Source organism: Ictidomys tridecemlineatus, unplaced genomic scaffold, assembly GCF_052094955.1.
Source record: "Ictidomys tridecemlineatus isolate mIctTri1 unplaced genomic scaffold, mIctTri1.hap1 Scaffold_66, whole genome shotgun sequence".
In the NCBI taxonomy this organism is placed as follows: Eukaryota; Metazoa; Chordata; class Mammalia; order Rodentia; family Sciuridae; genus Ictidomys; species Ictidomys tridecemlineatus.
The window spans coordinates 43962-116050 of NW_027524621.1; the positions used below are offsets into that span (position 1 = coordinate 43962).

A 72089-nucleotide genomic window follows, 5' to 3' on the forward strand; every position below is an offset into this window, starting at 1 on the left:
ATGTTATAATTTAACCTTCAAAGCAAACTTGTAAGACATATTGGGTAGTGATCCTCAATATGCAGATAACTGAAAGGAATCCCTAGGAGACAGGGAACTGAGAAGCAGCAATGCTGGAGATGAAGCCCAGTTTAGAGCTCACACGGTTAACCACAGTGCTATACTTTGCAATAAAACTGCCAGCAAGATTCGAGTTGATGGATTTTATATGTGTGGGTTTTAACTTCATGTTCTCCTTTGAAACATCAATTATTCATCATTTTTCCAGGATAAAGGAACCATGGGAGGTAATAGGAGAGATTTCAAGGAGTGATATACATTCCAACTCTTTAAAAACTTATATTGTAGGAAGGTAAATAGGTTATCCAATGTGCACCGATACCAGTAGCATGTTCCATTCTTATTCTGTTGGTATTAGTTATTCTAGCTAATGTATTCACAGAATTTCTAGGAAGTTCAAAAATCAATATACATACATTCACTTTGGAAAAGCTCATTTCTTTTGTCAAAGATGCACAACTCATATCAATAACAACAAAAGAATCTAAAAAAACTAACATCTTGTGAATACCTAATATATTTAAATCAGTGTTCTAGGTTATTTATACAACATTAACAAATTAAATTAATGTGTTAAATTTATATGCATTAATTTATTCCTTTAAGAATTCTAAAAGATATATTCATTTGTTTTATCTACATTTCAAAGGTAGTCTGAAGCATAAAGATGTTTAATATATTATTAAGGACAGAGAACTGGTAAAGAGCAGGGATAATAATATTTTGTATCAACATGAATAAAAACATGCATGTTATAAAACTAATAATATAGCAAAATATTTTATATAATGGAGTGCACATATGGTATTTATTAATATGCTATATAAGTAATGAGGATAATTTGCTATAAAGATGTAATTTAAAAATTAATACCAAAAGGAATCATTTTTCTAAACAAGGAAAATGGTATGCTATAAATAATATGTACTTTATAAACTTGTAATAATATGAATTATAAAATGAACACAAAAAGATGTGGCTGTCATACTATTTACAGTTCATTCATAGACAAATTACATATTTTCCCACAATCTCTCTCCAGATTCAAAAGCCAACGACCTCAACAAATTCTGTAAACAATCAAAATACACTATAGAAGTTCAGGTAGTTGGTAGTTCCTTGAGCTTCCACCTGCCTTTTCTACCTGACATGAGGATTTAATATATATATATATATATATATATATATATATATATATATATATATATATATATATATATATCAAGATGCATTCATGATTGCATAAATATCACAACTTGATCTACAAGAGGCCTTAAGGTTACAGCTTCCAAAATAATTTACCCAGTGATTCACCTGACCCAAATGCCTTCTTATATCAACTTTTCTGGTTGGATACTTCCTGTACATGAAGAACTCCCTGAAAGGTAGCCATAAATAATGACTCAGTTATCCCATCTATAAATATGTAACCAAGAATGGATTCATTTAAGAGAGATCTCCTGTTAAATGAGGGGCATCTGATCTACTGGTAGTGTTTCTCAAAACAACTGAAGGACTCTTAGACCACTCCGGAGGCATAAGTCAACCAAACATTTTATTCATAAGGGTATAATGCAGGAGCAACAAGGGCATTCTGTGGAAACTAGAGAGACCAATTATGTTCCAAAACATTGGCCTGTCTGAACCACTACCAGGGGACTCAGATCTAGAATTGAGTTTAAATCCCTAAGATTCTCTTGAACAGCCTGACACATGGAGAGTCACAACAGCCAGATATCAGCCTATGGCTGCTCTTAGGAGAAGTAGCAAAAAAATCCTGAATAAGTACAAGAACATACATGCCCTCTTTTGGAACAATATTCAACCATCAAATGGTGTGTGAACTATGTGGAAGTGTGGGAGGTAGAATCAGAAATCTTTTTGAGTATACGACTTCAGAGACTAACCTCATCTAGACAACATCAGATTCTTGAAGTTGACAGGGAGAATGGAAGATCATTAAACACCTTGCTGATCATTACCTTATTTAGTAGATTTGGTGATAATAGGTACAGTATTGTCAGATTGCAGACTGTCCACAGGAACTCATGACCCAGATTAGTTTCAGAGGACATGATAATGGAACCAGAGTCACATGACCAAATGGGATATCAACAGCATTACTGGAAAAAAACAAAAAGTGTTAACAGACATTTTCACCTTAAAGAGTTCATTAGGTTGGTGGCAGTCCCAAAGGTAGGGAATATGGCACAGCTTGCTAGATGGCTTCCTCACCAGCTTCTTGGTTTACCTTATAGAAAGGACCAAGGTAAAGGTCTGAGTGTAGAACATAGACTAGCCTATACCAAAAGGCAGTAAGGATACTACATTTTGGAGAAAATGAGCAAAGTCAGCAGTTTTTCTTCCCTGCTGGAGACCATGAGCCTTGTGGAGACACACAATAGTCCTAGGGAGCTTTATCTAGTGAGCAGGTCTTTGAACCTATTGGAGTATTCCCTAGTGACTGTTCTCCACAATGACCAAGGTAACTGCATTCCTGCTCTTTCATAAAATAATAAATAATATATGAGTGTTTAAAAGTGCACCTTAGTATTGGAGATATATGTAGAAAGATTTTCAAATTAAATGCATAACAACTTACTTTTTTCTTTTTAAATATTTCCTGACTTTGTGCTGATACTAGATGCATTTGATTTAAGTATTTTTCTCTTTTTATACAGTGCAAGCTAGAATATCAGGCATGTGTCTTAGGAAAGCATATCTCAGTCAAATGTGAAGTATGTTGCCCATGTGCTTCAGTTAAGTCCATGAGTACAAGCAGAAACATTAAGAGAGGTAAGTGATGAACATTTATTTGTAGCTTTATATTTGTTCCAACCTATTAAAAAGTTTTGCAATAAGTGACATTAAGTGCAGAATGAAATTTACTCTTATACATGTAGCTAACAGTTATTATGTCTATTTTTCTACCTTTTAGCCCCATAGCAAATAATTGTTTTTATATTTTTGACATTTCTTATCAGAATAAATAGGAAATCTAAAGAAAATCATTTCTTTTCAACGTGTTTACTATATGCCTTCTATAAATAATTATGTATGAAACGTGTCTTTAAGTCTTGCTCTGTTTATTTTTATACTTACTTATTTCTATCATATATTGCATAGGTATAATTTCCTATAGAATAATTTCATAAATTAAACACTATTTTCTTGATTTGACACCAAATAAACTAATTCTGTGAGATTAATATAATGTATGTATTATAGTATAACTTTTGAATTTTCTTAGATTATTTTTGTAGTTTTTATGGTATTATTTATATATTTTATAATTTATCTATTGATTTATTTATTTGATACTGGAGATCGAATTCAGGGGCACTTAACAACTGAGACACACCCTACCCATTTTGTATATTTTTTTATTTAGAGACAGGGTATTGCTGAGTTGCTGAGGCTGGCTTTGAACTTGTGATCCTTCTGTCTCAGCCTCCCAGGCTGCTGGGATTCAGGCATGTGCCACCACACTTGGCCTTATTGATGCTTTTTAAAAAGCCTCCATGGCTGTTAGTTTCATTCCTCCACAGCTCTAGATAAAGAAGGTAGTGTAGGGAATAGATGTTTCTTTAAGTCAAAAACTATTTTACAGATAACTATCAACATTTTCCATGTATTTTATAACTCTCTGACACTTGTAATTAAAAATATCATGGGGTGCCTTTATTGTGGTAGAGAATTGATTTTTGCCTTTTTTCCCCCTCAAAAACTGTGAATAATAGATATGTAGACTAAAAAAATGTGTAGTTAATGTGAAATGCATTCAACACACTATACATTTTGTTGAACATGGTGTACCAGTCAGCTTTCTGCTATTGTGGCATAATATTTCAGATAATTAATTTATAAGGAGGAAAGGTTTATTTTTTTCAGAGTTTCAGAGCTTTCAGTCCATGGTGACTTGACTTGATAGCTACTGGGCTTGTAATAGTCCTCCTGTTTATCGTGCTGGGAGCACATGACAAAGGAGCTGCTCACCTCTGGGTAGCCATGAAGCAAAGACAAGGGGCCAGAGTCCCAATATGCCCCTGACCTAACTTCCTCCAAGGCCTCCCAGTGCCCAATTAAATGTTCCCCCACGCCCCTATCATGCCATAGGCTAGAGACCAAACTTTTAGGGACATTCAAAAATCTAAATTAAAGCACTTGCTAGTCCATGTTATAGTCTCATAATGAATATTTAATAAAGGCATCTAATCTTCAATTATGTCACTTATATCAGACTTTACCCAATGAAGTTATATTTGAAATTACAAATTTAAAATTAAAAAAATTGTAATGACATTAAATTTAGCAGAGGAGACAGTGAGGTTTGTTTGTCCAAAGTAAATTACATAATTTGCAAACAACTGTTAAGTTAGTGCTAAAACTTGAGGTCACCAACAGAATGAGACTGACTGGTGGAAAGGGTGAAGTGGTCTTCTAGGACGTCTGATCTTTAATCCTCACTTTTGCTGCCTCACCCCAGTGTAGGGCCATCTTCAGAGCTCGCTTCCTTCTTTATTCCCTCCTCTGTATCCTGGATTTTCTCTCTCCATCTTAAGCCCAAATAAGGATTTCCAGCACCACTCTGAATCTATCAATCATCCCCCACATGATTCAGAATCAATTATAATTTTCCTTTCGCCAAGATTCTTTGATGCTTGAAACTTCCTGATCCACACTCCCAATTTAGACATCGATTGATTTGAAGAAACAGTGGAATACATTTTCATCTGAAAAATCATAGGCATGAAATAAATCCTAGCACATTTGATATCTATGTTTCTTTCTTTCACTGGGAGCCTTTAATAACATCTGAGAAGTAGCTCTAATAAATATATATTTAGGATACATTACAGTTCTTCAATAAGATTTTTCTTCAGTAATATTTCCTGCTTTTAGATTACTCATGAATGGGAACATATGTTGGAGATAGTATGAATTTATCATAATCTTCTAGAATTTGCATTAAATATTGGAAGGTAACACATATGAGAGGACCCTTGTGAATAAACCATAATTATGTTATTATTTAAGTTTTCTGTACAGTGTTTATGTTAAAATGTCAAGAAAGAAACTTTTCTTAAAGTCTTATCATCAGGGGATAAAGATCATTTGTGTTCAATTGTGCATTGAGAAATAGGCAAGAGGAATTTAAACTAATCCTGCTCTGACAGATTGTCAGGGCAAAGTAAGTACAGGATTTTGCTAGCTGCTGTGGGAAAGCAGTGCAGGAAATTTTGAATGTCATTTCTCCACAGTGCCAAAGGCCAAGAAACAAGGGAAATGTAAAACTGAGTTCCAAATCATTTCTAATCTGTCAACACCCATTTATATTAGAAGCATGTCTTAGGTGAACTGTGCAATGCAGGAAATGTTACTTGATATTATCTCTGTTCTAGAAGAAGAGGGGAAGAAACAACTAACAATAAAATATTTCTTAAATCTTTCTGGCTTCCTTCATTTGAGGTTAAACTGACACCAGAGTATGTTTTCACCTTCTTCTTTGCAGAATAAATCATTTAAATCTGCTTGGACTGCAGTAAGACTAATAAAAATAGATTTCCTTTATAGAGAAAGTAGAGGAAAATTAATTTCTCCTCCATTCTCCTAATGTATTCCATAATGTGTTCCATGTATGTAGGTTCATGTGTCTATATCCAAGTAGCATAACTAAAAAACAATATAATTTACATTTCTTATGATCATGGATTCTGATTTTTTAAAGTAGATAATCATACCATTCTTCAATCAGAAACTTCTAGATTTCTTTCATAAATTTCTTCTTCTTTTCTCTTTCCCTTCATTTAAAAACAAAAGTACAGTCTTCAGTACTGCAAAAAATATAGTGTTCATTAACAAAGAACAATTTTATTCAAAGATTACTGACCTTTCAGCTGATTTTTTAAGTTCCCTGATGTTTTTATATGGCTAGGGAAATATAAGATTCATAGTTGTGAGCATGGACTATGAATAAGCCATTTTCCACATACATATTTAGCAATTCTAAATCATAAAAAGAACTTACAGAATCAAATACCAAGATAATTGGTAAAGACCTTTGAAAGGATTTATATTGTGGATGGTAAATCAAAAGAATTACCTTAGACAAATCTTAATTGCTCACATGGCAGTGATTTACAGATATAGTAAACTTTAGACTTAGGTATATCCAAAGTGCTCCCTTTGGTCACTCATTTGATTGGTTAGATGCAAGAGTTTATTTTAATTGTTGTTATTCTTATTACAAATTCAGATTTTCCCAAGTGTGAAATATTTTTCTTGATTCTGAGTCTTATATATCTCATCTTTTAGAATTTTATTCATTTTAAATAATGTCATTTTTAATATTTTTAACACTACCAACAGGTATCTAAACACACCATCACACTCCTAATAATTTGTAATACCAAATTTCAGTGGAAGCAGCCATCAAAACAAAGACAATACATAAAAGATTTCAGCAGATCAACTGAGTGAAAGGAATAGAACATAAAAAGGAAATAGATCACAAAAGTTATAGCACACATTCAAGGAAATCATATGTTCCTTCGGTTCTTGGATGCAGAGTGCTTTTTAGGGAAACATGCTGCAACCATTGCCAGAGACGAAGGCTCTGGTTTTAATTCATTGAATTCAGACACACAAAGAAGTTTAAGGTCTTGAAAGAAAATTTCCCAAACATTTTCTTACTCTTACTATGTAACTGTTCTATACAGGCAATTTCATGTTTATGTCTTTGGGAAAGAGGTAGGAAAATAGAAATGGAATAGAATTGCTGGAATAGAATTCACAAGGCTTGGAATGAATATGATAGACAAGGAAATTAATGTATCAAAGATAATTGAGTTTAATAATCTGGGAGATTTATGCATGCTAACACAAATGTCTAGTTTATCTTCCTGAACTTGTGAGTCATACTGTTTCTCTACCTTCACTTTTTTTGTACAACTCAAGGTTCCTTTTACCAAGAGCTGAGAATAGATAAATTGCATAGTTCCCTTTATGCCTTATTCTCTAGATGATAAGAATTAAATAACTGTGTAATCATGATTCTATTTATTTATAAACTATACTTGCTCCAAATTTTGATTAAGTTTTTTATTTTTAACTATTTTTCCTATTTTCTTTTTTTATTATTAGTTGTTCAAAACATTACAAAGCTTTTGACATATCATATTTCATACATTTGATTCAAGCAGATTATGAACTCCCATTTTTACCCCATATACATATTGCAGATTCACATTGGTTCCACATCCACTTTTTTGCATACTGCCATACTCGTGTCTGTTGTATTTTTCATACTTTCTACCTGCATTGTGCATTGTTATCCTATAAGGTAGCAAAAATTAGTGTTTATAGTATAGATTTTAAAATCATAGTTTTCCACTGATGAACATGTATATATTGGCAATATATATATTTAAGCTTATAAATCATAGTTTCTTTGATTACAAAAACATTGGAGGGTTTTCAACTTTTTCTATCATTCATAGTATTTATAAATTTTGAGAATTCATTGTATACTTTGAAATAGCTTAGCAGTATAATTCTGTAGCCAAGAGGTTAATGGTTATTTTCTTTAATAAACCTGATACAATCTTTCACATCTGTTGGTCTTTTCAGTATGTGTTGTGTGTGTGTGTGTATTGCTTCTTTTATTATGTTAATATAAATTATGTTAATTTATATTTCAAATGAATGTCCATTTTTGAAGGTTTTGAATGTATTATCCAAAGTTGTATATGATATAAATTTGTAATTAAAAACACCTTTTCTAGGTCACAAGACTTTTAGGAAATATGTAATAGACTTTATAACTCTGAACTCATTCATTAACGCCTGAACTTCCATTCTTCACTGTTTAAGCAATTACATTTTGTAAAATTTAGATTTTCTTAAATTCTTTAGTATTTTGGGTTTCCTAATTAGTTTGTATCAGAATATGGTTTTACTAAAATGCACATTCAACACCGTAGAAAAAGACTAACACCAGTATGCTAATATATTCTAGCAACATGCATACATAAGTACAACATTTATAAACAGTAAGTTCTCTGATTTTTATTAGCTTTAGAGAATTGTAAAATTAAATAAATTTATTGACAAGTGTTACATGATAATTTACAATAAAATAAATGTTAAATTTTTAGAGTATTTATTCTTGGATTAAAGCTAATATGTGTTCCAAAACAGAACATAAACTGAACAAAAGTACATTTTAAATTTGGAAATTGTTAGAGCTATTCCTTGAAGACTATATTTTGTGAAGCTATTCAAAAGATTAATTTAGAATTTCACACAAATATTTTAATTTGCACATAAAATTACTGTGGGATTTTTATCTTCCCTATAAATTCTAGCCAGAATCATTTTATTTTAAGCTTATGCACTTGCACATTATCAGATATGAAAGTAGAAATCCTCCTATTTTAATTATTGTAGCCCTAAAGGACTGTTTATACTTATTCTTTATTCAACTTCTTTCCAATCTTTATTCTTTCATATACTTTGAGGATAAATGGTTGCAAAATGTAGTAGAAGCACTCTTTATAAAAGTAGCAGTCATAGTCACAGTACTTGATAAGAACAAATCAGAACTGACTCACACCCAAACAAGACCAAGGCAAATAGTAATAGTAGTGGCCTATGGGTACCTAGTAGATGAACATTAAGTTTAAATAAAACCCAAAGATGAATTCTGGAACTTGATGTTTCTGGGTTTCCATGAATAGGCTGAAATGCATTAAGAGTCTGATATCCATCAACCCTTTTCCTGAAATTCACATGTGTACGTTTTTTTGAAAGAGCACATAAAATTACTATTAATGGAGTGATGATATTTCCAAACTTTTTCTAAGTTCTGATCTGCATCATATCGATTTAATGATGAATGCTCTTGATGGGTTTTAATCTTAAACTAGATATTACATTCTTTTCATTTCATTACATTGAAATCAAGAAAGGAAATAAATAATCACATACCTCAGATAAAGGCACAAAATTACCTATTTCCAAGAATATTTCAGTTTTTGCGTTTCTGGTACCAAAAGTCCTGACAAGAACTATTAGAAGAAAAAAAGTTTATTTTGGATCATGGTTTCAGAGATCTTAGTCCATAAATGGCACACTTTATTGCTCTGGGGCCAAGGTAAAGTAGAACATCATGGTGAAAGAGTGTGGAGGAAGAAAACAGCTCAGGAGGTGGCAAGGAGGAAGCAGAAAAAGTTTTGCTCACGAGGGACTAAATATAAACCCCAAAGGAACACTGCCAGTGACCTCCCTTCTCCATCCACTCCCAACTTGCCTACATTTCTTTCATTGTCTTACACGTGAGATTTTGGGGATATCTCAGATATTAACCATAAGAACTCATGCCCACTATCTGCCTTTCCACTCAATGGTTATGTGACAATGAATATCATCCCCATAGTAGGTTGTATTGACCTCCATCAATATTAAATATTATGGAAGGTATTAATGTTATATGTGCTGTTCCACTACTAATTTAGAATGTATTAAGTTTTCCAACTCTGTCTAGTGAGGTCAAATAATTTGTATTTAGAAGATCTCGTGTGGAACTTTTTTGGTAAGTGACATATTATGAAATATATTTCATGAAGTGTAGCACCACATACATTTTTAAGACTGTATTACAGTTTATGTCATTTATAAGCTTTTTACAACACTGTGGGTGAGATTTGAGGTATCCAGTGATAGTTTAAAGCCTCAAAATGAGAAAAGGACAGTCAGTGCAGTATCTACATAGTCTCATGAAGACATTGTTGGTTTGTTATTTCAGAAATAGGAAAATACCTACAGATTGTCCATTTTAAATATAAAAATTTTGTCCATATTTTGTGGAGAAAACAAGAAAGCTTAAAGCCAGTTGGAATCAAAAACAAAAAAGTGAGAATGCATTCTTTTTTCTGTAATACCTATTCAAAATGAGTAATTTAGTCTAACCAGCCATCCAGAGCAATACTACGCTATACTTCTTTGTTTTATAATTTCTGAATTAATATTAATTAATTTATTGAATGAATCATTTTATCTTAGTAACAAACAACTTTTGAGAGCTAATGATTTGTCAAATTATTTGCTATTTTGTAAGTGTCTAAGGAAATGTATAGATACAATCATGTGTTGTTTATATTGGTAGGTTAAAGAATGTTGAACTATGTCCATGATTTTATTTTATTGGAAAAGATAACAAAAATAAAATCATATTTCATTTAATTCCACAAAACTCAATAATTTTAAAGTGACAATTTTAAAGTATTCATGTTTTTCTGAGTTTCATTATAATTTATACTTTCATTATTAGCTTGATAAGCTTATTTTACAAACATTTTATAAAGGTCTATGGATAATTCATAATATAAAAAAGAGGTAATATATTTAGTAAATAGTAGAACAAATTAGTCTTCAAGGGTTTTCAGTGAATACAAAAATTATGAGAGAGGTTATACATGGAGTTTTGAAAAGTTTGAGACATGTGGTAGTTAAATATGATGGTTCAATGGTGAAGAAACATGAGCAGTTATGAGGTCAGTAATAACTGCAGCTGGAATGATGGTGACTAAGAGATTGGGGATAGGAAACAGATAGATGAGGGACTAAAAAATGTGTAGGGAGCTAAATGGTTAGGACTTGTTGTTTGATCAAATATAGGAAAGAAGAGGCAAATTAATGGTAACTCTTGAAAAGACTGTGCTGATAAAACTGATAAAAAAAATTGGTACAATGTCCATATGAGATAGGAAGGATGTTAAGTTTGGTATTGGACACCATGTGTTTAAGGTGTCTATGGACTGCCATGTTTAGACACCATCATGTTTACATATCTAAGGTTAGAGATCTGGGTTGGAATAGACCCAGTTAATAATCAAACCACTACAGTGGATAAAATCTAATGATGTGCACAAGTGAGAAGAACTAGGTGAGTTTTCCAGTTTTCCATTGCTGTTACCAAAGTACTTGAGAATAACAATGTGGAAAGGAAAAGTTTATTTTGAGCTCACCATTTCAGAGGTTCAGTTCATGGACTGGTGGCTCTGATGCTCTGGGAAAGAGATGAGGCAGAACATCATGGCTATAGGGCATGGCAGAGTAGTAATAGTCAACAGATACAGAAGAGGAGGGAGCCAGGGGGCCAAAATACATGGACCCCAATGACCCATATCCTCCAGCCACACTCATCTGCATACAGTTAGTACTCAGTGAAGTAGTACTTGCAGATTTATTGATTTATGAAATGGATTAATTCATTAATTCAGTTACAGCTTTCATATTCTGATTACTTCAAACATTCCTGCTTTAACACAGGAGTTCTAGTGAGACAACCTCACATCCAAACTATAACACAGGCACATACATTGAAGAGGAAGGAGAACCTATGGAGGAATTGATGGAATTCAAATGAGAAACAAAACTCCTTAATACAGAAGCAATGTTCAGTAATATAAAGCCTGAGAAATGACCACAAGTATTTGCATTTAAAATGTCAGTTACAACCGTAGAAAGAGCATCTAGTGTGAGTTAAATGAAATAATGTAAATAAATTACTTGGCATATTATATAAGATGCAATAAACGTTCTGTCTCCCACTACAGTTTGTCTCCTATCCCCAACATATAATTCATTTCCACCACTGTGGTGGGGTTGAGTGAACAAAATGTAGATGTCAAGTATGAGAAAGTGAAGACTATTTTCTGTAGAGCAGTTGACATTTGAGGAAATTAAAACTCAAATAATTAAAGGACTTTCCTTTAATTTGAAATAGTTACCAGGCTATCTTTCTAACTTTTCCTAGCCTACCCTCTGTATATTTTTTCTAACTTCAAAAAGACTGATTTCAGGCCAGACTTGTGACTTTTATAAAAACTGTTTAAATCCCTTAAATAGGTTGAACTTAACTTTTTAGTAATTTGAAAAACTGGACTAAAAAAAAAAGAACTGGACTTATGCCATTTAACCCTCATTGATATAAGCTTGACACTCCTTTAGTTACTTTACATGTATTATTTCATTTAATCCTCAGAAAATCCTATGAAGTGTATGCTGCTTATATAGTCATTTTAGAAATAATTAGGTTAACATACAGAGAAGTTATTTAACCAAGCAAAAGTAACACAGTTAAAAAGTGTTAGGGAGAGAATTTCAACCTATCCTGGCTTACCCTAACTATATTATCAAGCTAGCTCTTCAGAGTTTCTATTCTATTAGATCATCTATGCTTTTTCACTAAAAATATATGGCATTGATGACATGTGTAAAATAATTTATAGTATATATTACATTAGTAACCAAGCAGAGATATATAAAGAATGATATCAGCTTTTAAGAGTAAATTGAGTGCAAGCAAATAGTTATGCATATATATATTTTTAAAAAAGCAATGTTAATCATGTTGTGTTACTTGTTGAAAGTCTAAGATTTAGTAGCTTATGTCAACTACAATCTTGGCCAACTCCTGAGAGTGTATATTTTCTGGAGCCAAATTTTCATAAAATATTACATAATAAAGTTTCTGAGATGCCAACAAGGAAGGATGCAACATTTAGCTTTCTTTTCTTAATGTCTTGTTTGTATCTTCCCCTGCGGGATTTTTCATGTTTCCAGGGTGATTCACGAAGATCATTATGGTAGTGGTGGACAACTTACTTAATGTGTTACTAATTAATCTCTCACATATTTTCTTCTAAATTACATTAATGCCAATTTTCATTTATTTTTGGCAAAATTACCACTGTTTTTATTAGTTTTACAGAATCACTAAAATCAGGAAAACATAAAATCATTTGAGATGATATTACCAAAAATCACAAATCTGTTCAATGATTCAATACATTATTTCCCCAAGACATTGCTCATAATGAAAGTATAATATATATCCCTAAACAAAAATGACTTGATGATGAGAATTTCCACATTATTATGTATTCTGAATTTGGATATGAAACAGTTTTATTTTCTCAGTTTCCTTTTTATCACGTCTTTTTCTTCTTTTGTATCCTCACCAAAATGTGGTATTTAAGCACCCTTCTTGATCGAAATTTATGTCAGATTTTCTTAAGAAGACAATTTATGCGGTTTTATGTTGGATTTTTCTGAAAGTGAGATCTCTAGTTACTCTTTCTTTTTTGTAATGAAAGTTTTTACTGAAAATTTGAGAGTTGTATCACCATAAAGGAATTTTTTCAACAGTAATAACAGAATTCAACTAAAGAAAAATAAGTCACCAATGAATATTTATTAATAACCTGAGAAAACAGCCACAGAGAAATATATTTCTGAATCACAATAAGAGAATTTTAAAATGTCTCCCAAAGATTTTGAATTTGAGTTTCTATATTTCAATAATAATTTGTGTATATGGTAAAACACTAAGTAGTTCAATGAGATCAACTGTAACCTGCACCAGCCCCTAAAACCCCACTTTATTGATTAGAAAAAAGCGTAGAGTTTCTTATGTCTGTAAATAATTTTATTGCAATGTGATATACTATGCCATGGATCTATGTCCATCACCAATATCTAGTTCCAAGTGATGTACCAATAAAATGACAATATCAAGATCAAAGAGATCCTCTTTTTACCATCATGAGTTGCTTAAAGTTGTGTAAAATTTTAATCTTGTATTTGAGAAATTTTTTTCTGATTTGACTTTATTTGCATTTATTTTATCCTGAATTCATTCCTAGGCCATGTGTTTTTGTTTCTTGGGTTTCTTAATTCTCTCCACAGAGTTTCTAAATAGCTCTCTTTTGTTCCTTGTGTTTTTGTTTTGAAAGAACCATACACCATTAGTTTATTGGTATGTGGCTTATATACTGAAGGATTTTTTCCCAAATCCGTTAGTCTCATAAATTATTCCAAAATGCTGCTCACATCCCCCATGCTGTGTAGGGAAGAAATTCTCCATAGTGTTTTTGACTCTTCAATCTATGTTTTCAAGTAAACCTTCCTGTGATAATTTTTCCCTCCATCCTTGAGTGGGACATATTTAATTACCTTGTAGTGAAAGTCACTTGCTTCTCCAAGATTCATTTCCATTCACAGTAATACAGGGAATGTCTTCCTCCAAGGTAACAGTGCTAAGTTTGCTAAAAGTCTTCTCAAGGGAGAGGGCTGGGCAGCTCCTAAGCCCCCTTTCCCAGTTGTGCCACAGATCCACCATGTGCTCAGGATTCCCCTGGACCCCTTTCCCCCATGAGAGCTTGGGAGAATGGTAACCCCAGTGGATAAGAGACTCAAGCTACCCCTTGTGCCATGAATAATCAGTATTAGGAAGATTGGGTAAGTGGGCATATCAGTGCTCTCCACAGGGCACTTTGTCTATACTTTCTTCTCCTTGTGATCCGGTGCAGATGTTTTCTAAACCTGAAATAAACCTACATCTGTAACTCTCATATATTCCACTCTTGCACTGTACCTACATTTTTACTGATTCATTATCTTTACTTTTTTATGACATTTCTTTTAGCTTTGTTTGGCCATATATATTTTGTTATTGTCTTTATAGGTAGATGTAGATGGTGGAGTGTTGGCAGACTTTGAATATAAGAAAATTCTTTATTTTGATCATAGGATTGGACAATAGTATGCATAAGAATTTAATGTTAGATGAAATAACATAGTCCTTCTGTATTTGAAGAAATTGGTCCCTTGTCTTCTCCTACTGATTGAGAACAATAGTGTCTCTTATATCACATCATTTTGCATTTATCTCATATACTAGATACTGTAGAGTACTGTATCAATAAAATTAGTGTTATACTTATAGAACAAGCTGTACCTACTAGAAAATCCAAACCTATATGTTAAATAATTAGGCACTTAATTTTCTTCAGAAGTAAATATTTTATCATACATTCATACATAATTTCAGATTCTTATTCTTTGAAATATTCAAGCATATCATGGAAAAATATCATTTTATTAAAAAGAATTTCCAATTTATGTTAAATTCTGGTATGTCATTACTGCTTCACATTTTGAAAATATAACAGGTATATCCATGTATACCTTTAAAAAGCTTTAAATGTCAGCCAATCCTCTATCAGATAATTCCCTTACAGATTTTGACCACATTGAAGCATGACAAAATGAAGGAACACAATTATTTGAGACAAAAATGTTTTACATTTTGGACAGATTATTATGACCTTCTGATATTACAGTCTCTTCATATAAATAGAAGATATGGATATAATTACTTAACTAGGTTAGTCAAAAGGACTTTTTTATTAAAATTCTACAATTTAAGGTATTACTTCTTCCAATAAGATATTAAATTTGCATCAGGCCTAATTTTCCGTCATTTTGCATTTATCTCATATACCAGATCAGGTTTCATTTCTAAGAATTATGATCATTATAATGCTTCCTTTAAAATACAACTATCCAGGGAGTCCATTAGTAGCTAAACTCAGGTGCTATGGTTGATATGAATATCTTTATGTCAGTGATACGGCTGCTGCTTTGAAGTTTGACCCTGAGGTTAGTTAAGCACTCTAATTTCCAATGTCCTCTTCTATAAATTAGGTAAAATATAATCCACTGGGCAACTGTGAAGATTAGATTGAATTAAGTAGATGTAGTGTCCTTAGCATGGTATCTAAATTATAACATTTATTTGTCAAGATCTGCATTGGTCAAGGTTCTGATACTTCACCCTACTTGGAAGTCAGCCTGCTAGCTGGTTCATAGATGGTAGCAGCACACAGCAGACTCTTAGCACAGAGATATGGAACATTACTGCTAACACCAAAAGCTCACTGTATGCATTCATTCCACAGATGAGAATCAGAACAGTGCAGGAGAATATTCTGCACACAGTGGGGCTTAGTCTCAATTGAGGAACCTCAGACATGGGAAACTCTTATTCTTCACATAACTAGCATAGTAGCAATCTTGTCCAAACTGGGTCCCAGAAAAAGTCTTATCTTTATTTTTCTAGAAAGCATTGTACTTTCCCACATGGAGGGTGGGAATACTGTCTCAATCTTCCAACCTCATTTGCTAAACAACAGCTTTGATATGATAGTCTGGAACAAAACATTTTATAAGGTGCATGTACATACAAGGGACACTGAGGCACTCTCTCTCAACACCATCATTAGCAAATTCTTCCTTGCTTCTTAGTGAATACCCACATGCTTTGAGCTCTTCAATGCTACTTTGCCTTCTTCTCTTTCTTATGAAATCTGCCTCTCTTGCCTCACTTGAGTTCTGTACCTTTCCATGACTACCAGCTCCTTTGCCTAGAATCCTCCCTAATGTCATTTATGAAAAGTGATCAGAAAATTATTATTGAGATCAAGTGAGTTAAGTTTACAAATTAATTAGGAGTCTAAATAATGTAGTAGTAAGAGTGAATTTTAAGGAAGGGGCATTAGAATTTATCTGCATCATGGTCCTTGAAGTCAAATACATGATACTAGAAATGAATACTTTCAATAAAAAAATGTTTATATGTTGATTAGTTTTGGCTCAAGGTAATATTGAGCTGAAGGCACAGAGTTGTCCTGTATACCTCTTGCTCTCATGCATGTCCATCCTCTTTAGTTCTCAACATCTCCCATAAGACTGATTTGCTGAATTTATGACATTTGCTGAAACTACATCAAAATCACACAAACTTCTTAGTTTTTATTCAGGTTCAATCTTGGTATTGTGTTCGGTCATATTTATAATGACATGTATCCATTATTTTATCGTGGAATAGCTTCACTGTTTTAAAAATACTCTACACTCCACCCATTCAGATCTCTATCCCCACTAATTCCTGGAAACCACTGATAGTTTCACAGTCTCCATAGTTTTGCCTTTTCCAGAATATAATCTAGTTTAAATCACAGAATCTGTCACTTTTCTGACTGGTTCTTTTCACCTAGCAATATGCATTTAATTTTCCTCCTTTTCTCCATGGCTTGGTATCTCATTTCTTCTTAGATAATATTGCCTTTTGTGGACATACCAGTTTATCCATTCACTCCCTAAAGGACATGTTAATGACATCCAAGTGTTAAAAATTATTAGTTTCTGGCAATTAGTATTGTCAAAAATATGTATACTGTTAATTCTAATACATATATAGTGGTTTATCATTATTGATTTAATTTGCATTTCCTTGATCACATATAATATGGAGCATCTTTTCATATTCTTTATTTGACATATTTATGTCATCTTTGGTGAGCTATCTGTTAAAGTCTTTGTGTTATTTTTTAAATTGGTTGTGTTGTTTATAGTTAAGATGTAAGAGTTCTTGGTATATTTTGGATAACAGTCATACATCAGATAAGCCTTTTCATATATTTTCTCCCACTTTGTGATATATCTTTGAATTTTCTTGACATTTTATTTCACATATTTTAATTTTAATAAAGTCCAGATAATTAATTTTTTTCTTTCATGGATCACACATTTGATTTTAGAAGTTTAAAAGTCATAGCCAAACCAAGTTCATCTAGATTTCCTTCCAATGTTATTTTTTGCAATATATAATTTTTCAGTATACATTTAGGTTTATGATCCATTTAGAGTTAATTTTGTGACGTATATAACTTCTCTGCCTATATTCATCTTTATGCATGTATATACCCAATTGTTATCTTTTCACTTATTTAATTCTTCTTGATTTCTTTCATTGGAGTTTTGTAGTTTTCCTCATATAGAGCTTGTACATATTTTTTATAGATATGGCAGTATTTCATTTTTGGAGGTATTGAGATATATGATATTTTGTATTTAATATCATATCCCGTTTTTTCATTTGTAATATGTGAAAACAACTGATTTTTCCTATTTACCAAATATTCTGCAACCTTGTTATAATAACTTCTAAACAATTATTATATAATCACATGTACTATAAACTATACATATATATAATCACTTTAGCTTTTTGTTTTCTACTGCAGAACTTTTTACATAGGTAATTATATTATTTGTAAATTAAGAGTTGTTTAATTTCTTTCTTCTCAATGTATGCCCCTTTTTTCTTTGTTATTTGCTATAGTTTCCAATATACTTTTGAAAATCTAACATGATAAAGTACACTAGTTGATTTCTTTTTGTAGAAACAGTGTTACTTCTGGGAATGAATTCTAGAGGAGCATAACATAAAATCTTATTTTATACATTTCTGAAATCAATTTTCTAATACTTTGTTAAGGATATTTTGCTTTTATATTCATGAGAGATGTTAACCTGCAATTTTCTTATAATATCTTTATCTGGCTTTATCATTAAGATGTTGATTGTCCTATGAAGTGAGTTGGAAAATGTTTATTTCTCTTAAAATACCTGAAAATTTTTACGTAGAATTAGGAATGGTTTTTCCTAAATGTTTGCTTGATAAAATTCACCATTAAAATATATGTGCTTCATATTTTCATTTTTGGCAACATTTTAGCTAATAATTCAATTACTTTTACTAGGTGTAGTACTAGTCATTTTATATATTATGTCTTGAAAGAGTGTCAATAGTTTCAATCCATCAAATAATGGGTCTGTTACATCTAAATTATGAAATGTATGAAATATAGTTATTGATAATATATCCTCATTGTCTTGCTAATGTTTAGGAAACTAATATTGTTGACTCTTTTGCATGTCTGTGTAATGCTAAATTTTGTATTCTTTATGTATTTTTTGATTTATCCATTGTTTTCCCATGTTATTCATATGACCAAAGAACTGCCCTTTAGTTTCATTGAATTTTCTCTATTAATTTATTAAAAAAAATCTCAGAAGCAAGTCAAAATAATAGCTCAAATGTATTGAGTGCTTATGGTGGATGGCCAAAGAGTGTTCAAAGAGATTTACATGGGATATTGCTATGAGTCCCATAATGAATTTATGTGACAAGTAATGATGCACATGTTCAGAGGGGAAAAAAAAACAAGAGAGAAATAGATTAGGTAATTCATCAAAATTTATTCCATTTATGAGTGGAAGATCAAAATTAAGTAGTCAGATCAACAACCTTCAGAGCAAATGCCATTGCTGATTGTGCCTTGTGGACTATCACTAGGGAAGCACTACAGATTCATAGATAAACACTGATGCAATTAATTTTTGCACAATTGAATAAATAGATATTTTGGCTTTTTTATAATATTTGCCCCTACTTTTACAGTATTGATAATTACAGATAAAAACCCCAAATGCTTTGTATATGATGTCCAATAACTTAGAGATTGGTATTACAAGAAAGAGATGATTACCTTCATTTTATTATTATATTTACCATTAAAATGATATCATTCTATTCATGGAGTATGAATAACAAAAATGATTTTTAGAAATCTATAAAATCAATAGAATTCATTTTTAATGAAAAAAAAACATTTTTTTCTCTAAACTGTTCTTCAGGTATATGATCACATTTCTATATTAAGGCTGAAGTTAGTTGATCAGAATAGGTAAGATATTCTGACTTTCCCAAATACAGAAAAATCCATTGTCATGATCAACTTCAACCTATAATCTTTCATTCAGTTAGATGGGAGTTAGAGTCTACAGACAAATCAGTACAAATTGGTGCAGAGCTTTGGTAAGAGTGTATATATGTGCATAAATGAGCTGTTATTTTAGAATTCCAGATGGTATAAACAAAATTAGATCATAAAAACAGTAGGCCTGATCCCTCCTCACTCTCCTGCTTTCTGTTCTGCCTTCTTAAGTCCATGTGACTCATCCCCACGTACATGGGTTCCCACCTGATGCCATCTGAGATGTGGTGTTATAATTAGAGGCCTTCACTAATGGCTGGACAGATGGGGCCTCCCAGACTAAGACTTACAGCATCTAAAATTATAAGACAACTAAACATTTTTCCTATATAATTTACCTAGCCTTGGTATTTTTCTATGGCAACAAAAACCAAACTAATACAATCCATTTTGCGACCCCCAAACCATGACATTAGATGACTTTTCAATTTATGTCAATAAATATCAATTTTACTAACACATTTTCACTTTCAAAATGTTCTAATACGGAGTCATGAAGAAATCAAAAGCCAGGTTTTCCTTTGCTTGCATTAGTTGATAGATAATAAACATAACATAATATGTTTTCTTATTCTCTGGATTCAGAAATGTATATTTGGGAATTATTTCTGGGGGAGATGATAGTGGCCATGTAAATAATTTCTAAAGATGTTAACTTTTAAATAAAAGACTGGAAAATCAAGAGAAATTGTTCTGCATTATAAAACATGAAAATCCTTGGGTCTTTGAGTTTTTCTTTGTGTGTGTGTGTGTGTGTATTCACACATGTATGCAACCTGTTATACCTCCTACACTGTGTGTGTTGGTAGCTACAATTCTGTCCTTTCAAACACAGCACCCTTGTTTTAGAAAAGAATTCTCAACTAAGCTTATATATACAATTGTCCTTTGGTGTCTTAAAAATTACTGATGCTTGAAACCTACCTTCAAAGATTTCGATTTAATCATCTTGGCTTGCAGTTTCAATGTTAGGAATTTTAAAGTCTCTCTGGGTGATACTATCATGTTGCTAAAGTTGAGAACCACTGCTTTAGGGTTTTCTATTTGGAAATCCTCGAAAAAAAAGTTTATAACTTCCTTATAGCTGTTCATGTTGAACTTTTGTATTCCTTAAGAAATAAAGGTTGTGACCAAGAAGTCTCCAGATTTCAAACTCTTCAAGAGTAAGTAGGAGGTGGAAGCCAACTTCAGGGTATTCCACACAGCAGATGAAAAGCTCTGCTCACAAGCTCTCATCAGTCTTCTAAGTTACTTACCCAGATCCACAATGAAACCACAAGGAATATGTAAAGGAGAGCGAGATACTTAGTGCTCTCAGTCATCTGGGAAGACTGAGGAAGCTCAGAAAATACCCCGTAGAAAACTGCACAATAGTTATACCTCTCTAATGTTTGCATTCAGAAATTGTGAGATAGATGTGCTATGCATCTCTGTTAGAGGAGTGCTTTGGGATTTTTCAAAAGCATGAGTCAGCAAAACAGTGAGGGGTCAAGTCCACCCAAAATTAATAGAAAGAGCAATTATGAAAGAGCAATAGTTTCTACTTTTTATATGATTTTTAAAAATTTTTAAAAGGGATAATTATATGAAATTTAAATTAGTGTTTCTAAATAAAGTTTTTTTTTGAAGAAGCCATGAACATTTTCCTCTCTGTTTTCTATTGCTCCGTGACTGCTACAGTGACAGAGTATAATCATTGTGAAAGAGATCACAAAGCCTTCAAAACCTAAAATGTTTACTCTTACCTTCTTTATAGAATAACTGTGGTGACCCCTGATCTAAAGGTGTTTGAGATAAAACTGATTTATACTCTAGAAATCGCTATGCAAAACACTTAGCTCATCCTGTGCTCACTGTATGAAGAAAGTAAGAAATTAGAAAGTATCAAATGCCATTCTCCATTACCATAAAATGAAGTTGATAAGCTAATGGATTTTCAAACAGAAATAAAGCCAACATAGCATATCTTTCAAAATAAAACAAAGGAGCAGAGAAATATAAAGCCTTGGAACAGTAGGCATCTGTATTCAGACAAGTAACAGAGTTTGGATGTGAAGAGTTACTTTCTGTTAAAAAATATATATATATATATATATATATATATATATATATATATATATATATATACCACTGTTTAGCACCAGACTTAGGAATGATCTGGAAAAAAAATAAAGCAAGCTAAGTCTGAAATAGCTAAGATAAGAGTGGCAGATAATCATACTAATCAAGAGAACACCTTCTTCAAAAAAAAAATCCTCATTTCCTATCAGTGAACACATACTGATATACCACTTTATTGTGAAGAAACATAATAGGTTGTACAAATGAAATCCAGGTGTCAACACCTACTTCATGTTTTATTACTCATTAATAACAGACATTGTTGAAATAGAGAATTAAAGCTTTGGATTCTGGGGCAATTTCCCATTCCTGCTGATTCCTAATGTGCTGATTCCAAATGTGCTCAGGGTCGCTAAGTCCAATTCATTCTGTTGATACCCTAGAATCATGTGCATGATTCTTTGATAGGAAGGAGATGACACACCAAGGAAATGAATGCTTGAAGACCTGGGAACAAATCTTACCATCTACCACTCTCTTGCTTTTTAACTCTAGTAAATTATCTAATTTCACCCATTTAAGCTATGTATTTGTAACTACCATAGAGCTTTAACAGGGCCTGATGTTGAAAACAAAACGAAACAAAATTTAAAAATTTGGAATATAAAACTACGAGAAAAAAATGATGTAAAGTGCTATCAATAACAAACACTATTTTCAAAAAAATTTTCCTCCCTGTGTATGGGTGGATGGAATCAGTGGTAGCAGAGAGGAAGGGATGAGTCTGTATGTCCTAAAAATCCTAGCCTTTCTGGATTATATCGGGGGATTTTCTTAACCCTTGACTGATGGGTGATATTCCTGTTGAATAATAGGAGGCTCTAGCAGGAGACCAAAAGGAGGAAGGAGAGAGCGGTCCAGGTAGTTGAAACGATTAAATTTCATGTGTCAACTTTGTTAAGATACCGTGCCTAGTTGTTTTATGCACCATTAGTCTAGATATAGCTATGAAGGTAGTTGGAGATGGAATAAATACATAACATCACTGGGAGCTTAGTCAAGATTAACCGTTTTGGAGAGGGTGGGCCTCATTCAATCAGTTGAAGGCCTCAAGAGCCCAAACTGAGGCCTCTTAGAAAAGGAATTCTGTGATATGACAGAAATAGTACCTGAGCTTCCAGCCTGCCAGCTTGCCCTACAAATTTCACACTCAAGACTCTAACATCCACTCCTGTCTGAGTTTCCAGCCTGCTGAGCTCCCCTGCATATTTCAGACTTGCCAGCCCCCACAGTTGCATGAACCAATTCCTCAAAAGAAATTTCTTTATATATCTCATCTATATCTATCTCTATAGCTGTCTATATTTACATGTCTTACAAATTTCTTAAATGAATCATATAAATCTCTCTTTCTACTGTAATATATAATGTTTTATATATTGGGAGATACAGAGAGGCATCGCCTATTAATTTTGCTTCTCTGAAGAATTACTGCAGCCTGTTCGTGTTCTGGGGCTCTGACTCAATGCAGGCATCTGTGTCCATCTGTGTATACAATGGGATTCCCGCATTATATATTTCTCCGGCCCTATATCTGAGGTATAATGTGCTTTGGTTTCTCTCTGCTCGAATGACTCTGATTTAAGTGTCTTAAGTATTTCTCACTTGGGCTTTGATAGGGCATGTCACGAGTTATCAGAATAAAAATAAGAAAGTCTCCAAAAAGTATTGGGACGAAGGCCCTCCACTATGAAAAGTCCACAAGAGATTCTGCGGGAAGGTCCTCCGAGGGCACGCGCGCAGTCCGTTGGTGGGTGGACAACGCTGACAACGGCCCCCAAGGTCAGTCCCACCCATCCCCGCCAACCGACACTGTCCCTCCAGAAGGCCCTGTCATAAAACCACAAGCCCCACAAACATAGCAATTTTAAGCAGACACCTAGACGAAAGCCTGGAAAACCACCTGAGGTAAAACTGACACGCCAAGAGGCCAGGTCTGCGCCTGCGCCAGCCCAGGGCTCACCACTCGCACCTGCGCAGTCGTTGCGGGGGGGGGGGGGGGGGGCGGGGCGCTTCTGCTGAACGCTCCTCGGCGTTGGCTTTTCTCGCGCTGTTAGAGGAACGTTTCGTGAGAAGTGAGAGTTCTCGCGGGAACTGTGTTCCAAAAGCCCTGGCGCTTACAGGACTACTAGGTAAATGAATGGGAGGGCAACTCTGGCAGGCTGAGGTTAGCATCACGGATCTGGACGCCCAGACCTCTCAGCTCTTGCCAGCAGCTGGGGGAAGGAGAGAGGACGACAGAGGTAAAGACTAGTGAGAAGATAGGTGAATTTATAGAGGCAGATGTTTTAGCAGGTACCAGGGGTTGGAGGAAGAGGGGGATAAAGGGGTAAGATTTCATTTTGGGGATGATGAAAATGTTTTAAAATTGTGGTGCTGATTGCTTAACTGAATCTACTAAAAGCCATTGCTTTTGAATACTTTAAATGGGTCAATTATATGTGTTTTATTATACATCAATAAAACTGTTTTATTATACATCAATAAAACTGTTTAGAAAGAAACACAAACTTATCACCTGCTTCTTCCAACTGGTATTTCCAGTACTCTGTCTTCTTTAAAATTTTAATTTGTTAAAAAAAACCACATGGTCAAAGAATAGCAGTATAATTTCTCCTAGACTAGTGAACTCTGTGAATAGAATGGTTAGTGTTTTATATGCCATGTTTTTAGAAATCCACCTATCCAAATGAAAGTTAACTCAGATTGATACTGTGGTAGATCGTTGGTTGACATGTTAACACCCTGAAGACAATAAAATCAAATGTTATCAGGATGGGAAAAAAAAAAAAAAAAAAAAAAAAAAAAAAAAGACTAGTGAGAGTGGAGAGGAGCGGTAGGCGGCGGGGAGCAGGGCTTGAGGAAGCCTGGGGCCTGGGTCTTGGCGGAGGCTTTGGCCGGAACGCCTTCAATCCCGGAACCCTAAATTCTTATAATCTGGCTTCCAGTCGGGCCCCAGTCTTCGGTTGGACGTTCTCGCTTCTCTGGGGAACTCTGGCTAAATATGGAAGGCCAGGAGGCTGCTGGGAGCCTCAGACTGATGGCCCCTGGAGGTGCGTTGTCCAGTACGATGGCCCCCTAGCCACTGTGGCAACCCGAATTAAATGTAAATTATACACTGGATTTTAAAGGTAGTATCCCACAAGAGCTGTATCTCTGGCAATTATTATGATTACGAGTTGAAATGATATTTTGGATGCATTGGGTCAAGTAAAACGTCAAGATGAATTTTGTCCTTTGTTTACTTTTTTAAAACGTTGCTCGAAACTTTTAAATCATGCGTGTCTCCCTGCCCTATTTGTATTCCATCCATTATTATGTTTAATGTTCTCAATAAGCCTGTAAGATGGTCATTACCCTCCTTGTATTGAAGATGATGAAACAAGGCGTTAAGTTACTTGTCCGAATTCGTGCCACCAGTAGGGGATGGAGGTGGAAGGGCCCAGGCAGCTTTGACTTCTAGAACTTCCTGTGTTCCAATGTTTTTTGTATGCTGTTTTTTTTTGGGGGGGGGCGGTGGAGCGGTGTACCGGAGATAGAACTCTGGGGCCCTCAACCACTGAGCCACATCCTCAGCCCTGTTTTGTATTTTATTTAGAGATAGGATCTCACTGAATTGCTTAGGGACTCGCCGTTGCTAAGGCTGGCTTTGAACTTGGGATCCTCCTGACTCAGCCTCCCAAGTCACTGGGATTATAGGCGTGAGCCACTGCGCATGGCTTGTATGCTGTTTTGAGAGGCCAGACAGAAATGTGAGCACCAGGCTTTGGAAATGGACTCTGGTTCCCATCTCATTTAGCTCCTGAGTGACTGATAACCCTGAGCAAGTTACTTAACCTTTCTGTGCCACATTAAGATTGCATGTTTAAAATGTAAGTTCTTCTACCCTATGAGATCTTTGAGAACATTGCTAAGAAAATGTACATAGAGTACCAAGCAAAATTTATGGCACATATTAGTTTTAGTTCGTTCATGGCTAAAGGATAGGTTAAATCTTTGCAGGTTGATAGATTAATTCTTTTTTCACTCATTAGAGCTCAGCTGAAAAGTCACGTAATCAGGGAACTGTTCCCTCTTGTTATAGGCTTAGATACCACCTTAGTTACAGCTCTCCCTTTTGCACTTATCACACTTGTAACATTATAGTTTAGTTATTTGATTTGATGCCTTTCTACTAATGTACTATAAAATTCAAGAAGACAAAATATTTTCTAGTGTTTGGATCATTATTTTATCCTCAACACTAAGCGCATTGTCTGACATGTAATAAAATTCCAGCAAATTTTTTGAATGAATGAGAACTAATGTTTTGGCTTCCTTGTGTATTCCTTAATGGGAGGCCTTGAGGTTAACCTCATTTTTATTTTGATAGATGGAGATAATAATAATGGCTTAACATGGGCTCATGAAGAGCATTAAATGAGATGATGTATTTGAAGCACTTCTTTTAGCAGGTGGTAAATCCCCAACAAATATAAGTTATTGTTAATAAAGCAACTGTTAGCTGGCTAGCTTCACTGTATATAGGTTTTGAAAAGGTCTTGCATTTTAAAGTAGTCTGCACTGGTTAGTTTATGGTATCTATTTTACCCTATTATAAAACCCTATATCTCCTACCTACTGATTCTCAGTTAAGAACTTTGTTTTCTAATTCAGTGATAAGTGAGGCATTTAAAAGGTCACACTAGGGTTGGGGATGTAGCTCAGTGGTATAGCACTTGCCTAGCATGGGCCAGGCAGGCCCTGGGTTCAATCCCCAATACCCTGCTACCAAAACATAAATGAACAAAAAACCAACTAGGTTTACTTCAATATACTCCCTACTATATCTCTCTAGTTAATCAGTATCTATATTGTATGCTTTGTTTTCATTTTAGAGAAGATATCCATGCTACATTCTCAGTACATTAGACCTCATCCTCTAGTCAAGGACATCACTCTGGCAGTTCTCCAGTATCTCCTATGTCATCTTCTGTCATGAATTTATCCTAGGGTATACACACATATTGTTTTGTATCTTTGAAATAGTAAGTAAATTTGTCTCTACTTCCATTCCAGCTACTATCCTATTTGCTTTTTGAAGCAAAACTGTATTTTCTGTCACTTTTTCATCTCCTACCATTCTCTATCATACTCATTTCAAGTGGGCTTTTACCCTATCTTCCCACCAAAATTCTCTTGGGGTCACCAGTGACCTCCATAAATTCAAAATCCAGTGGCCAATTTGACTTAGCAGCAGCGTTTGATATGAGCTCTCCTACCTCCTTAATACACTTTGTTTATTGGATTCTAAGACAGCACATGCTCTTGATTTCCTCCTTACCTCACTGTTAACTCCTGAATATACTTTACATCTTTTTCCTCACCTTCTAGTAGGGTTCAGTCCTTCGTCCTCTTCTTTTTGTTATGTTCATCCTCTGTTGATACTCAATCTGAAGGACTTGTGCTGATAACTTCCAAATTTATATCTGTAGCCTATACCCCTCTCCTACATATATATTCATTCAGCTTCCTGCTTGACATCTTTCATGCAAAACTTGAAATCCTGGTCCCCCTGGCCCCCCAAAAACTTTACATCAATATCTCAAATGAGGGCAACTCCATTCTGCTAGTTGCTCAGGGCAGAGCCTTGAAGGTATTTTTACTTTTTAAAGGCATTTTTTATTTTGCTATATTCCATATATAAGAAAATCATGTTGGCTTTACCTTTAAAATATAGGTAGAATCTGGGCATTTCTCACCTACTATGCCACCACCTAGCATGAGGCATTATCTCAGATGGTCTCTCTGCTTCAAATTTTGTTTCATCCTAACTATTCAACACAGCAGTGAAATGATTCTCTTAAATTTTACCAAATTGTCTACTTCAGACTTTGAAGTGACTTCCCATTTTACACACGTTAGAAGCCAAACTCTTTATAATGGACTGATCTGCCGGCTCCTTTATTATCTGTGACCTAAATTCTAGCTCATATCTTGGACTCTTTTTCCATATTAGGGTTTCCCATCTGCCTGGAACATTTCTTCCACACAATGATGCATACCTATTTCCCATCTTTTGCCTCCTATTTATACCACCTATCTCTTTTGAGCTTTTTTTTTTTCTTCCAATTCTATTTTCTAATGTATTTAATTATTATGCTGTTACTTATTATTTTCCCCTCTTGGAATGTAAGTTTAATGAATGAGTAACTTTGCCAGTTTTGCGCCATAATGATCTGAAGTGCCCAGAATGAAGCCTAGCTAATGGGGCATTCAGTAAATGTTTGTTAAATGCATGATTCTATAAAATTAAGACATAGGGAATCATCTGATGCTCTATGAAAGCAAAGTCCAGTTTCAGTTTGGCTTAAAGGGACTAGGGCCAAAGAGGAAGGGACAATAAATGAGGTTAAGTTAAAGTACAGTTATCCTATGTATAAACTTGTAAGGCTTAGCCTGGAAATTGCTCTGAACATAGTTTCTATTTTACATACTCTGTTAAGAGTAATTAGAAAAATACTGTGAATCTCTTTCCAATGAAACAAATACATTCAGCAAAGTAGTACTACTATAAAAAATAAGACAGGATATTCTTTACTTTATATTGTGAGTCTGATTTAAAACTGTCTTTTTATACTCTTAAGTAGCAGTCATGCATGCATACCATAAAGTTTCTTGGTTTCTGTCATTGCTCTCTTTTTACTTTGATTATTTTGACAGTAACACAATTATGAGACTAATTCTACCTTAGTAATTATGGACATTTAACATATAACAATTGAATAGTTTCCTAATGTTGAGTTTCTTAGGAGCACAATTGAGTGTATTTTTTTTTTCTGTTCTTTTTGGTTTGGTCTCAACTCAAGTAAAAAAATTATCAGAACAATTTTTGCTCTTAGAACAAGAATGCAAATTTGACTCCTTACAAGTCAGGAATAAAATCTCAATATTATGTTTTTATATGATAGTAGCACTGGGGATACATGGTTCCTTTATTATTGGTTTTATTGTAGGGGGCTTTTTTGTTTAAGCTCAAAAATTGTATTTCTTCTATTTATAATAGTCTAAAAACAGGAAAAGAACATGGAGGCAGATATTGCAGATCTTCAAAGCAAGCTCAAAGAGGTTGAAAAAGAGCGACTAAAAGCTGCACAGTATGGTTTACAACTATTGGAGAGCCAAAGTGAATTGCAAAATCAATTAGATAAATGTTGTAATGAAATGATGACCATGACTGAGGTAAGACTATGGATTCCTCTGTTTGTGAGGGTGTGCTTATCTATTGAAGGTTTATTTTGTCTAGCAGTAGTTATTTTATTTTCTGAAGATCTAATTTTCTATCTATGCCATTTTCATTAAAGGTGAATAAGTTAATGAATTCCTGATATTCTTTCCAAAGCAGTGTCTTCTGAGTTTCAATTATGTTTACTCTTTCTACCACAATTTACCTACCATATTTATCACAAAGTTTTGTTTGTCCACACTCTTCATAGGTTACCTCACTTATTTTGGAGCTTTGAATATCATTTAAATGCCCCCATAGTAGTTTAGCGACCTAAACTGTTTAATTAATGTATTCAATTGCCCACTTAAGAGTATTTCAAACTTGATATAAACAAACAGAATATTTAATTCCCTATCTACTAATCAAACATTCTCTGTCTTTAGTTTATTTATTTAGTAAATTGAATGACATTCAGTTGCTTGACCCAAAGATCTAGAAGTCTCATATTTAGTCCACAAATTCTTAGGGACATGATTTATAAAACATCTATCTAGGCCACTGTCTTCTTTCTCCCAGCCTTCTAACCAGATTGCCTGCTCCATCATTGCCATTCAGATCATTCTTTCTCAATGTAGAATCATTCTTTCTCATGGAAAAGCACAAGAGATCATGTCATTTCCTTTCTCAATCTGCATAAGGCTTTCAATTGTATTTACAAAAGACAGTCTGAGGGTTTATACATCCCTATGTGATTTGACTTCTGCTGGACTTTTGCAAACATAGGAAACTGTTTTCCTTGTTCAGGCTATCCTAGTCTTGCCTTATGGGTTTATATGAGCTCCTTCCTCCTGCTTAGTTGTTCCTCACCCACTCTTCATAGATTGAATCCTCAATCTTCAGATTTCAGTTAAATGTCATAGAGTCCAGCCCTAACTAAAGTCGGCATCACTCTTTTGTGGGGGGAGTTCAGGGTGTATAATTACCAGGGATTGCACTCAGGGGCACTTAAGCCACATCCCTAACCCTGTTTTGTATTTTATTTAGAGACAGGGTCTCACTGAGTTGCTTGGCACCTTGCCTTTGCTGAGGCTGGCTTTGAACTTGTGATTCTCCTGCCTCCCTCCTGAGCCGCCAGGATTACAGGTGTGCACCACTGCACTTGGTAGCATCACTCACTCTTAATTCTTTGCAGTACTAATTATCTCCAGGATTGCAAGGTCCTTAAGAATTTTGTCTTGTTCACTGCTATATTCTCTAGTGCTTTGCACACAAATATTTATTGAAAAAATGAATAAATCAGTTTAATTTAGTAAATCCTCAGTGGTATAAACTAAAATTGAAAATTATAAATATAGCAGGTAAAAGTTACTAATGACAGCTCTTGTTTTTCCATATGGTACTGTTCTTGACCACGAGCTCAATACCTAATTATAAAGCAAAGCAAAGAATTAAAAATCTAATAGTAGAAAATAAAACCATGTTATATATAATTATTTGGAGAAATAACTTATCAAAAGTGGAAGTGCTTTTGGAGAAATAATGTTACTTGTTTTAGGTCTTTTTTCTAGTTTCATTTTATCTTATACTTTAAAGCTTCATGAAGGAGTTTGAACTAATACTTCTCTGTCAATGCCTTCTATGGGGTAGTGAAGCAATTACCATATCTCTATCATGAACTTTACCATACAGTAGGCCCCCTCCTTATTTCTAGTTTTACTTTTCTTAGTGTGGATTACCTCTGGACAACTGTAGTCTAAAAATATTACATAGAAAGTGCCATAAGTAAATAATAAATTTTAAATTGCATGCCATTCTGAATAGTGTGAGGAAATCTGGTGTCATCCTACTTTATCCCACCTGCTCCACCTCACTTCCTCTCCTCACCTAGGCATAGTACAATGAGATATTTTGAGAGAGATCATATTCACATACTTTTATTACAGCATATTATTATAATTGTTATTAGTTATGTTAACAATCTCTAACTTGCCTAATTTAAAATTAAAACTCATCAAGATATGTGTGTACATATGTATATATGGAGTTTGGTTCAACTTGTGGTTTCAGCTATCCACCCAGGGTCTTGGAACATCCCCTGCATATAAAATGCAAATGATATCTGATCGTGTGTGGAGCTCAGACACCTGAATGATCTGACTAGTTAAACAGTTATTCACTTTATGATGTTCTCTGCATCAGAACGTAGTATGTAAGCATGTGTCCTAATACTTTAAAAATCAATATAGACATTACTTTTTTCAGGAAGTGTATTCTGAGCTAGCACTTACCAGTTACTGTGACTTAATGTAATTGCTGAATTGTGTGTTTATTGTTCCTTTAGACATTGATCCTCCTTGAAGTCAGGCATCATTTTTTATATTTATCTGAGTTTCTCTGTTACCTGGCATATTTGCTGGGTTCTTAGTAAGTATGTGTGGAATAGATGGAAGGTTGAATGCCTTGTTTCTGGTCTTTTGTTACCAAAAGTCCCTTTACTTTTTCGTGTTCTCTCTCAGATGGACTCCAGATTTGAAGGTTGTGCTATCAAACTGTACGAAATAATAAGTAGCTTATTTTCCTAATCGTCAAACAAATGCCTAGTTTTGGGTCAGCATGAGATAAGACATGCTGCTGTGACAGTTGATAATGTAGCCAAAATCAGGGACATTTTAACATAGCCTGATGGTACTCATCATACAAAGTTTTATTCAGATTTTGGAATCCAGAGAATGCCTCCCCAGTTACGTTTTGCATTGCGGGTTACTAGGGCATCAGAGCCCCAGATTGGAAAGTGGTTACCTTGCATCTTTTCTAGAGTTGATGCCTGTACTAACTTCAGCTTGAGTGTTTTTGACATTACTGTACTTTCAGAATATACCTTAGGGATTCACTAAAACTGATGAGCTACAAAGTTATTCCAGATTTAACATGTGGTTGTACCTCAGAAAGCAGCAAGTGTATGAAACAGAAATAAGCCAGTTGAAGGTTAGAACTGATTATATGTAATAGTTTTAAGTGATTTTTTATGTAATTGAATTGTAATTGAATCTATTTTCAGAATTATGAACAAGAAAAATATACTCTTCAGAGAGAAGTTGAGCTCAAGAGTCGCATGTTAGAAAGTTTGAGCTGTGAATGTGAAGCTATTAAGCAACAACAAAAAATACAGCTAGAACAATTAGAAGAGCAGCTAAGCAGAAGCCATGGACAGGAAGTGAATGAACTAAAAAACAAGGTTTGAATATATGTATGTTTTCAGAGCAAAAATACCCCATGTTGATGCAACCATCTGTTAATGTAAGGTGATAAAGATTTTTCTCAAGTATCACTATGAAAATAGCATAGATCAGTTTTCTGTCATTTTAATGTTGAGAGTAGAAACACTGAGAAACAAAAACTTATAAAATGACTTATAAAAGTGAGAATTGTATCAATATAGTCTTCTAATTACATATAATTTTCCAATTTTGATAACAGCAATTTTTTATGATCCATTTATTTAGTAACTACTGAGGCATCCTTGGTCATAGTCAAGCAGTCTCCTTTCATAAAGAGTTGTCTCTTAGCCTTTACTGCAGCTAGTGGTGTGCTTTGTAATTTTGTAGAACAAATCAGTAGTTCCTTATAAATTACTATATATTAGTATTGATACCTTATAATTTATTTTTTGAGGAAAAACATGATCCAGTTCTCAAAATATATTTTTAAGGGAAATCCTATTGTTAATTCCATATTACTGATGAGAAAACCAATGTTTAGGTAGATCAAGCAAATTGGACAAGGTGAGAGCTAGAAATTGTCAGTTGTGAATTGAAGCAAGTTTTCCTCACACCAAATTCTGTGTCACTGAGTGTCTACATAATCTGATGACACATTACATACTAGCTCCACTTCATACATAAACACGAAATAGACAACAGCTGTTCATGAATGCCCATTCCTTTCTAGCACCCCCACCCATCCAGCCTTCAGATTGCTACTTAAGAATCCAGAACTTCACCATGGCTCCTCTTCGTGTGGAATCCAGACTTTTACAAACCCTTTCTTTCAAAACTCGCTTGACTTTTTATTGTCTTCTCAGAAGTCTCTTTCAATTTTTAGATTTTTTATGTAACATCTTCTAAGATTTTTTTCCATGTCTGTGTACAAGCTATACTGCTGCCTTAATTCTTTATTGATTTAGCTCTAAATGTTTTTCTATTTTTAGTAATGAAATCACATATTTGAGTTGGTTTATTTTTTCCTAATAGACAGTTAAACAAACAAATAATGCTTTTGTGAAATACATAGTCATCCTGCATATTACTGACAAATAGTCTAGCTTGTCTGGAACTAATCTGGTTTTAGACAGTAACGACTGGTAATGATGCATTTTCATTTCTCCTGGTGGGTTTTTTTTTTGTTTTGTTTTGTTTTTTCATGTAGCTTTCATTACATAAACAAATATAGCAGTATAGAGGATATTTTTTCAGGGCCTGAAGTAAGGACCAACTGTAGAGATGGCTTAGGTGGTAGAGCAAAGAGTATATCAATACAAAATTTTCAGTCTTACTGATGTTCTTAAATCACTTTTGCCAAAAGTTTGGCTTCTTTTTTCCCCCCAGTACCTTTCTCTTCTCATGTTGAATTTATCGGCCTGTTGTGGGGATTTGGCCAACAGAATCTTGATGTAGGCTACTGTGGCTCTAGTCCCCACCATCCCCTCTCCCCTAGACTGTTGTGGTAGCCTTCCAATCAGGCGTCTGCTTCTGCATGGCTGGTCACAGCATCGTTTACACAGCTACACAGTGCTTCTGGTAGCTTTAATGCATCCAAACCACTTGGATGGCTAGAATGGACTGTTTATAAAACAAGGTGGGTCACTTTTGGAGTGTCCTTGGAAGCTCTACTAGTTTCTTGTACAAGTTTAGATCATTCGGTGATATTTTACAGAAAGAAAATACCTTTTGATTTATAAAATTGTGATTTTTTTTTTACTTTAGATAGAAAAACTGAAAGGAGAGTTAGATGAAGCTAGGCTTAGTGAAAAGCAGCTAAAGCACAAAGTAGACCACCAGAAGGAACTCCTGTCTCATAAATCGGAGGAAATACGGATGATGTCTGAGCAAGTCCACGAAAGCATGTCTTCAGAGATGCTGGCTCTCTTCAGGTCGAGCTGACTGAAATGGAAAGTGTGAAGGTAATTTTTATGGCATGTGTTTTCTTAGATTTTTAAATTTTTCTTTTGCATACATTTTATGTGTTTTTATAATAATTCTAATGAGCTAGTGTGGAGGAAGAAATGTTTTTTTGACCTACTTTTATCTAACTATCCAAAAAATGTTTTATGTAGTTTAGGTGAATTACTTTATTTAAAAAAATAGTATTAGGTGACCTGATTTAAATAAGGCAGACAGTACCTTTAGATTAATGAAAGCTCTGAAAGGACATAGACATTTTCTGATCCTAGTTTGTGTCATAATATAAAATGTTAGTACAGTGGAAGTTGAAATTTTTGTGAACATAGATTTTTCATTTCAGACTATGAGTCATTAAAAATTAAAGCCCTGAATTCACAGTCAGAAAGAGCAGTCTCTATAGCCTTTTGTTTGGTTCCCTGTTGAAAAATTAAGTAATTTTTAAAATTTTAATAGGTATCTGACAACTTTGACAGGTTTTTGTAGTTTTAATTTGAATGTGAACCACTACAGATAAGTTAGCTGAGCAACTGCTAAATGAAAGCATTTTCAAGAGAATTTTGTCTTTCAATTTCTGTTGAATAGAATGCTCTCAAGGAAGAAGTGAATGAATTACAGTACAGACAGGAACAACTAGAACGTTTTAGTACTAACTTAATGCGCCAGGTAGACCGACTTAAAGAAGAAAAAGAAGAGCGGGAGAAAGAAGCAGTTTTATACTATAATGCCTTAGAGGTATTATGATTACAGTAGTATTGTTTCCAGTTTTTAAATTGTTTTCATGCTAATTTAATCTCTGCTAGCTAAATTATTTTCTTTTGAATTTAGAAAGCTCGTGTAGCAAATCAAGATCTGCAGGTGCAATTGGGCCAGGCCCTCCAGCAAGCCTTGGATCCCAATAGTAAGGGCAACTCTTTGTTTGCAGAGGTACTTACAAGTATTCTAATAATTGAATTGGGTAAACTATTATTTCATTTAGTACAAGAACAATTAAACATATCAATGTTTTCCAGGTAGAAGATCGAAGGACGGCAATGGAACGCCAGCTTATCGGTATGAAAGTCAAGTATCAGTCACTAAAGAAGCAAAATGCATTTAATAGAGAACAGATGCAAAGAATGAAGGTGTGGAATTACCGCTCTTAAATGTTTGTTAAAACTACTTCATATTAGCATTATATAGATAAATATATCACAAAATCCATCTTTTCCTTCAAGGGGTATACTTTTATATTTTTTTCTAGAACTGAATGATTTTTTAAAAAATTAGAAATTCCAGGTAGATCATAAGATACTTTTATGTTTTCAAAAAGTTAATCTTGGAAAAACATTAATGTGTTTAACAACTACTATTTGTTTATTTTAATGATCATTCACTAACCTTGCCAGGGAGGTTTAAATCTTTATAGAATAGGGAAAAGGAATTTAAAAGTGTTTGTTTCTTACTTATTCTGAGTCTTTCTGGGTTCCGCATCAAATGAGACTAGCTTTTGCCATTTCTCACTTCTCATGAAGGCTTATTTTAGATGGAAATTTGAACTATTTAGGGTTCTCTTTTCTTGCAGCTCCTCAAAGCATGTAATTAACCCCTTTAATTTTAAGGGTTTTGTTGATTGTTGCTGCACACAAATAAGAAGTAACAGAAAACCTTATGGCAATTAGAAAGATTCCAAGATTATAGCAGTCCTTAGAATTCCAATGTATGGTCTGTTCTGCCTGATGTTCCTAAGGTGGTGTTTGGAAGAAAGTTTAGATTTTGTTTTCAAGATGTCAGTATTACCAGAGAACTGAGAAAGGTCACTGATTGAACTTGGAATTAGATGGACTGGATTGAAGTATAGTTGTCATTTGCTAGTTGTGTTACCTGGGACATATATTCTGAGAGCATCTAAAAGGCATACCTCATTTACAAAGTAGAGGTGATAGAACTTGCCTCTCAGAACTGTCTTGGGGTTAAAGTGTAGAAAAATACTCATATGGTACTTCCCATTCTTATCATTGTGAATATCATGTTTGTGACTGAGCTGCTTAACAATTTCCCCTACTTAAGTAAAGCTAATGGAGAATTTTGAGAAATCGCTTTAACAGGAGTTAGTATAGGTGGTGAATAGCAGGCCACATTTATCCAGACTTACTTACCAGTTAAATGACACCCTCTGGACCACAGTCATGCTGTTCAATTTTGTATCACAAACTAGGTAAAACTATATTAAAGACTTCAGATATCATTAAAAAGTAGAAGTACTCCAAAGTTATGTCTACAACAAAACTAATTGATGTATATTTTCCAATTATTAGACTAGAAATAACTAATTAGTTTTCAAAACAAGTTCTAAATAGTATTAGTACAAAATACAAATTGTTCCAGAAATATGCTTATCAGAATATCTCAATTTTGTTGTGGTGGGGGGATTCTAGTTACAGATTGCTACATTGCTACAGATGAAAGGATCTCACACTGAATTTGAGCAGCAGGAACAGTTGTTTTCCATGTTAGAGCAGAAGAATGGTGAAATAAAACATCTTTTAGGTGAAATTAGAAATCTGGAGAAATTTAAGGTATGTATAATATCTTGAAAAGATGTGGCTGGATTTTTATTTGAATATCTTAAATTTTCAGTTTAAATAGGTTTCTCATCGTATAATTGACTTTCAGTTTCAGTACATATTGACCCAATCTTTAAATTATTTTTTTCTTGTCTCTGCTTTTCAGTATTATTGACCATGCTTCTTTTACTAAAGCAAAGACAAACCAATCTATTCTATTTTTGTTGTTATTATCTGGTTATTGTTTGTAAGTACCTATATCTTTAGTGTACAACTCAGTTTTAACATATATATGTTTATATATGCACACACACACACATTTATATCTGTATATGTATATTCTTACAATTACTATCAGATTACATAAAATATTCCTAGCACTCCAGAAAAGCCCCATTGAAATGAAGTGCTCCCACCTCCTAACTTTGTGTCAACATTATGTGAACATTCTGTTAAACTTCATATAAATTGAATCATGTAATATATATACCCTTGTTTCTGTCTTATGCTCAGTGTTATGTCAGTGAGATTTCTTGCCTGAATGTCATCAGTAATTATTTTTTAGTGCTATTTGTTCCATTAATTTTAGAGCTTTGTCAATTCAACATTGTATATCCACTGGAATTTATGGATGTCTTTAATAAATTCTAATAAATTTATTTTATTTTTCACTTCTAGGAAAGTGAAAGTACGCCTACATGCCTTTGACTCAGAGCTCCCTATTTCTTATTTGTACGCTTGATTTATAACTTTTTCTGTTTTTATATGTTTTTTCTTAAATTTTGAGACTGAGTTCCAAACTAGACGTCCTTTTACCCCTAAGCACCATGATATTATTGGAGATATAAGCAAATGGTCAAAATTACAAATTAACATTGATATGCATTGAACCAAGCTACTTTTTACATTTTGCCAGTTATCATTGATACCCTGTTATGGTTTAGATATGAGATGTCCTTCAAAAGCTATTGTGTTAGTGCAAGAATTTTTAGAGGAGAAATGTTTGGATTATGAGAGCTTTAACCTGATCTGTGGATTGATCCACTTAAATGGATTAACTGAGTAGTAACTTTAGGCAGGTAGAGGGTGACTAGAGGAGTTAAGTTACTGGAGGAGTGACTGGAATTTTGTCCCTGGTGAGCAGAGAGCTCTCTCTCTCTGCTTCCTTATTACCATTTTCTAAGCTACTTTCCTCCCCCACACCCTTTCACTATGATATTCTACCTCACCTTGGGCCCAGAGCAATAGAGTTGGCCATCTGTGGATTGAGACCTGAAACCATGAACCCCAAGTAAACTTCTCCTTACATTGTTCTTGTTAGATCTTTTGGTCACTGAGACAAAAAAAAAAAAAAAAAAAAAAAAAAAAGCTGATGAAAACATACCCTAAGCAAATTTTAAAAGAAAAAAAAAATTAGTGTTTTCAATTCTAGGGCCTAATCAAAGGTTGCATGTTTTACCATGAAGTCTCTTCAGTCTTCCTTAATCTGGAACAGTTTCTCTTTCTTTATTTTGACATTTTTGAAGAAAAATTTGTTTATATGACTTTATCTCTGTTTCTTCTAAAAACTATTAAAAGTATTATAATTTTAGCTAAATTTGCAGTGTGTCACTTGGCAGGTATATGTAGTCTATTCCTGGGGCTTTGTGCTATACTTTGAAAATTGTGACCTTAAATTAGGAGGATTTTAAAAAGTGCAATCTCTGAAATTCTTTGCAAGTTTTTAAACATCTGCTTTTTTTTCCAGTAAAGAAAATATTCAAAGAGTGAATCGGAATATTTAAAGCGTGGATACCAAAAATAACCTCAAGAATCTCCTCTCTTTTTTCGTATTTTTCCATTGTATAGCTTTGTCATACCAGAATTCAACCCCAAAAGCATTTGCTTCTCTCATTCTAAAAGCCAGGAGAGTGAAATCCTAAGACAGGTATAGTTGGGACTCAGAGATATGAGTGCGAGTTAGATCTGGATTCAGAATCTAGCTCTTGATTTACTTGCCGGTAGTACCTTGAGCCACTTTTCTGGTGGTTCTTGTACCTACTGCACTCAGGTAAGTGGGTGGATCTTTGAAGAATATTTGTCAAAGGATGAGAGATTAACATGTGGCTGCTGCCACTGTTAATAAGCATACAGTAACCTAATTTGTTATGTAAATAATAAGAAATTTTGCTTTCTTTAGAATTTATATGAAAGTATGGATTTAAAACCTTCAGGCAACTCTGGTGCTCTGGAAGATAACACCTATTATACAGATTTACTTCAGCTAAAGCTTTAGAACTTAAAGTAGGTGTCTGGGTTGGCAGATGGAAGATAAAGACTTTTTATTTATTTTAATAGATGGTATTCAAATAATAACAAATTTTTAAGTTCAAATTGCCAAAAGAAATTTCCATAGAAAAGAAAGTCAATAACATGTCTTTGTGTAATACATGAGTTTTATGCAAGATTTAATAATTACTAATTACTGAAGAATACTTTCAGTAAATAATTTGTGTTTAGCTTTTTAGATTGGTAAGTAAAAAGGACTTTCATGTAGAAAATATTCTTATAATCCAAATTTCTCAAGAATAAGTATCTCATAACTTAAAGGAAATTTATGCATGAATCACCTTGGAATAATGCATGAATTTTGGCAGCGGGGGATGCTATTGTTAAACTTTAATTATTTGTTGTTTCTTTGTTACTAGAAATCCCAAAGAAATATATTTTTAACCAAGTGTTCAAATATAAAATTAAAGATTCATCCCACTAAGTTATTCACAAAATTATATATTAACATTCCTTGGTTCTTCTTTTCTGTTACTGTAGCAAAGAAAATGAAAGCAGCAAAAGTGAATTGTCCATACAGCGGAGGAAAGCATTGTTTGAGAGCCAGCGGGCCCTGGATATTAAGTAAAAACTTTTTGCAAATGAAAGATGCCTTCAGCTTGCAGAAAGTGAAAATATGAAACTGAGAGCTAAGCTAGATGAATTAAAGCTGAAGTATGAACCTGAAGGTATGCAAGTTTCGTATGTTTTTGTCTTTTAAGTCCTAAGTAGCACTGAGAAAGTGTATCAACATTTTTTTCAAACTATATCTTTTAGCAAATCTCATTACAAACCAATTTTGTGGTTATCAATCTGTAGTTAATAAGGGAAATTTACAGCTGAAAAATTCAAAGGGAACTAGGTATGCATGAATGTGATATGTGGCTTTTTTGGATGTCTAGGCTTCATCATACTGTCACTTGAGGCTTATCCACTTAAAATCGTAGCATATTGTCATACCAAAAAGTTAAATAAGCAGCTAATGTTGGAAGTTATGCTAATTCAGATTATTTATAGAATATCTAAACACAGTTTAGGTTTAAGTGCTTGTGATTACTCTTCCGCCGATGAAAGTCTTGGAGGCATTGCAGGATTCAGACTCCTTTTGTGTTTGTCTGCCAGTATCCCATTGAGCAGAGTTGATTTATGTGGCCTTGCTGTCACAGCAAGGCAAGATTGAGAAAATTCAATCTTGATTCTCAGGGGCCATGTTCCAACTAAATATTGGGAATTCTATATTTTTTATTGACATATTAATAATTGGACATTTATTATGTTTTTATTTATATATACATTGTGTAATGATTATATGAAGGTAATTAGCATGTGATCACCTTAAATATTCATTCTTCATTGAGAACACTCAACTTCTACAAAATCAACCTGGTTTGGATTCCACAGATGAATAGGAACGTGTAGTGTTTCCCTTTTTGTGCCTGACTTATTTCATTTAACACAAGATCCTTAGGTCATTCAAGTTGTCACAAATGACAGGATTTCATACCTTTTTTTATGAATGCATAGTATTCCATTACTTATACATATCACATTTTCTTTCTCCATTTATGGGAGTTCAGATATCTGGAAAAACACACACACACACAAACACCTAGTATTGGGATTGCTGGGTCACATGTTAATTCTATTTTTAATTTTTGAGAAACTTCCATACTATTTTCCATAATGACTACTAATTTATAGACCCACTCATAGTATATGAGAGTTCTCCTTTCTCCATATCCTCACCAGAATTTCTTTTTTTTCTTTTGGATAATAGTTATTCTAACTTGGGTGAAGTAGTTTCTCATTTTGGTTTTAATTTGCATTTTTCCTGATGTTTAGTGATTTAGTGGTGTTGAGAATTTTTTTGTAAACCTCTGTATTCTTTAGAAAAATGTCTGTTCAGGTCTTTTGCCCATATTTAAAATCAGATTATATGAAGGGTTTTTGCTATTGAGTTCTTTTAGTTCCTTATAGATACTACATAGTAATGCTTTGTCAGCTGTATAATTTGCAAGCAGTTTCTTCTATTCTGTAGTTTTTCTTCACTTTGTTGATTGTTTTCCTTGCTATAGAAACTTTTAGTTTGATATTATCCGGTTTGCTTATTTTTGCTTTTGTTTCTCTTGCTTTTGAGGGATTGTCTAAAAAACATTTGCCCAGACCGAGGTCATGTAGCATTTCCCTATGTTTTCTTCAAGTAATTTTATAGTTTTTAGTTGATTTTTGTATATGATAAGAGAGAAGTCTGGCACAAAAAGACAAACACTACACGATCCTATTCATCTGTGAAATTTAAAAAAGGTTGATTTTGTAGAAGTTGAGAATGTTCTCAATGAAGAAATAATGAATATTCATGGTTCTACATGTGGAGATCCAGTGTTCTCAGCACCATTTATTAAAGGACTGTCCTTTCCCCAGTATGTGTTCTGAGCTCCATTGCTCTCTTCACTGTTTTTGTGTCCGTACCATGCTATTTTTTGAAGTCAGGTACTAGGATTGTTCCAGTTTTGTTCTTTCTGCTCTTTGACTATTTGAAATTTTATTGTTTAAGACAGGTTAGGATTATTTTTTTCTTATTCTGTAAAGAAAATTTTGGAATTTTGATGAGGATTGCATTGAATTTGTAGATTGCTTTGGGTAGAATGAATATTTTAACAATATTAATTCTTCTAGTTCATGAATATGAGATATCTTGCCATGTTTTTCTGTCTTTTCAATTTTCACCAGTGTTTTATGGTTTTCACTGTAGAGCTCATTCATCTCCTTGATTAAATTTTTTCCTAGGTATTTTATTTCACTTTTTTTTTAAAAAACCATAGCTTTTATAAATGGGATTACTTTCCTTATTTCTTTTTCAGATAATTTGCTATTTTTGAATGGAAACACTACTGACTTTTATATATTGGCTTTAGTATCTTATATCCTTACTGTATTAATTAGTTCTAATAGTTTTTAAGTAGAGTATTCAGAATTTTCTGTAAAAGATTGTATTATCTGAAAACAGGGACGGTTTCCTTTACAATTCGGCTGCCTATTATTTCTTCCTTTTATCTAATTTCTCTGGCTAGGACTTCAAGTTCTGTGTTGAGTCATAACAGTGAATGCTGGTGGCATCCTTGTCTTGTTCCAGATCCTAAAGGAAACACTTTGATTTTGACCCTGTTGAGTATGATATCTGTGGGTTTATCATCTATGGCCTTTAATATACTGAGATGTGTTCCTTCTATGCCTAATTTATTTAGAGTTTTTATCAAAAAAGGATGTTAAGTTTTATCAATTATTTTTTCTATTGAAATGATCCTATGGTGTTTGCCCTTTTGTCTGAAATGTGATATATCAGCTTGTTGATTTGTGTTTTAAGCCATTCTTTGATCCTAGGGTGAATTCCATTTGATCGTGGTATTTAATTATTTTGATATGCTGTTGCCTTCTGCTCTCCAGAAATTTTTTTTCAGGTTTTCCAATTTGTTTGTATTTACTAGTTCTTAAAATTCTTTGTTTTTGTTTCTGTGAGGTCAGTTAAGGTTCCCTTTTTCACCTCTGATTTTTTAAAATTTATTTGAGTTTTTTTTTTTTTTTTTTGGTCTGGCTAAAGATTTATTCATTTTGTTTATCTTTTCAAAAACCAATTATTCATTTATCTTTTATTTTCTTTTTTTCCTCTATTTTGGTTATTTGTGCTCTGATCCTTACCATTTCTTCCTTCTACTAATTTTGGTCTTATTTTTTTTCTTATTTTTTTCTAGTTTATTGAGATGAGACATTGAGATCTTCCTTCTTTTTATAAAAAAATTTAAAATTGTTTTTGAACCTTTATTTTGTTTATATGCAGGGCTGAGGATTGAACCCAGTGCATCTTACGTGCTAGGCAAGCACTCCATCACTAAGCTGTTCTCTTCCTTCTTTTTTTGAAGTAGGAGTTTATTGCTATAAACTTCCTTCTTAGAATTGCTTTTGCTGAAAGCATAAAGTTTTGGCATATTTGGTATATTTTTATTTTTACTTGTGAAAAGAAATATTTAAATTTATCTTTTAATTTCCTCATTGACTTATTGGTTGCTTCTAAGTATGTTTAATTTTTACATCTTTGTACAGTTTCTGATGCTCTCTTTTGTGGCCTGACATGATACCCTTGAGAACATTTCATGTGCAGTTGAGAGGAATGTGCTGCAGCTGGTGCATGGAAAGGTCTGTAACTTCTGTTAGCTCCATTTGGTCTAGAGTACAGTTTAAATCTGATGTTTCTCTCCTGGTTTTCTGGCTAGATGCTCTTCCATTGCTAGAAGTGGGCTGTTAAAGTACCTTATCACCGCAAAAAAATTGCTGCCTATCGATCTACATTTAACAATGCTTGCTTTATGTATTTAGACATATTTACAATTGTTGTATACTCTTTTTTTTTATTCTGTAATGGCCTTGTCTCCTTAGTTTTTGACTTGAAGCATATTTTATTTAAGTATAACCACTCCTACTCTCTTTTGGTTTCCATTTGAATGGAATATCTTTTTCCATTTGTTCACTCTCTATCTATTCCTTACAAGTGAGTGTCTTGTAGGCAGCAGAGTCAGATTTGGGTACTGTCATGTAATTACTTGTTTTCTGGTTGTTTTGTACATCTTTTTTCTTATCTTCCTGTCTTCCTTTGTTAAGTGATTTTTTTTCCTATCAGCATGTTTTGATCCCATGGTTTTTATTTTCAGTGTATCTATTTAAGGTTTTTGCTCTGTGATTACCATGAGGCTTTCACAGAACATCTTATAATTACAACAGGTTATTTTGAGCTGCAACAACTTAATTTCAAAAGCAAAAAAGAAAAAAATCCTTCTACTCTTCAACTCCATTTCTCTCCCATATTTTGAGTTTTTGATGTTAAAATTTACATCTTTTTATATTACATATCCCTTAGCAGATTACTGTATTTGTATTAGTTTTGTCCTTTAGGCTTCTTACTAAGGATATAAATGGTTTACATCCCCTAGTTCCCATGTTATTTTGGATGTATCTGAATGCTCACTTTTACCTGTGGGTTTTTATACCTTCAGATGTTTTCATATTAGACATTCTCATCTTTTTTTTTTTCTCTTTGCATTTGAAGAACTCCCTTCAGCCTTTCTTGTAAGATAGTCTGTTGCCATGAGTGCATTCAGGTTTTGTCTGGGAAGGTCTGTCTTCCCTTTACTTCTGAAGAAGCTTTGGTGGGTACATTATTCTTGGTTAGCAGATGTTTTTCCTTCAGCAGTTTGGATATCATCTCATTACCTTATGTCCTTTGGGTTTTTGCTGAGAAGTCCACCAGTCATATTAGAATTCCCTTCTGTGTCACTTTCTTCTTTCTTTCCTCTTGCTGCTTTCATAGTCCTCTTTGTCTTTGACCTTTGAGAGTTATTTGGGTTGAATCTGATTGGCAACCTTTGATTATCCTGTAATTGGGTGTTTGTATCTTAGATTTGGAAAGTTTTCTGTTATATTTTTGGATAAACTTAATTCTAACCTTTTGTCATTCTCTAGATCCTCTTGGACACCAATGACATAGATTTGCTGTTTTAATGGTGTCCCAGAGATCTCATGAATTTTCTTCATTCCTTCTCATTCTTTTTTCTCCTCTGTTTTCAAATAGCCTGTTATCAAGCTCACCAATTCTTTCCTCTTCTTGATCAGTTCTGCTATTAATGCCCACCAGTGGCTTTTTTATTTCATTTATTTATCAGCTCCAGAATTTGATTTTTTAAAATTATTTCAATCTGTTAAATGTCTCCTTATAAATTTTTCTTAATTGGTCCTCTGTTTTCTTGAAGTTTCTTGAGTTTTTTTTAAACCAGATATTTTAAATTCTTTGTCTGCCAAATCATGCATATGAATGTCTTTTGGGTTTATCTTTGGCAATATGTTTTGTCCGTTTGATAAGGACATCTTTCCTTGGCTCTTCTTAGTCCTTGTAACATATATCTTTGTCTCTGCATTGATGAATTAGGTATCTCTTCCTTTTTTTTTCCCAGTCTGGACTTGTTTGTGACTATTCTACTCCAGTAGGCTTGTTTAGACATTTTTAGCAGACTGCCTATGGTATTCCATTTCAGCATTAGAGGGCACCCTGAGCTCAGGTTAGATGCAGGTTTTTTGAGAACTCTGCTGCTGGTGCAGTTTCCAAGCTGGATGGACCCATGGGAGATTCATGGACTTCACTCAAGGCATGTGGGAGAGCCAGTCAGGCTCTTGAGTCCAGAGGATCTATAAACCTCGCCTCCAGCAGTAAACATTTCTAAACATTCTGTCTGCTAACATGTCTCCTCTGGCAGGGATGGAGGGCCAGTGCCAAGTTCTGTGTGCTAGTTCGAGCCCTACTTCTCCTTCCTTCTAGCTGGTCTCAGGAGCATCCCATGGAGTATTCTCAGTGCTTGCTGTGAGCCCATGCAGTGAGACTCCCACAGAGGGACTCTGGTGGTGAGGAAGTCAAATATCTATTTTTCTTGCTTACTTTTTTCAGTGTATACACTGAGTTTTGGGGGCTTTCTGCAGGTGGTACCATGAAAGCTTGGGGACAAAGTGTTGCAGTAACAGGGAACCTTTCCCCTTGTGGGCTTCACAGTCTAACTTACCTTTTCTAGTTTTCTTAGTTCTTGTGAATGTATTTTTGTGGCATATAGTTATTTAGCTTGGTCATTCTGTAGGGAATTTATCACTGGAGATTTCTACCCGACCTCTTCTCTTACAGTTCTAGCCTTTAAGGAAAAATGTTTGGACAGTTATTAGAGCAAGTCACATCACCGAGAAAAAATAGCCCAATACACCCTCTGCCTCTTGTATACTACAAAAAATGAACTTTACTATGTATAAATTTTAAAATAAAAGGGCAAATGTAAAGAAGTCCATGAATTTGATGGTCCTAACTCCCTCCCCTCCCCAAAAGGTATTGTCAACATGTTTTAGGTTAAGGATTCTCAACGAGTTTCTGCCCCCGCCCTGTTGACAGGCTGAACTCTGTTCATTGTGGTCAATAGTGGGGAAAATGTAAACAATGAGAAGTTTTTTATATTGTTTTAAAAGACTTCTCTTTCTTTTGTCCTTTTTCTCTTCCCTGATCCTAGTAAGCTCCTGTGAGTAAAAATTACCCATTAGGAATTTCAGGGGTAGTGTGCTGAACTGAACACAGCAAAGGGACAGGAGGATGGTTAGTAAATCCAGATGATCTGGGTTTCAGAGGAGCAGCAAGGGATATCCAATATTTAGAGTTTGACCTGTTTTTTTCATTTAATCCTTGTAACAGACAAAGCAAAGTAAATATTTTTAATCTGCATTTTGCAGATTTAGAAACCTTAAAATGTAGGATGATTAAATACTTTCCTAAGGTCATCCAGCTGCTAAGTGCCAGACTTGACCCTAAACTCCCTGACTGTTTGCCACTGCATCTTTATCTCCATGGCACCAAGGTCACCCTTAGGAACCATCTCCCCTTAGAATTTTTTATCAAAATACCACAAGAGAACATTTTATTCATTCCTAGAATTCCTGTATTGAGTTCCCAAGGAAAAATTTATGCTCAAAATAATCTATAAAAGCTTTTATTAATGCAGTCTATGAAAAAGAAAGAAAAAGAAATAGATTTCAGTGAGGTGATGAGTGGATTTTGAAAGAATAGAAAAAAGGAAAAGACTTTATGTATAACCGCTCTCCCTTGGTCTGTCTTTTGTTTATTGACTGGATTTTTCTAATGGTTTTCATTCTCAGAGAAAATCGAAGTTTCTATACTCAAAAAGAGGTGGGAGGTGCTACCTCTGGATGTGACCCCTGCTGAAGACGAATGTGCCAGTGGTGCTGCCGGGGAAGGAACTTCTAGATTCCCACCTCACAAGGAGACACAGTCCTGTCCTAACCCTTCAGAAGGTGACTTGCAGTTAGAAAAGTCAGTATCTGCAAACACTCCCACTGCCCCTCTCTCTCCTCACAAAAATCTGCCCGTGGATGTGCAGCAGCCAAAGAAGGAGAACAAATGTGTGAAGCTTGCTCAAGCCTTAAGTGAAAGAAGTGAGAACACGCCCGGCTCTCTCAGGTCAGTGTCCTCTTTTCAAGTCAGCCAGCAGCCCTCCCTTTCTCTCCCTTCTCACTGCATGAGCTATGCTCTTTGTCTCTTTATCTGTCTTCTCAATATTGCATGCAGTCTAATCCCCCAGTTTCATCTGCCTGCCTTCAAATTCTCTAAAACTTTGAGAAAGACAAAAATGATTGCAAGGGGAAAGGACTCCTGAAAAAAGGGAGTCATTAGAAAGCCACACATCTCTCTTGTTGGTTTGAATAAATGTGCTATTACTTTTCTCCTGGTAAAGGAGTAGCCATGAAGGAACAATCAACTTACCTTCTCAAAGGTTTTACAGTAGTCTGAAGACAGTTTAGTTAAGAAAATGTAGGTGAAGTTTTCTATGGCTTTTGATGATGTTTATACCAGTCCTTCAGACATTACTTTTAATTATTTTGACATTTTTAAATATCCAAGGTAATTTGTTTCCATTTTTTCTAAAACATCAAAGCCTCCAATTTCTGCAAAATTGAATTTGTGACTTAAAAGAGAAAGTGTCAGATATGTGTATCTGAAGGACCAGTTGAAGGGCCTTGTCCTTTAAAAGGAATAGAAGTGAGAAGGTAAGAGCAAGTGAACAGAGGGAAGAGGATGTAACTGGCTGCAGCTGGAGTTCTGGGCATGCACAGCAGGATCTGGGTAGGATAAACAGAAGTGAGTGAGGGAAATGGAGGGGAAATCAAGATGAAGGTTGTGTAATGCAATGGCAGGTATATTAAAAATAAATACTTTTAGACATGTAAAATTCAAACTTGTTTCTGTGAAAGTAGCCAGCTTGGGTTGTCTCCAATGAAGTGACGTTTTTAAGGTGCTACTAGGGCTACTTTGTTCTTAGAAAGAAGGGAACAGAGTCAGGCATTTTCTGTGTGCATTTGATTGAAAAAGTAAAACAGTGCATCGTATGTAAAAGAACTTCCTTCTATGTTTTATCTGATTTTTCTTTAAATTTTCAGTGCTTCTAAATGTACTCAACAATGATAAATAAAACTCAAGCTGCTGTTGTTATTGTAAGGAAAACTAATTAATTATTTCCTTCCTTGAGTTTTTTTATAATGTTGTAAGTCACATAAAATAAGAGCTTGATATTCTTGAGGAAATGACAAATGGATGCTACCTGACAGTACCCATAGTGCTAACTGTTCTGAGGCGAGTTCTGCAGGCCGTGCATGTGTGTGTGTTGCTCACTGTGGGAGTGTGCATATGGCCAGTGCGGGTTTGCGTGGCTCACGGTGTGGGTGTGTGTGTGGCCTGTATGGTCTTCCAGAGGTGGATTTCCAGAACCGATCAGTGCATATCTTGCCAGCTATGTTGCCTTCATTTCTTCTTCTGCCCTTTTGTGCTTGAAAAAAAATATTGCTTCAATGTATCTAATTAAATTGTTTGACTCAAATTGCATATTGGAAACTATTTGCCTTGCTAGTTAAACAAAAACAAATAAAATACCACAAAACACTTTATTTTTATTTATTTATTTATTTTTGCATGTGTGTGAGTCCATCTGCTCACTGCAGACATTTCCAACCTTGTGTCTTGCATGCTTAACTTAGATACACAATCTGAAGATGATTTTATAACAAGTGGCTTTTATTTGAAACTTCACTGTTGCATGCTTTATAAATTTAATTGATGCGCTTCTTTAAAGTGTTCGCAGGCCTATTTTATTATCTCCCCACTGTTTATATTTTTCTTTAACTATTCTCCTAGTTGAAACTCAGTTTGAGTGTGTTTTCATTGTCTGAGACAGACATCTGTGCAGCCAGGATCCCATGGTGTTTTCATCTTGTGCATGGGCCTTTTGTGTGTCATGTTATCTTTAAAATACTGCTCCAGCATTTCAATTTTTGTGTTATGTGTACTTATCATGATAGATATCTCATCAGATTTAATTCTTTAATCTAGGCCTTAACAGGCCTTTTTTATCAACCTTAACATATTTACTAGACATTTAAAAATCAAGTCTATTGATAAGAATAATTCCTTTCAAGAGTCATTTAGTATTTTAATGGTACTGGAGTCGACTAATTTTTTTCTTATTAAAAAAAATAGCATCATTCCTCCTTAGAGACTCAATATATTATGGGTTTGTTTCTCTATTTTTTTCCTTAACTACATTTGAATTCAGAGTGGATGCTTTAATGCCTGTAGATTAGCCGCTGAGTCAATGCTTCAAACAGACGTTAATGAAAGGAAAGAACCTGCAAGCAAATTGGAAAAAGAACCTTGTAAGAAATCACACCTTATTGTATACGTGTCCTCCAAATCCACTCCGGAGACCCAGTGTCCTCAGCAGTAAGGACTTCTCTCTGATCAGAGGGAGGTACTACTTTCCCTGAGGTTACTGAGGAGTTTAGTTAAGAGCCAGAGTGGTACCAGAGTTCCAAATACTCATGTCTCCTCATTGTATCAAGAGCCGGCATCTCCATGCTTCTCAACCAGGCTTTCAATTTTGATTGTGATCCTAAGGAGAGTTTCTTAAGTGATGACCCTTCATGGATCTTCTGTGATTCACACTGAATAAACTGTTAACGGAAGGAAGACTATACTTAACTTAAATCTACATGCAGTGTAGTGTCTGGATTTTTTTCAAGTGAAGTGAATATTTTAACCTACCTTCAGAGCCATATATTCAGAGAATGAACTAATATACTATTATATTTTCGTATGTAATCTTTTTATAAACTTAGTTTTTCATTGTATTGTAAAAATAGGAAATTTGATTTGAAAATATATATTGTTATAGATTTTGTCAGTGTTTAAAGCACCTATATGTATCTTTATTTATGTTCACTTTATGACTGAAGCATATGAGACAAATAATTTTAAAATATGAAATAAAATTGCAACAATTTCTCCTCTTTGTGTTTTCTTATTCTGTGTGGATAACAGGATATTATTATTTTTTTTAATATTTATTTTTTAGTTGTAGTTGGACACAATACCTTTATTTCACTTATTTGTTTTTATGTGGTGCTGAGGATCGAACCCAGGGTCTCGTACGTGCGAGGCGAGCACTCTACCACTGAGCCACAATCCCAGCTCCGATAACAGGATATTATCAAAAAAGAATAAAGGTGTGGTCAAAAAAAGAAACTTCAGGGATTCTCAATTCCTTGATACCTATGATCTTACATATAAATATATGTATTTTATATATAACTTTATATTTTGTGAATATATACCTATATATTAAAAAAAGATTTAATGCTAAACTTTCTAAATGAATATAGATTGGTTCATAGCAATTTCATGTATATTTTCTATAGGTGGGTGAATTAGGGTTCTTCCATGTACATATACCTACATATTTTCACATTCATTCATATTCACAAGCATTTCTGAATCCAATGTGCTGAATTAGAAATGTTTCATTTAGTAAATTAAGTCTGAATAGAAATCTAGGAGCAACACACAAAGAGTTTGGGAGATGTTTTTTACAAAGAGACTTGCACAAATATTTAAAGAAATTAAGCAGCCAATTGAAGGTTGAAGAACTGGGTCAACAAGGTAATCTCATACATTGAGGCTCTGCCTTAATCCCTAGAAACTGAGGCAATTCTGTTGATCTTGAATCTTCTAGGAATATTTTGAAAAATCACTGCTGTAGATGATGGGAAACAAATAATGGATATAAGCAAAATAGTGTCCTCACTCAATTTATTTTAGTAAAAGCTTTGCATAGTTCATAATGGAAAATGGATTTAGAAAAAGCTAAGAATGGAGGCCAGAAATGGCAAGGTTTGTCATTGGATAGTACAGTTAAATACACAATGAGACTGAGGCAGTAGGTCAGTAATATAAAATGAGAGTTGGATTCGAGATACAGTTTAAAAGGAACAGAATTGTCAATAAGTGTTGAAAATGAGATGTGGGACTCAGATATTAGTGGATAAATGGTGGTGGTAATAGAATGTAGGAGTTGAGGGATTCAGTTCTAGTGGACACTTTTACTCAAGTACATGCAGGGAGCTGGGCAAAATGGCGCACACCTATAATCCCAGCTGCTCAGGAAGCTAAGACAGCAGGATTATAAGACACCATCTCAAAAATTAAAGGAGCTTGGGATGTACCTCAGTGGTAGAGCACCCATAGTGTGTATGATTTGCAAAAGTAAGTTTTTTTTATTGAAACTTAATTTTGAAAGGAAAATGTGAACTAACATATAGCCTTGTTCTAACAGGCACATTTCTCCCTCATCATTACTCCAAAAAGTAGCCTTGGTTTATTCACTATTAGACAGAACCTGGAGTACAGATGCCAAAACTATTTTTCCTCCTTGAGAAAGGTGTTAGTAGGAGGGAATAATGTTTGATTTGCTAGATATTTTATGTTCTGCTTCTCTTAGCATAATAATAAGATTGTAGCATTCTAGGATATCTGAACCCAAATCTCAACTTCTCAGCATAAAGTTAGACTTGGGCAACTTTGTCTCTGGGAACAGTTGCTTTGGTTATTGCATTTTTTTAATAGTTGTAAGTTTTTTTTTATTAGTTGCATTACATTTATTTTATTTGTTTATGTGGTGCTGAGGATCAAACCCAGCACCTCCTCACGTGCTAGGCAAGCATTCTACCACTGAACTATAACCACAGCTCTTGTGTATTGCTTGTTTAACATTTTATTTTTTTATAATTATTTATAATATGTAGATCCATAATCTACAAAATAAAATATATTTATAAGAAAGGTTGCTTTTATCCTTGTGTATGACTTACTTTTTCTCCCCTAACTTTTATGTAGACAAAATAGGTAGATAGACTTTTCACCTCCTTTCTTAGATTAAAAATAGAATACTGAGAGATGTCAGAGAAAAATGGTGTACAGGGAGCTTCAATGGACCACCCGTTCCTCTACAAAATTAGCCAATTAACTAAGGAATTGTAGAAAGCATAATGTGACTGTAGGAACTCTGGAGATTGATCAAGAATGTATGGCAGTGAGGGAACAGTCAAGGAAAAAATCAGCCTGAGTGTCGGCATTGAAGGAGATCTCTGATGATCACTAGCAATTACACAGCACATGCTTAAACCACCAGTGGGGTCAAAGAATCACAAAGAAAATACTTTTAAAGATGAATTTTAAATACTTAAGATGAATGAAAGTGAAAATGTAATAGAACTTAGAAGGAGATGTAGCAAAGTCAGAAGGACTCAGCAGGAAATTTATGTCTGTAAATTCCTGTGTTTAAAAAGGATCTCAGGCCAATAACTCAACTTTAAGGAATTAGAAAAAAGAAGATTGAATCCAAAGCTAGGAGGAAACAAAAAATCAGAGAGACAATACAAAAATAATAAGATGTATGTATGGAAACAAAACGTTCATTCTTTGAAAAAAAAAATCAATAAAATTGGCAGACTCAATTAGATAAACCAAGGGAAAAGAAGAAAAGACTCTAATTGATGAAATTGGGGCAATACTAACCATTTTATAGACATAAAAATCATAAAAGAATACTGTAAACAGTTATTAATTAGATATATCAATGAAGTTGTCAAATTCCTACAAAAAAAAAACTACCAAAATCTAAGAAGAAACAAAATTATAATGTGGCATAACAAAAAAGAGATTGTAACAGTCAATAGTTTAAATAATAATTTTTAAAATAAATAATATTTTTTAAAAAACTTTCAGAATAAGATTCTGGGACCTACTGGCTTCACGAGCAAACTCTATCAAATGTTTTCCAAACCTTGCCAAAAAAGTAGAAGATCATTTCCTGACTCATTCTTTTAGGAGAGTATTAGCCTTATACCAAAACCAAAGAAAAACTTTAGAAGAAAACTATAGACCAATATCAATGATGACTGTGGCTGCAGAACTCTGTAAGGTAAAGGAATAGATACCATGGCTGTCAGGGCTTGCATCTGAATTGCCCCCCAAAGGCTCATGGGTTGAAGACTGTCCCCAGTGCAGATGTGGGTCTTTGGGGAAGTAATTGGATCGGGAGAATCCTGACCTTCTATATGGGTTAATCCATAAATCCATAGCTGAATGGGTTATTGGACAGTGGTGGGACCTAGTTGGAGGGAGTGGGTCCTTGGCAGTGTGCCCTTGAGGGCTGTATCTTGTCCAGGGCCTCTTCCTCCCTCTGTGTTTCCCAGCTGCCATGAGGTGAGCAGCTTTGCTGTGTCATACCTTTCTGCCATGAAACTCTACCTCACCACAGGCCCAGAACAATGTAGCAAGCTGACCATGGACTAAAACATCTGAAACTGAGCCAAAGTGACTCTCTTCCCCCAAGTTCTATTTTGTCAGAGCAATGAAAATCTGACTAACATAATGACCAAGTAGGATTTGTTCCAGGAATTCAGATTGGATTAAAGTGAAAATCAATGTAATATAAATCGAAAGCTACCCCATGTTCAGGAATTGAAAAGCTCAATATTGTTATGATGGCAGTACTCACTGTCTTAGTCAGTTTGGGCTACTGAATCCTAGGTGGTTCAAGCAACATTTTTCACACTTCTGAATGCTTGGAAGTTCAAGACAAAGATACTAATAGATGCAATGTCATGAGGGCCCACTTTCTGGTGTGCAGAGCAATCATTGTATATTCTCATATGGTGAAGAACAGAGAAAGTAAGTGCATGTCTCTTTATAAGGTCACTAGTCCCATTCATGAGGACTCTACCCTCATGACCTGATTACCACTTGAAGCACCCCCCACCCCGTACTATGGCAGTAGGGGTTAGCATTTTAACATAGGACTGGGGAGAGGGCACATTTGGTCCATAAGATGACCCAAGTGATCTGCAGAATCAATGCAATTCCTATCAAAATCCCAATGGCCATTTTTTTGCAGAAAAGCTAATTCTAAAATTTAAGTGGAATTGAATGGCATTCCAATAGCTAAATTCAACTTTAAAAAGAAGAAAGTTGGAGGTCTTTCACAAATTTCCATTTCAAAACTCACTGTAGAATTGCAGGAAACAAGATACATGCTGCAATGTAGATGAACCTTGAGAACTGGCACAAAAGACATTTGTTTTATAATTCCATTTGTGTGACATATCTAGATAGGCTCATCCATAGATAGAAGAGCTTCCTGGTTGGCAGAGACAGAGAGGAAAAGGGAAAAGGGAAAAACTGCTTGATGGACACAATTCCAATTTGAAGTGAAGAAAATGTTTTAACTAGATGGTGGTGATGGTTTTGCAACATTGAATGTACTTAATTCCACTGAACTGGACACCTTAAAACAGTTAAAATGATGACTTTTATGCTATGTCACAGAAAAATTTCCAAAATCTTGTAGAAAGCAGCTTTCAGAATGTATAATGTGCAAAAAGAAATGCCTCAAATTAACAGTTTAAACTTTGAGGAAAGTAAAAGAAAATCTAGCAATTAAACCTTTAAATTTTCTTTTGAGAAAGAAAGTACATTAATAAGAAGAAATCAATAAAATAGTGTATAAGTATGTAGTAGAGAATCCACAAAGCCAAAAATTGATTATCTAAAAAGATTATAAAACTGATAAACTCCAAACCAGATTTGTGAAGTCAAAAAGAAAATACAAATTAATAATATCAGGAATAAAGAAAATACATTACAGAATTTACTGATTTTTAAAAGATAACAGGTGGATGATCAGGTTACACCAACAAATCTGACAATCAAGATAAACTGATTAAATTTCTTGAAAAACACTTATTTAAAAAAAAAACATTAAGAAATAAAATTTGAATTACCTAATATTAAATTGACATTTTAACTAAATGCTTTTCCATAAAGAAAACTGTAGGCTCAAAACTTGAATGCATTCTTCTAATCATTTAAAAAACAACACCAACCTTAAAATTATTATTATTTTTTTTATGTTTGTTATTGGTAGTTGCGAGGGGTGCTGAACCACTGAACTACAGCCTTTTTTATTTTTTTATTTTGAGACAGGGTCTCACTAAGTTGCTAAAGCTAGCCTTGAGTTTGCAATCCTCTGGTTTCAGACTACTAAATCACTGGGATTACAAGTGTGCACCACCATACCTGGCTTAGAATAGTTTTTGCTTTATATATAACTAATGCAAAAAGGCAAGAAAAAGAAAATTAAAATATACAGCTTTGAAAGGAAGAAGTAAAACGTTTTATAGGTGACATCATTGGGTAGAAAATCACAAATAATCAACAGAAAAATACATGCTGACAGGGCACCATGGGACACACCTATAATCCCAGTGAACCAGGAGGCTGAGGCAGGAGGTTCAAGCCCATCCTTAACAATTTATTGAGAACCTGTCTCAAAGTATAAAATAAATAAATAAATAAATAAATAAATAAATAAATAAATAAATAAATAAATAAATAAATAAAAGGCTGAGGATATAGTTCAGTGGTAGAATGCTGATGGGTTCAACTCCCAGTACCCCCAAACAAAATCTGCTGAATCTAATAAGCAATTATACTAAGTTTATAGGATACTTTGGGTTTTGTAATGGCCCTTTAGATACAACACCAAAGGCACAAGCCATGAAAGAAGCAAAAATTTTAATTAAAAATGGGTAAAAGATCTAAATAGACACAAAACTACAGATGATAAATAATAACTAAACATATGAGAAGATGCTCAACATTTCTATCATTAGAGAATTGCAAATTAAAACAACAATGAGATCCCATTAAATTTCTATTAGAATGGTTAAAACCCAATACACTGAAAACAGCAAATGCTGGTGATAATTGGGAGCAACAGGAACTCTTATCCATTGCTGACAGAAGTACACAGTGACAAGCTACTTTGGAAGGCAGTTTTCTTACAAAAGTAAATACAGCATTACTACACAATCCAGCAATTGCTCTCCTTTCTTGGCATTTACCCAACTGAATTAAAACAACAACAACAAATGTTCACAAAAATGTTTATAGTACACATACACCTACATTCAGTGCATCTACTCAGAAGTGTTCACAGTAAATTTATAATCGTCCAAACTTGGAAGCAACAAAGATGTCCTTCAGAAGGTGAATGGATAAACAAATGGATATGCCCATACCATCCAGTCTTATTCAGTGGTAAAAAGAAATGTTATCAAGCTACAAAAAGACATGGAGGAACCTTTGACCTAAGGTTTCCTAAGGGAAGGAAGCCAATCTGAAACTGCTACAGACTGTGATTCCAAATGCAAGACATTGTGGAGAAGGCAAAACTACAAAGACAGAAATCAGGGGTTGCCAGGAGTGAGGGGAGAGGGTAGGAAGTGGGATGGTGAGGTGGAGCACAGGGAGTTTTTAAGACAGTGGAACTACTCTGTATGATACTGTGTGGGTGGACTCATGTCTGTCATTTGTTAAAACTCATGGAACTTCACAACATGAAGCTGAGTCCCTAAGGTCAACTGTGGACTCCATGATAATGTATCAGTATGGATTCATTAATTCTAACATGTTCTAACATGCTCCATGTAGCAATTACACTGCACACGCGAATTACAAAGAAAATACTTTTAAAGATGAATGTTAAATACTTAAGATGAATGAAAGTGAAAATGTAATAGAACTTAGGAGGAGGTGTAGCAAAGTCAGAAGGACTCAGCAGGAAATTTATGGCTATAAATTAAAAAGGATCTCAGGCCAATAACTCAACTTTAAGGAATTAGAAGAAAGAAGATTGAACTCAAAGCTAGAAGGAGGAAAGAAAAAATCAGAGAGACAATACAAAAATAATAATACTAACCATTTTATAGACATATAAAGGTCATAAGAGAATACTGTAAGCAATCATTAATTAATTAGATATATCAATAAGTTGGTGGAGGGCACCATTTTATATGAAAAACTGCTTGTGGGCAAGAACATGTACAGGGGAACTCTATTTTTGGCTCAATTTTCTATAAATTCAAAATTGCTACAAAAAAGCAAACTAGTTTTAAAAAAAAAGAAACAGTTTCCACCCAATAAAACAAGAGGGGCTTTCTTTTAGATTAGAAATACCCCTCAAAAGCAGATAAATCTTATTTACTCATGAGAACTGTGTACAATGTTTCCACTTACCTAACAAGTAGAGCTATTTTTAAAATTATTTTTTATTTATATATGACAGTGAATGCATTACAATTATTACTACCACATATAGAGCACAATCTTTCATATATCGGCTGTATACAAAGTAGATTCACGCCAATTTGTGTCTTCATACATGTACTTTGGTTAATAATGATCATCACACTCCACCATCATTTCTAACCCCATGCCCCCTCCCTTCCCCTCCCACCCCTCTGCCCTATCTTGAGTTTGTCTATTCCTCCCATGCTCCCTTTCCTTACCCCACTATTAGTCAGCCTCCTTATATCAGAGAAAACATTCAGCATTTGTTTTTTTGGGATTGGCTAACTTCACTTAGTACTATCTTCTTATTTTATTCCTGACACACACACACACACACACACACACACACACATGCTTAAACTGTGGAACCAACCTAGATGATGTAGCGTATATGCACAATAGAATATTACTCAGCAATAAAAGAGAATAAAATAAGAAGATTATATATATATATATATATATATATATATATATATATATATATATATATATATATATATATATATATATATATATAAACCAAGGATTTATATATAAAGCCTTGGTATTTTCTTACTTTAAAAGGAAAAGGGGCTGGAGTTGTGGCTCAGTGGTAGAGCACTTGGCTAGCATGTATGAGGCACTGGATTCAATTCTCAGTGCTACATGTAAATAAATGAATAAAATAAAGGTCCATCAACATCTAAAAAATATATTTTTTAAAAAAAGTGAAAGGAAAAGAAAAGTGGTAGAACATTTACCCAGTATGTGAAAGGCCCTGGGTTTGATCTCCAGCACTGTAAAAAAATAAAAATGGTTATCCTTTAGTTATAAAGGCTATAAGAAAATCATTTTAAATATGTTACAACTCATGGAATTTTGTAGCCATAAACCCTCCTTGAGGGATTTCCTAAAATGTAATCATCCCAACAGAAGGTGCCTGGAATAACTTTTGCAATAGGATTGAAAAATTGAAAAATAACTACACATGTTATGGATAACGGGGTCAGAATGTGCAAAGGAGGAAGGCTAAAACAAACTCTCTGGTGTTGAATTGGAATTGAGTTTTATGAACTCCTGGATATGTCTACTGAGAGGTCCTGGCAGCAGTATCACCTGAGTACTGGTGAGTACCCTTGGCACCCAGATCTTGATTTCTTAATATCATTCTCCACCAAAAAGGAACTAGAATTTTTTGAAAATTAGTGGACTCCAGGAGTATGGCTGGGAATGAATGAGATGAGCCTTATGGCATCTTATGCCAAAAAGTAAGAAAGTGCTCAGAGAATGGTGGGGCACATCGAAATGAACTTATCACCTTGAAGTGGCTCCCATTGGCCAAATCTGAGGACATTTTGAGCATGTAAGTTGACAATAGTAATAGGTCATAACATTGAGTAAAATAAGAAACCACAAGCCCATGTAATTATAAAAAAAACAAAATACTAATGAATAAATGAAGAAAACCTTTTGCTCACAGTAGAATTGCTTTGCATGAGCTCAGAAGAGAGAATGGATTTCAAAAATCTCTGGTACATATACTAGGTCATTTAGACAAGAATCACCAATAAATGCTATAATTAGTTGGATAAAAGTATAATAAGTTTTAGGATATTTACTTAGCCTCAAAATATTTACTGAGTAGCATCTTTCCTGGCTTGTATACTTCAAAATGCAGAGCATGAGTGATAAGTAAAGGTGGGAAACCTGATTCTGATTAGAGACCTATATCTGATGAATGCAATTTGTGATAGGAATAGTGGAACAACTGGCAAATTTGTACTTTGATTAGCTGATAGTATTGTGGGAATGTTCATTCCCTGATTTTGATTCTTATACTGCCTTGTTTTTAAGAAATGTACAATGAAATATTTAGGAGTGAATATTACTTATTCTCATGTCTGCACTTTATTCACAAGTGGTCCAGGAAAAAGAAAGTAGTTTTATATATTGAAAGAGACATGAAAGCAACTATATTGAAATGTTAACATTTGGGAAAGGTACTTAAAGAATCTACAGGCTCCATTGTTCTTGTAACTTTCCTGTAAGTCTGAAACTATGTTAAAATTAGAAGCTTTTCAGTGTTACTATTTGCATATGCTTTGTAGAAAGTCTAAAATACTTTGTAGATAATCTATTAAAATTAATGATGAAATTTATTAAAGTTGCCTATCAAATGCAGGTTGAATTTTTAAAAATCAGCTATAGCAGCTCTAAACACATGGAGAAATTTTTATTCAGTTTTATTAATTCTTTTTAGTTATGCATTACATTAGGATCTATTTTGATGTAACTATAAAAGTCTGAAATATAATTTGCTTGAAGTCAGTCTCTAGTATTTCCCCTTTTCCCTTCCATCCTCCCTTCTCCCATTCCCTTCCCTCTTCTCTACTGATCTTTCTGCTGTTTACTTGTATTTTTTCTTTTCAATTAGTGCCTTATGAATATATGTAATGGTGAGAGTCACTGAGGTATATTCATATATGTACCTAGGAAAGTTGTTCATTCCACTGTTCTTCACTTATCCCATCCCTCCTGCTTCTTCCTCAATCCCCTTCCTGATCTTTATCCTATTTTGATGAAATCCTTCCCCTTTTCTTTTCTATTTTTTTCCTTATTTTTGACTAGCTTTTGCATGTCAGAGAAAATATTCAGCCTTTGACTTTCTGGGTCTGGCTTATTTCACTTAGTACATTAGTCTCAAGTTCCATCTATTTATTGGCAAAGGCCACAATTCCATTCTTCTTTATGGCTGAGTAATACTCTCATATGTATATAAACCACATTTTCTTTATCCATTCATCTGTTGATGGGCATCTAGGTTGGTTCCATAGCTTGGCTACTGTGAATTGTGCTGCTATAAACACAGATGTGGCTACATCTCTATAGCATGCAGATTTTAGATCTTTTGGATATACTGAGGAGTGAGATAGCTGGGTTATATATTGGTTCCATTCCTAGTATTTTGAGGGATCTCCATACTGCTTTCCAGAGTGGTTGTACTAATTTGTAGTCTCACCAACAATATTGGCGTATACCTTTCCTCCTACATCCTCACCAACAGTTCTTATTTGTATTTTTTATAATTGCAATTCTGACTGGAGTGAGATGAAATTTCAATGTAGTTTTAATTTGCACTTCTCTGATTGATAGAGATGTTAAACATTTTTCATATATTTGTGGGCCATTTGTATTTTTATATTTCTTCTTTTGAGAAGAGTCTGTTTTTTAGTTCTTTTGCCAATTTATTGATTGGGCTATTTTTTTGTGTGTGTGTGTATATGTATGTGTGTCAAGATTTTAAATTTCTTTTTTCTTACTGGATATTAATCTTCTGTCCAGGGAATGGCTGGAAAGATCTTCTCTTATTTTGTAGACTCTCTCTTCACATTCTTCACTGTTTCCTTTGCTGTGGAGAAGCTTGTTAATTTGATGCCATCCCACTTTTTAATTTGTGATTTTATTTATTACACTTTAGGAGACTTGTTAAGGATATCAATACCTGTGCCAATATGTTGGAGTGTTGGGCCTACATTTTTTTCCTAGCAATTGCACATATTCTGGTCTAATTCCTAAGTTTGTGATCAGCTTGATTTGTCTTTTGTGTGGTGTGAGAAATAGGGGTCAATTTTCATTTCTCTGCACACGGAATATCCAGTTATACCAGCATCATTGGTTTTAAAAGGCTATCTTTTAACCAATATGTTTTTGGCACCTTAATGTAGTATGAGATAACTGTATAACCAGGCATGGTGGTGCATGCCTATAATCCCAGCATCTTGGGAGGTTGAGGCAGGAGGATCACAAGTTCAAAGCCAGTCTCAGCAATTTAGTGAAGCTGTAAACAACCTAGCAAGACCCTGTCTCAAAATAAAAAATAAAAAAGGCTGGGAATTTGCTTAGTAGTTAAAGACCCTTGGGTTCAATCCCTGATAAAAAAATGAAAAATAAAAAATGACCGTTTGTATGTGGTTTGTGTCTGTGTCTTCTAGTCCATTGGTCTTTGAGTCTATTTTAGTGTCAATGCCATGCTGTTTTTTTCCTATAACTCTGTAATATAATTTGAGATCTGCTATTAAGATGCCTCCAGCATTGCTCTTCTTTTTTCAGGATTGCTTTGGTTATTCTAGGTCTCTTATTTTTCCAAATGAATTTTAGGACTGTTTTTTTTTTCTATTTCCATGAAGAAAGTCATTGGGATTTTAACAAGAAGTGCATTGAATCTGTATAGCACTTTTGGTAGTGTAGCAATTTTGACAATATTTATTCTGCTTATCCAATAATACAGGTGGTCTTTCTATCTTCTATGGTCTTCTTCAATGCCTTCAGTATTCTATAGTTTTCATTGTAGAGGTCCTTCACCTCCTTCATTAGATTAATTCACAAGCAATTTATTGTATTTTTGAGCGTATTGTGAATGAGATAATTTCTCTAATTTCTTTTTCAGCAGATTCATTATCACTAATGGAGTATATGGGAAAGTTAATCTTATATCTTGCTACTTTACTGTATCTTTTTTAACTCTAGAAGTCTTCTGATGGAGTTTTTTGGGTCTTCTAAATATAAGATCATGTTATCAGCAAACTGATAATTTTCCCTCTTCTTTTACCATATGTATCCCTTTATTTTCCTTCTCTTGCCTAATTGTTCTGTCTGTGTTTCAAGGACTATGTTGAATAGGGTGATAAGAGTGGGCATTGTTGTCTGGCTCCTAATTTTAGAGGGAAATGCTTTCAGTTTTTCTGTGTTCAGTAAGATGTTGGCCTTGGGTTTGCCGCAAATAACCAAGAAGAAAAATGTTTGATCATATAATTGTAAATATACCATACTTTTAGAGATAAAGCCAACAGAAAAAAGTATAAGACTTCTCTATTAAGAACTTCAAACATCCCAGGGTAAAGAAGATTTACTTGGTGGTATATATTAAACTAAAAATATCACTTATTTCCAAATTGTTCTAAAGATTCAATACAATTCCAATAAATTCCCAGTAAATCCCCCCCTCACACTAGAACACAACAAGTTGATTCTAAAATTTATATGGAAATTCAACAAGCCAAGAATAGGCAAGAAAATCTTGAAGAATAAAGGAGGAGGGCTTATACAAACATACAAAGAATATTAGTGTATAAAGAAAGAAATTGAAGAAGACCTTAGAAGATGGAAAGATCTGCCATGCTTTTGGATAGGCAGCATTAATATTGTCAAGATAGCCATACTACCAAAACTGTCATACAGATTTAATGCAATTCCCAATGACATTCTAGGTAAAGCAATCATAAAATTCATTTGGAGAAATGAGACCCAGAATAGCCAAAGCAATCCTTAGCAAGTAAAGCAAGAGATATCACAACATCAGAACTTGAAGTGTACTACAGAGCCATAGTAACAAAAAACAGTATGGTATTGACAACAAAACAGACATGTAGACCAATGGTACAGAAGACATAGAAAAAAACTCACATAAATACAGTTATCTCATGTTAGACAAAGGCACCAAAACATTCATTGGAAAAAAGACAGCCTCTTCACCAAATGGTGCTGGAAAAACTGGAAATCCATATGTAGCAAAATGAAATTAAATCCTTATCTCTCACCCTGCACAAAACCCAAAGTGGATCAAAGATTTAAGCACTAGAACAGAGACCCTGTGTCTAAAAGAAGAAAAAGGAGGCCCTCACCATTTTGGCTTAGGAACTGACTTCCTTAATAAGACTTCTAAAATGCAAGAAGTAAAATCAAGAATCAATAAATGAGATGGATCCAAACTAAAAAGCTTCTCAGCAAAGGAAACAATAAATAATGTGGAGAGGAAGCCTACAGATTGGGAGAAAATCTTTACCACATGCACCTCAGATAGAGCATCAATCTCCAGGATATATGAAGAACTCAAAAAACTTAACACTGAAAAAAAAATAACCCAATTAATATATGGGTTAAGCAACTGAAAAGATAATACACAGAAGAAGTACAATTGATCAACAAATACATGAAAAAATGTTGAACACCTCTAGCAATTAGAGAAATACAAATCAGAAGTATCCTAAGATTTCATCTCACTTTAGTCAGAATAGCGATTATCAAAGATAAAGCAAAAAAATAAATGTTGGCAAGGATGTAGGGGGAAAGGCACACTATTACATTGCTGGTGGGACTGCAAATCGGTACAACCACTATGGAAAGCAGTTTGGAGATTCCTCAGATAATTTGGAATGGAACCAACTTTGACCCAGCTATCCCATTCTTTGGTTTATACCCAAAGGACTTAAAATCAGCATACTACAGAGATGCAGCCATATAAATGTGTATAGCAGCTCAGTTCGAAATTGCCAGACTATGGAACCAACCTAGATGCCCTTCAACAGATGAATGGGTAAAGAAAATATGGTATATACACACTAATGGAATATTACTGTGTCTTAAAGAAGAATGAAATTATGACATTTGTGGTAAATGGATGGAGCTGGAGAATATCATGCTAGGTGAAATAAGGCAATCCCAGAAAACCAAAGGACAAATGTTTTCTCTGATATGTGGGTGCTAATTCGCAATAAGAGGGTAGGGTCTAGGGATGAGTTGAGGTACTTAGGGTTAGAGAGAAGGGAGTGATGGGAAAAAAGGGAATATGAGAACAGGAAGGACAGTAGAATGAATTAGACATATATGTCCATATATGATTACATGACCAGTGAGATTCTACGTTGTGTACAACCGGAAGAATGAGAAGTTGTACTCCATTTATGTATGATGTGTCAAAATGCATTTTACTGTCATGTATAACATTAGAACAGTAACAAAAATAACCTTAGTGTAAATAGTAATTGATTCAGCGTGGTTTAAGAGCAAACAGAGACTCAGTCATAAAGAAGAATGTAATTATGGCATTATTTGCCGGTAAAAGAATGGAACTGGAGACTGTCATGCTAAGTGCAATAAGCCAATCCCCAAAACCCAAAGGCCAGATATTCTCTCTGATATGTGGATGGTAACACATGATAAGGGAGGGGGAGGGAAAAATAGAAATTCATTGGATTAGACAAAGGGAAAGGAAGGTAGTGGGAATAGAAAGATAGTAGAATGAATCAGAAGTTTCCTATGTTTGTGTATGAATGCATGATCAGTGCAACTCCATATCATGTACAACCACAGGAATCCTAATTAGAATAAGTTTTACTCCATGTATGTATAATATGCCAAAATACACTCTACTGTCATTTATATCTAAAAAGACCAAATTATATATGTGTGTATATATACACATATACATAATATATGCATAATAATATATATGCCCAGTATATATATACATACATATATACATATCTATATATACATACAGAGAAATAAACCAAAGAAAGAACAGAGAACCTGTAAACAGAGTGAAGCATGCACATGCTCTCCTATTTCATAATAGACCACATAGTGCCAGAGGGAAATGTTAGTCTTTTTGAAAAATTGTGCTGGGGAAATTTGGGTAGTGCATGGAGAAGACCCTTGATCCTCTCTCCACTTAACACAGTTATATGGGTGTTACAAAGGCAAATGTAAGGCCCAGTCAGTTTACTTGAGAGCCTAGGCTGAAATCTAGACTCTCTGGCCCCACATGGACTGTTGCTTTTAGTAATGTTGATACTTCCTGTGAGCCTTGAGGGATACAAAAAAAAGAGAACAAAGAAAAGGCTGTAAAGAAAATATAAAAGAGGAGCGCACACCCGAAAACAATTTCAAAGAAAATAAGGATAGTGAAATTTAAAACCTAAACAGGCGATTCCACTTAACTGAACAGGTGGCTCTTTGAAACCCTGCTTTTTTCCTATCTGGTTAGAATAATGCTTTACCATGAATCATCTGTTCTTCGCATTTCCTCTAGATCTGTTCTTAAACTCATTCTTTGTCTTTCTCTGAAAAATAACTTTATAAGGAAAGGAAAGTTGGCATACCTGTTTTGACTACAAAATGGTTACAATGTTGAGAAATACAGAATCAACTTATGATTAAATAGTATATTATTTATACTTGCAAATAATATGTCCCATGGGTTCAGCAAGATACTCTTAAATTAATGAGTCTAATTGGCAACCTGGAAAAAAATCATAAAAACAGGGAAAAAGTATGACTGTATATTTTTTAAGATTAACAAACCATTAAATTTAGAGTACTCCATCCCAAAAGGTATCAGAATGATAAAGAATATTATATTGAGTGTGTTATTTTACAAAGCAGGCAACAACTCTTGAACAATGTGCTTATCCTACCTTCAAGGACTTTGTGGACATCTTGTATGGTAAAACACTTTTCCACCTCACCTTTTAGCACATTTCTACCTCACCTACGCAGCACCATGAGTGGTGACTTCAGGTGGCACTGCTGAATATCTATGTGGCCTTCTCTTATTTCATGGTTCTCTTTGCTCTTTGAATGCTGACTGAACACAGGAGCAGGGCAAGGACAAGGGTGGGCGTGAAAATTGCTAAGCCTAGTTCCATAGTGGAGCCCCACCAAGTATCCATTCCTGGAAATCCAGCCTCACTTCTGCCCTCTCATCAATTTTGCAACCCACTTAAAACTCCATAATGCTTGCTTTCCTACGTAAATTGGTTCAAGTAGATCCTGTTCTCTTTATCTGAACTGTCAGCACTGTGATCCTTTCAGAACAAAACCAGTTTAAGTCAATAGGATTCAGATACTAACCTCTACCTGGACATAAAAAAAAGAGTCCTTGGAGCAAAGATAACCCCCCTGTGGTGCTAACTGACTTAATTGTTTGTGTTGCTATTTGTTCAGTGGAAGTGGGCTCTCACAGAGGCCTCCCACTTCTGTTCTGGAAGCTTCTGGCCCTTGACTTACCACTTTTTCATTGTCTGTCACAAAAACCCTCAAGTTTTTCCTTATCTTAGATTCTACTCTTCATAATTAGCCCTTCCCTTCATGCCTGAATACTCTTCTGAATTTCCCTGGGAAGACCCCAATCCTAACTTAAACCCAGCTCTTCCCATGCTCTAGTTTGAGTTTAACTGTCCCCCAGAGGCCCATGCTTACAGGCTGGATCCCCAGCTTGGTACAATTGGGAGGCAGTGAAAAGAGGCAGGTCTGCTAGGAGGTCTTCTGCTCACTGGGGTGTGCCCTTGAAGGGGAGAGTGGGAGCCTAGCCCCTTCCTCTTCTCTCTCACTGACTCGCAGCCCTGACGGGAGCAGCTACTCTCGAGCATGCTCAGCTGGCCATGATATGCATCCTCAGGACAGGTCCAAAGACAATGGGGCCACTCCATCATAGACTGAGACCTCTGAAACTGTAATTATAAATGGGTCTTCCCAGGTATTGGTTACAGTGACAGGAACATGACAAACACAACTGGGTATCTTCTAAAGTATCCTAGACCTTCTTCCCAGATGACTGCAATCAGAATTGGGGTGTGGGGGACACTGAGACTGAGATTCCAATGTACAGCCAGAGTGGAGACTCCCTGGTCTAATCCATGTCTGCACTGAAGTGATTAAATGTGGCACAAGAAAACCATTTGATCATCTTGAGTCTTTCATGTGAATCCTATAACCAATAAGCAGATGGCTTCCATGTCTTCAAGATGACCTTCATTTCTCTTTCACTCTTCCTAGTCTCAGCTGATGACCTTCGTATTTTGCTGAAAACATAATAATTTGCTGCATATCATGTGAAAAACACTAGTGTTCTATATATATATTTCTAAATTGATCTGAACTCTGGAGTAGGTGCCACAAAATTGTTTCATCTTCAAGAAGTAAAAACTGAGTACAAGAAACGTCACTTTCTGTGACCAAACTCACAAAGCTTGGACTTGAAGTAATTTCCATTTGAACCTGGAATCCATCTCTCACCCACCTCACACTCCTTTTATGGAGTGCTGAAACAAAGAGAAAAAGAACACCTTTGTCTGATCTCACATTGACTGACCAATCTGTCTCTGCATCAATGTCTTCTCCTTTCCCCACCTTTAGCGCACTCTGTGCATACAATCCACCTCCTCAAATCCAAGACTTGTTAGCAATAATAATATCATCTACTTTGAGTGGAATACTTCCATGTTCCTGCTTGAATCATGAAATGAAGATAAAAGCACAGTCCACTGTGGCAGTTCCATACTACAGAGTTAACATGAGCCAGATTCCAAAGAGAGCATAAATGAACTATAAGGAGAGCACTGGGAGCACATATGAGGGAAAGCTGCAGGACACAAGAGGAAGTACCACGTAATGAGCATATGTGATTCGGGTAAGGGGAGGAGAGGAGAGAAAATAAAAAGGGACAGACAAAAGAGAGAAAATGGAAAAAAAGAAAGAGAGTGAAAGAAAGGAAACAGGAGAAAGGAAGGTAGGATAGAAAGAAGGAAGTACAGAAGTACTGAAAAAAAGGAAAATGGGGAGGGAATACAGAAGGAAAGGGAAAAAAGAAGGAGACAGGGAAGAAAAAGAGAGGAGGAATAGGTAGAGGGAAGAAAGGAAAGAATGGAGGATAAAGGAAAGTAGAGAATTAAGAGGAAGGAACAGAGAGGAAGGAAAAAACAGGAGAAAGAGAGACAGAGAGAAAAGGAAAGACATGAAGACAACACGAAAAAAAACAGAAAAAGGAACAGAAGACAGAATAAAAAAGAGAAAAGAGGAAGAATAAAGGAAGGTGTTAAAAGAAGGAGGAAGAGCAGGTAGAAGGATGGAGGGGATGCGCGATGGGAAGGGTAAGGGGAGAGTGGAAGGGGGGAGGGAAAAAGGAAGGGGAAGATGAGGGGAGGGTGGAAGGGTAAAGAGGAGGAGGGAAGGGAAGGGTAAGAGAGGGTGGAAGGATGCACATTGGGAAGGGTGAGAAAGGGGGGAAGGTTGTAAATGAGAAGGGATGGAAAGGGTGAGGGAGGGTGGAAGGGTGGAGGGGAGGAAGGATGGAAAGAGTGAGAAAGGGTAGAAGGGTGGAGGGGAGGAGGAATGTGAACGGTGAGGGAGGGAGGAAGGGTGGAAGGGAGAAGGAAAGGGAAGGGTGAGGAAGGGTGGAAGGGTGGAGAGGAGGAGGAAAGGGAAGGGTGAGGGAAGGTGGAAGGGTGGAGGGCATGCATGATGGGAAGGGTGAGGGAGGGTGGAAGGGTGGAGGGGAGCAGGAAAGGGAAGGGTGAGGGAGGGTGGAAGGGTGAAGGGGAGCAGGAAAGGGAAGGGTGAGGGAGGGTGGAAGGGTGGAGGGGAGCAGGAAAGGGAAGGGTGAGGGAGGGTGGAAGGGTGGAGAGGATCAGGAAAGGGAAGGGTGAGAGAGGGTGGAAAGGTGGAGGGGAGGAGGGAAGGGAAGGAAAGGGAGGGTGGAAGGGTGGAGGGGAGGAGGGAAGGGAAGGGTGAGGGAGGGTGGGAGGGTGGAGGGGAGCAGGAAAGGGAAGGGTGAGGGAGGGTAGAAGGATGGATGGGAGGACATATGGGAAGGATGAGGAAAGGAAGGAAGGGTGGAGGGGAGGAGGGAAGGGAGGGGTGAGGGAGGATGAAAGGGTGGAGGAGATGCACGCTGGGAAACAGGAGGGGGGTAGGGTGAAGGGGAGGAAAAATGGGAAGGGTGAGGGGAGGGTGGAAGGGTGGAGGGGAGGAGAAAAGGGAAAAATGAGGGAGGGTGAAAGGGTGGTGGGGATGCCCCTTGGGATGAGTGAGGGGAGGATGAAAAGCTGAAGGGAAAAAGGGAAAGGAAAGGTGAGGGAGGGTGGAAGGGTGGAGGGGAGGAGGAATGGGGGTTGAGGGAGGGTTGAAGGGTAGACTGAGGTGGGAGGGGAAGGGTGAGGGAGGGTGGGAGGGTGGAGAGGAGGAGGGAAGGGAAGGGTGAGGGAGGGTGGAAGGGTGGAGAGGAGGATGGAAGGGAAGGTTGAGGGAGGGTGGAAGGGTAAAGAGGACGATGGAAGGGAAGGGTGAGGGAGGGTGGAAGGGTGGAGGGCATGCATGATGGGAAGGGTGAGTGAGGGTGGAAGGGTGGAGGAGAGGATGGATGGGAAGAGTGAGGGAGGGTAGAAGGGTGGAGAAGATGCCGCTGAAGAAGGGTGATGGGAGGGTAAAAGGGTGGATGGGAGGAGGAAAGGGAAGGGTGAGGGGAGGGTGGAAGGGTGGAGGGGAGGAGGGACGGGAAGGGTGAGGGAGGGTCGAAGGGTGGAGGGGAGGAGGAAATGGAAGGGATAGGGAGGGTCGAAGGGTGGAGGGGAGGAGGGAGAGAAGTGTGAGGAAGGGTGGAATGGTGGAGGACATGCATGATGGGAAGGGTGATGGAGGGTGGAAGGGTGGAGGGGGTGCCGCTGAAGAAGGGTGATGGGAGGGTAAAAGGGTGGATGGGAGGAGGAAAGGGAAGGGTGAGGGGAGGGTGGAAGGGTGGAGGGGAGGAGGGATGGAAAGGGTGAGGGAGGGTGGAAGGGTGGAGTGGAGGCGGGAAGGGAAGGGTGAGGGAGAGAGGAAGGGTGGAGGGTATGCATGATGGGAAGGGTGATGGAGGGTGTAAGGGTGGAGGCGAGGAGTAAAGGGAAGGGTGAGAGGAGGGTGGAAGGGTGGAGGAAAGGAGGGAAGGGAAGGGTGAGGGAGGGAGGAACGGTGAAGGGGAGGAGTTAAGGGAAGGGTGTGGGAGGGAGGAAGGGTGGAGGGTATGCATGATGGGAAGGGTGAAGGAGGGTGGAAGGGTGGAGGGGAGGAGGGATGGGAAGGGTGAGGACGGGTGGAAGGGTGGAGGGGAGAAGGGAATGGAAGGGTGAGGGAGGGTGGAAGGGTGAAGGGGAGGATTGAAGGGATGGGTGAGGGAGGGAGGTAGGTTGGAGGGGAGGAGGGATGGGAAGGGTGAGGGAGGGTGGAAGGGTGGAGGGGAGGAGGGATGGGAAGGGTGAGAAAGGGTGGAAGGGTGGAGGGTATGCATGATGGGAAGGGTGAGGGAGGGTGGAAGGTCAGAGGGGAGAAGGGAAGGGAAGGGTGAGGGAGGTGGAAGGGTGGAGGGGAGGAGGGAAGAAAAGGGTGAGGGAGGGAGGAAGGGTGGAGGGAGGAGGGAAGGGAAGGGTGAGGAGGGAGGAAGGGTGTGAGGGAGAGAGGAAGGGTGGAGGGGTGGAGGGAAGGTAAGTGTGAGGGAGGGAGGGTGGAAGGGAGGAGGGATGGGAAGGGTGAGGGAGGGTGAAAGGGTGGAGGAGATGCACCTTGGGAAATGGGAGGGTGGTAGGGTGGAAGGGAGGAGGGAAAAGAAAGTTTAGGAGGCTGGAAGGGTGGTTAGGATGCCCCTTGTTAAGAATGAAGTGAGGTTGAAAGGGTGGAGGGGAGGAGGGAAGGGAATGGTCACGGGAGGGTGGAAGGGTGGATGGGAGGAGGGAAGGGAAAGGTGAGGGAGGGTTTAAGGGTGGAAGGAAGGAGGAAGAGAAGGGTCAAGGAGGGTGGAAGGGTGGATGGGAGGAGGGAAGGGAAAGGTGAGGGAGGGTGGAAGGGTGGAGAGGAGGATGGAAGGGAAGGGTGAGGGTGGGTGGAGGGGAGGAGGGAAGGGAAGGGGAAGGGAGAAAGGAAGGGTGGATGGGAGGAGAAAAGGGAATGGTGAGGGAGGGTGGAAGGGTGGAGGGCATGCATGATGGGAAGGGTGAGGGAGGGTGGAAGGGTGGAGGGGAGGAGGGAGGGAAGGGTGAGGGAGGGTGGTAGGGTGGAGTGGAGGAGGAAGGGAAGGGTGAGGGAGGGTGGAAGTGTGGATGGGAGGAGGGAAGGGAAGGGTGAGGGAGGGTGGAAGGGTGGGGAGGAGGAGGGAAGGGAAGGATGAGGGAGGGTGGAAGGGTGTAGGGAATGCATGATGGGAAGGTTGAGGGATGGTGGAAGTGTGGAGGGGAGGAGGAAAGGGAAGGGTGAGGGAGTGTGGAAGGGTGGATGGGAGGAGGAAATTGAAGGGTGAGGGAGGGTGGAAAGGTGGAAGGGAGGAGGGAAGGGAAGGGTGAGGGAGGGTGGAAGGGTGGAGGGGAGGAGGGAAGGGAAGGGTGAGGGAGGGTGGAAGGCTGGAGGGGATGCCCCTAGGGAAGGGTGCTGGGAAGGTAGAAGGTTGGAGGGAAGGAGGGAAGGAGGGAAGAGAAGGGGGAGGAATGTTGACAGGATGGAGGGGATTTCCTGGGAAGGGTTATGTGAGGGTAGAAGGGTGGATTCAGGAGGAGTGTGATGGGTGAGGGGAGGGAGGAAGTGTGGAGGGGTAGAGGGAATAGAATGTTGTGGGAGCGTGGAAGGATGATGGGGTTGCCACTTGGGAAGGGTGAGGGGTGGGTGGAATGGTGGAGGGAAGGAGGGAAGGCAAGGGTCAAGGTAGGGTGGAATGGTTGGATGGAGAAGGGAAAGGAAGGGTCAATGGAGGAAGAATGGTGGAGTGGAGATGGGATGGGAAGTATGAAGTTATGGTGGAATGTTGGAGGGGAGCTGGGAATGAAAGAGTGATTGGAGAGTTGAAGGGTTTAGGGCGTCTGGAAGAGAAGCTGCTAAGGAGGGTGCAAGGGTGGGAGGGCTGGAAGGGGAGTAGTAAAGAGGGGAAAAGTTTGGTACATCTTGAATTTACCAACTCTCTTCCCTTTAGGACCTTTGCATTTGTGGTTTGTCTCTCTGAGCTCGGAATTCCTAGGCATCCCTTGTTAATATTACTTTTTCAGAAGGCCCTTCACTCCACTCCCCACCTTTGCTCCCCTGGGATGCTCTGTCTATCATTTCTTTGCTGATTCTCTAGGAAACCTGACTGTATTCTTGTTGATTTTGTGCCTTTCCTGCTCATGGATCAGATCCACAGTAGTCTGAACCTCATTTTTCCCTGAGGTGTATCATCAGTACCTAAATGGCTCCTAACAGGACGGGCTCTCAATAACTGTGGTACCCAGGAGCCTTCACCCCCTAGCGATGGATGGAAGTCCAGTAAGTCAACAAATACATCATGGTTTGTTGATGTCCATAGGACTTCCTGGGTAAGGGACAGATGTGCCCACATTGCTGAAGGCCTAGTGCCGAACACAAGACCTTAGGAAGCCTCACTGTCTCCTCTGGAGCCACACAGTTGCTCTGGTCCCTATTTCTCCAAGTCAGCAATTGTTG

At 35.9% G+C, this 72089-nt stretch overlaps 1 pseudogene across 1 annotated transcript; it reads left to right on the forward strand.

The window, feature by feature from the left end:
* The first annotated feature begins 23798 nt into the window (after positions 1-23798).
* On the forward strand, positions 23799-49871 carry LOC144374365 (protein Spindly-like; annotated as a pseudogene). The gene is made up of 12 exons (XR_013433798.1): positions 23799-23953; positions 28756-28931; positions 31976-32152; positions 33900-34096; positions 34680-34829; positions 34923-35021; positions 35108-35218; positions 36512-36652; positions 38820-38923; positions 39449-39636; positions 46676-46997; positions 49167-49871. The product of XR_013433798.1 is annotated as a protein Spindly-like (transcript).
* The last annotated feature ends 22218 nt before the right edge of the window (positions 49872-72089 follow it).